The sequence below is a fragment of the Anopheles coustani genome, chromosome 2, assembly GCF_943734705.1.
Source record: "Anopheles coustani chromosome 2, idAnoCousDA_361_x.2, whole genome shotgun sequence".
Classification (NCBI taxonomy): Eukaryota; Metazoa; Arthropoda; class Insecta; order Diptera; family Culicidae; genus Anopheles; species Anopheles coustani.
Genome location: NC_071289.1, coordinates 29,569,788 through 29,641,151, shown reverse-complemented (window position 1 = coordinate 29,641,151; position 71,364 = coordinate 29,569,788). Strand labels below are relative to the sequence as shown.

Below are 71,364 nucleotides of genomic sequence, written 5' to 3'. Positions count from 1 at the left end.
AAAGCTGCATAATCCTTTTATTTCACAGATGGGCAGCACTAAATTGATTGCCCCCGATTTACATTCACGCTTTATCTATCCCTCTTCTTGGTTGGCATTTTCTCGTTGTTAATTTTACTTCTCTATCGTTTTAGCTTTTGTTGAATTTTATTGAATTATTTTACTGCACCCGGGTGGCACAGTGGGCGGACTCAAAATTAATCATCCTCGCAGCTTTGGGACACCTCTCCTGGACCGTCCTCGTGATTTATCAGACGGGAGGCATTCGATGGCGAACTTCGTGCGCCAGTAACATTATCCACCTGCCGTCCTCGTTACTCATCATCAAAGCTGCCCTAATCGTGTCCGCCATTGCGATGCGAGCTGTCGGATCATTTACTTTTTGCATGCCAAATTAGACACACGTTTGCCTAGGAGAGAGGGGATTCGAAACCACTTCCCCGTAGGGAAATGTATACTCGAAAGGGTAATCCGACGGATGGAGATCGACGCGACGGGGTGGCATTAGGACGTGTGCGCTAATACAAATGTATGACGTGTTTGCGTGTTCACCTACAGGTTGGTACGAACTTTACGCATACTTCAGCTAGAATGGTTAGTTGCAGAAAATGTTTGGCTTTTCTTATCTCCGGCTTAAACAAAATTGCTTGTGATTCATACGATGTGTATTATTTAAGAATCCAATGTTAGGATATTTAAACTGTTAACAGCATAAAACAGTAGCGTAAACCCTTCAGTAATGCCAATGCAATAAGAAAAGTAATATCAAAACGCAGATTAGAAATTAAATTTATAAAGGTAAAAAACGCTCCACTAGGATGTCAACAAAACCAAAGCCGTGTACTATATTTTGTAGCTCACTGTATGTGTCTACTAAAACATCCCTCGGGGCCATGCAAATCCCCTGGTATGCATTCTATCCCATACGGCACTATTCTCCAAAGGGAAGCCTCTAATTCTGCCCCTGTGCTAATAAAACCGGAATAGCAGCAAGAAAACGCCAGCCAACGACTGGTGAGCTGCCACTTTTTTCTATCAATTCCTCGCAAAGCGAAAACCGGTGGCCAATCGGGACCCGGACCGGGGTGGCCATCGAAGGGAGTGTGCGGATGAATTAATTCATTTGATGACAACATTCTGTCCTACCCTTTCCAAAGGGGCCCCCCTTTTGGCTCCAACCCCGGTGTCCCTCGTATCCACGCGGGGCGCTGGGGGAGGTCAGGTCATATGCTAATGTCAAACGAATGCTCCCCTGTATGTCGTTTGTTTGTTTGCGTGCGGGGAGTGGGGAGTGTTCCGGTTCGAGCTGCAAACCGTGCCCAACTACCCGTTCCCCAGTCCTTGTCCCAGAGGACTATTGTACAGCAATTACCACTCAACGAAATGAACAGTTTAAAGCTTAATGTCCATCATTTGCACTCGGCTCCCCCCACTCCTTGTTGGGGTGAAAAACAAAGGAAAAAGTGAAAAAGAAAACAGAAGTTTGCAGGCGCCTCGGGTTTGATGCGGGTTTGGGAAAGCCCGGAATGGGGTTGGGAAATTCAACAACCAACCCTCAGCATCTGTCTCTTTCTGTATCTCTCGTTTTTGGAATCCTTTGACTTCGGCATTCCCGCAATCGGAACTGTTGTCCATTTCTACCAGTGGCCAGTGAATGTTATTTAGATTTTGACACATTATTTGCAGCATCCGTCACGGGCAGGACGACACATGGTGTGCGGTTTTAGAACAGGATTACGCCACAATGCCGATTGGGTTGGGGAAAGGCGGCCTGCTATGTTTGCGCGTTATATTTTTTTTAGTTTTCAACAACCAGGAAAGGTGTGTGTCCCGGAAGAGGCTACATTTGGCGCCAGCGTTCCGTGAAATGATGCAAATGACAGATCCTGGATTCCGGCACGAATTGGGAGAATTGGCAACATTATATATTTCTGGCTCCTGGACGGGAGGAAAGCAACCGCCCGCAGAGCAGGCGGCCTATGAACCGACCACTGTCAATCGATTGTCAACCGGGAATGATGTGGTTAGCATGCTTTCAATGATTTGATTCGTTTTTTTATCGATAGGATAATCCTACAGTGTATTTTATCAAGTTTATAAAATGCCACGTCAATTACTCACATCGCTACTTTGTTTGGAACATAAATTGCTTTTATGTGTTATTGCAACGAAACGCTTGAATGTATTAAGCATTTTCCAGCTATATCAGTGTTTGTCCATTTTTATCATCTTTATTATTATGAATATTATGGATTAGATTTTTGTTGCACTATTTAAGCAGATAAATATAAATTCGTTATATCCTCTAATCCGTTCAAAACTTCTTTCCTCCGTCTAATATTCTTATTGACAAGCTCACTGTTGAAGAATAAAGACTTCCGTGGTGTTAATTAGTTTTCTGATTTTTCATTCCTCAAAAAAAAACGAAACTCATCAACAATAAAAAAGTGTGGATTTCTTCTCATACTGTACAAAAGAAAATACAAAGTCAGCGTAAAGTATATAGAGAATAAAAATTATGACCTTCTACCATCTATGTCGCTCTTCTAAGTTGGATCAATTTATCTTATCACCTCGGGTTTTGTCTGGCGGAAGTATTAATCCCTTCCATTAGGATTGTTTTTGACTTTATTGGAATATTGGGAAGGGAAACCTGCCAAATGTGTTTGATCTCCATTTTCGTTGAACGGCAATCGTGTTTGCCGGTAATCGGTACGCGAGGTTTCAGTTCAAACCCAAAACACTTGACTGAGAAAACAAACCGTATCGATGCGATAATCACAAACCTGGAACGCCTTAAAGATCCGCTGCGCAAAGGAAGGGAAAGATTTGGGCTATTTAACCGCCAAGGAAATACAACAAAACAACAACAACAACAAATGGAGGATCAACCAATCCCCAAACGAACGACGAACCACTCAAACTTTTACGCCCGCCCCAGGCAATGATGAAAAGATACGTTGACGATCGGGTGAGGGGTTTGCCTCGTTTTGCCTTTCTGTTGGTGAAAAATAACCAAAGCAACGCGGGAAAAAAACGGCGTCCATCGGCACGCTAGTGGAAGGGCAAAATAAATAAATTTTATTTAGAAACTTTCACATCACACGCAATCCGAACGCGCGACCGAAGCGAACCACAAAACCGCGCGACCGCAAAATAGAAAACTTTTTCAAACCCCTCGCTGGACCGAACTGACCAACTCTCGGGGGTGGGAAAGGTGTAGGAGAAGGTGAACGGGGTGGCCAGCGCAATCATAGTAAAAGCGCGGGAAAAAAAAGAAACGCTCCGAAACGTGCGCCAACCAAATGAGCGATGGAGGACACCGTGCAACAGCAACAAACAGAAAAAAGAAGGTGAAAATGTTATGACGAAATGGCGTAATCCTCCATTCGCGCCGTGGACGTGCGGTGTTCCCGCATGAGGACGGTTGGGGAAAAGGAAGAGTTGGCGGGACCTTACGAAACCACGAAAAAACCGTTGGAGACTTCATCGAACACGTTGCCGCTCGGGTAACCTTTTTACGATTTTTCGAGAAATATTAGAAGAAGGTAGATGAAGCCAAAGGGTGTCCAATAGGTGAGTGGACTGAAAAGATGAAGAAAAAAGCCTTCAAACCCTTTCAATACAGGCCTGTGTTAACTGGTATTTGGGTACGATTAACTGTTTGATCGATGTTTCTACACCTGTTCAAAAATCACTATGAAAATTGTTATAACTATAAAAAGCTTATTAATTCAAGCAATTGTTTATTCCGTTATGATTTTCATTTGGAAGATGGAAAATATTTTTACCCTTATATCTCAAAATATGCAGGGAAAGTCCCACTTATAGCGCCTCTATTACTAACCATCGATAAAATAACTAATGCCAGTTTATAAGCAAAATAACTGTACTTGCTTCATGTTTTTTTGTATTTACATACACATATGAATGTATATGCATTCCGTTTTATAAGGCTTGCAAGTGTTTCCTTTGGTTTTAATGTAAGAATTAAAAAAGTAAAGCAAGTAAAAATTGCCATGATTGAAAACACCGAATTTAGAATCTTTACTTAAAGCTTTTACGCAATGTACTCAAAACAAAGTTGTGATAATAAAACGTAAGTAGAGTTAATTTGTAAATGTTTTGTAAATTAAATTTTTTTTGCCTAATTAAAACTTAGTTAACACTCAATTCATTAATCTAAAATTTTATTCATAAACTATCAATCAACAAAGTAGATAAAACCTCGCGAATCGATGAAAGAAAATCCCTCACTGTGTCAGCTGTTTACTTGATAGCCAACGTTTGTTTCTCCTTTCGATCGGAACCAGTCTTGCTGTACCTCAGTACACTTCCTCACCCCCACCCCCTCTCACTCCACCTTCATTCCAGAACGGCCTGTGCCCGGTTCGCAACAAGAACGGAATCGGTTTCGTGTGTATCGCGTGGTCCCATTTTCCCGTTCCGTCGTGATTCGATTGAACCGAAATGACAGCACAAACCTAGATTTTAAAATGCAGTTGCATAAATTAGACCCACGACCAGGAAGGCGGGCCATCCGGTGAGTGGATGGAGGGGGAAGAGGGGAGGGGGGGGGGGGAATTGGCACAAACGTCATTGCTTGAAGTGGCGCTCGCTGTGGTAGGGAATTCGAATAAATAAAAAAAAAAACAAAATAAATCGAACAAGGCGACTGCCCGTTTTCAGCTGATTTGTGGTGAAACTTTTGCCCTGCCGAAGATGGTCCTGTGTGCATGTGCAAGGTGCATACCGTTTGCCGCGTACTAGCGACATACATACATTGTCGAAATATGCCAGCTCTGCTAGTATACTGGCATGGAAAATCGCTGCTGAGCCTGACCGGAGCCGGTTTTCGTGTCCGAAGCAATGCACGTTGTCGTACTTTCTACTCCGTGCACGAACCTGACGGTAAAGTTACCGATTTTCGAAGCGACTCATATTGCTTTTCTTCATTTGATGCGACGTTTTGCCCGCACACGACTGTACGGGATGATTATGGTAGCGCGGTTCTCGCGTGCGCTTCTCGTTAGGAAAATGGACACACGGACACACGCTTAGAAGCACACGCCACATCTGCACGATCAGTGACTAAAAAGTACCAGCATGGGAACTGCGTCGAGTCGGGGCATCCTGTAGGTCGAGCCGATGTAGTTGAAGAGCTTCTTGCTAACCTACTTCCCCCCGAGGCGCTGGGAAATGGAAATCTTCGATGGCCCAGCGGAAACAGGAGGGGCGACATTTTAATTTGAACTACGAAAAGTGGTCACTTGCAGGCACAATGTATGTATATGTGCCTGTCCCCCCAATTGGACGCCGTTTAATGTTTTCAAATCCATTAAAGAACACGAAACATGCATTTTGCATCCAACACGATGGCGGATTTAATAAAATGCACAGACGAACATACCAAGAGGGTAGCTATTTGTGTGTGTGTTAATTTCCACCGCATTTTGCTACGATATGGCTGCTTCGTTTAAAATAAAATAAAAATCCAAATGCAGCTTTTTTTGCAAACCACGTAATGCGGGTTCTTTATTTTTTTAAATAGCCCATGACGAATTTGCCAACCTGGCTTTTGAATACAACACCTGAGAAAACGGTACACTTCGGTAGGGCAGAAGGGCGGGACGCTGGCAGGAACATGTGTAGGCCAAACAACAGGGCCAAGTGAATCGGACGTACCAGAACAAACCGGTGTGTGTAGCTTATACGTTTTTTTATCTTTACTTTTCATTCCTCAACCTGATCCGTTGTTTGGTCTTTGGTGGGTTGCGTGTTTTTTTTTAGTTGTGTTGTAAAGCTTCATGTTTCGCTGTCTGAACAATGTTGCTTGTAGTTTGTCGCAAAAGTTACCCTTTTTTGTGTGGCAAATTGTACAATCACAGCATATTTTCATTTTGTATTTTCATAATACTTTTATGCACGGCACGCTGTTTTATTATTAGTAACGAGTAGCGCTGGTTTGTTGGGTAAGCTTGGGGAAAAAAGTGTGTTCAAATTTCCTAGCTGGAAAAAGGCAAAACTATAACCGTGCCAAACCGTGGCCGATAATGGGAAGAGGGTGTTTTGTTTTGTCTCACGGCAGACGGCGGAACTTTAAAGGGCACGGTCGGAAGTGAACCGTCGGCGGTCCGAGACATGTCTTGTCACGGTTTTGAATAGAAAATGTTGAACCAGAAGACAAAAGCCAGCGGTCATTTTGTTTGAACCGAACCCGCGCCGTGACGGAAGTGGTTATCAGCTGCGTGCAAACGTACGAACTCAACCGCAAATTCACGACGACCGTTGCGGTTTCTGGCCATGGGCCGGGCCATTTCGCTCTGACCCACATTACGCTTCCTCGGACGCGGAACGGTTTACGTCGGTTGGGCCCGGCGACTAATAATTTATCCATAGCTTGTGGCTCAATCAAACTGACCTCACCGCCAGCCCACTCACGCACGCCTACATGAAGAGGCCCTTTTTCGTAAATAAATGATTAATATCGAACGCAACGAGTAGAACGTGGGTAACGGAAAAATCTGAATGAAAGAATATTGTTAGTGTGGTGGATTTACATATTTTCAAGCTTATGATTAGTTTACCTTTTTATTAGAACATTTTGGTCTGTAAATGGGGTAGGATCCGACGCCTCCTGAAGGCTACATAGGCTCTCCAACCCAACTCCTATTCTGGTATGTCCAAGCCATACAGACCGTGTACATGTAGCCCCGCTTATCCGAGCTTGGGTAAACGGGTACAATCCCACCCCCTTGGGAGGATGGGGATGCATGGCTAAGGCAGAAGGGGGGTGAGCAGTCCGGGTTGCCGGACTGCTTGAACGCCTGGGGGGCAACCAGGCGCAACCAAAGCTGCCACTGGGTCGCAGGGCCAGTCACCCGGCCCCAGTAACAAGGACTACGGAAAGACGAATCAACAATATACGGAACGGATTCAACGGTAACGGACCTATGCAACGCCCCCGGACAACGATTAAAATGGGCTCATGGAACGTACGCACAATGTATAGAACCGGAGCCTTGAAACAATTGGACGATGAACTAGCCAAGCTAAACATGGACCTCGTCGCACTACAAGAGATACGCTGGCTAGGCAGTGGTGTGCAGAATAGGCGTGGCAGTAGCTACGACATCTACTATAGCTGCCACGACCGCCACCACATGCTCGGCACGGGCTTCGCCGTAGGTCAACGTGCGAAGTCCGCAGTCATTGATTTCAAGGCTATAAACGATAGGCTATGCTACCTGCGCATGCGAGGCAAATTTCATAATATAAGCCTCATTAACGTTCATGCCCCTACCGAAGACAAAGATGAAGAGGAGAAGGACCTGTTTTACGGCCGCCTCGCGAAACTCTATGAAAGCTGCCCCAGGTATGACGTCAAAATCATCCTGGGGGATTTCAATGCTAAAGTCGGTAGGGAGTCGATGTACCGCCAGTACATCGGAACCCACAGTCTACACGAGCACAGCAATGAAAACGGTAGTAGATTGGTCCAGTTCGCAGCAGCGAGCAATCTGGTCATCGGAAGTACCAAGTTTGCGCGACGGGACATTCACAAAACCACGTGGGTGTCCCCGGATGGAGCCACTTCCAACCAGATCGACCACGTGTTGATTAACCGCCGCCATCAATCGAGTCTGTTAAACGTCAGAACCTATAGGGGGGCCAACATCGATTCTGATCATTACCTGGTTGGCTTAATGATAAGATGCAGGATCGCCTGCCCACGAGCCAATGTGGGTAGAAGCAACACGCAGACACGATACAACACGGACTCTCTTAAGGACAGTCGAGTCCAACTCTCCTACCAGGGAGCCATAGATGAGTCTCTACTACTGCTACAAGGAGAAACAGATACGAGCGGGAGATGGGATGCTCTAAAAACAACGATCACGAACTGTGCCAAAAACGTTTTAGGAGAACGTCGTGGCAACACCAGATCTGGCTGGTACGACGAAGAGTGTAGACTTGTGAATGAACGCAAAAACTGCGCATACCGAGCAATGCAGCAGAAACAAAGAACACGGGCATGCGCAGAAGAATATCACCGGTTCAGACGAGAAGAGAAGCGAGTTTTCAAGCGAAAGAAGCAATTGTGGGAGGACGCCAAAATGCGAAAACTCGAGGAAACCAGAGTGCGTTACGGACCCACAAGACAGTTTTACCAAGCGATAGCAGGCCACCGAAGCACCTTTACTCCGAAGGTGACCTGCTGTCGCAGCAAGGATGGAGATCTGGTCAGCAACCAGCCAGAGGTCCTCTCGCGGTGGGCTCAGTACTTCGATGAATTACTAAATGATCAGTTTAACGAGCAGCTGGAGGCTCCACCAGCAGATGAAATCATGCTTCAGCCACCTAGCATTGAAGAAACACGAAAGGCTATCCGTCGCCTCAAGAACAACAAGTCGCCTGGCACGGACGGAATAACAGCCGAACTGATCAAAAACGGAGGCGCAAATCTAGAGAACGAAATTCATCGACTGATATCTGAGATATGGGATAGCGAATCGATGCCTTGTGATTGGAATCTTGGTATCATCTACCCCATATACAAAAAGGGAGATAAGTTAGACTGCAGTAACTACAGGGGTATTACGGTGTTGAATACCGCCTACAAAATATTCTCCCTCGTTCTTCAAGAACGACTTGACCCATACGCTGAAGAGATAGTAGGAAACTATCAGAGGGGATTCCGAAGAGGGAGATCAACCACTGATCAGATCTTCACCATGCGGCAAGTCTTGGAGAAGATGGCAGAGTACCAACAAAACACTTTCCATCTCTTCATTGACTTTAAAGCCGCATATGATAGCATAGCCAGGGTAAAACTGTATCAAGCCATGAGCTCATTTGGAATCCCGGCTAAATTAATCAGACTTGTAAGAATGACCATGACCAACGTCACTTGTCAGGTGAAGGTGGATGGAAAACTCTCAAGTCCCTTTGCTACCACCAAGGGACTGCGCCAAGGGGATGGGCTTGCCTGCATACTCTTCAACCTAGCGCTAGAGAGGGCCATCCGAGACTCGGAGGTGGAAACTTCGGGGACCATCTTCTATAAGTCAATCCAGATCCTGGCATACGCTGATGATATTGATATTATTGGTAGAAGGCTCTCCTATGTAGCAGAAGCATACCAAAGGATCGAGCAAGCGGCGAATAACCTCGGGCTGCAGATAAACGAGGGGAAAACCAAGATGATGGTGGCACCATCAGCGGCCCTGCCAACAATTGCCGAAAGCCTACGTGGGGGTGACGTACAAGTAGGTGAACGCACTTTCGAAGTCGTCCAAAATTTCACCTATCTTGGGTCAAAGGTCAGCACCGACAACAACATTGAAGATGAAATCCGCGCTAGGGTGCTGGCAGCCAACCGGTCATATTACAGTCTGAGAAATCTCTTCCACTCACGATACCTGTCAAGACAGTCGAAGCTGGGACTATACCGAACATTCATAGTACCAGTGCTCACATACGCCTCCGAGACATGGACTCTGTCCAAATCTGACGAAACCCTCTTAGCCGTGTTCGAGAGGAAGATGCTCAGGAGGATTTTTGGCCCCGTATGTGAGGAGGGACAATGGAGGAGCCGCTATAACGACGAGCTCTACGAGCTGTACGGTGACCTTTCTGTCGTACAGCGAATTAGACTCGCCAGGCTCCGGTGGGCTGGTCATGTCATGAGAATGGCACCGGACGACCCAGCCCGTAAAGTCCTTTTAGGCTGTCCCCAAGGACAGAGGAGGCGTGGTAGGCCTAAATTGAGATGGAAGGATGGCGTAGACGAAGCCGCCAATAAAGCCGGGATACGGAATTGGACCAGCGTGGCGAGCGACCGTGAGCGGTTTCGGATGGAGCTTCGTCAGGCCAAGACCGCTCAGCGGTTGTAGCGCCACATAAGTTATTAGAACATTTCACTCATGTTTTCACTCAAGGGATTTTATAATCTAATTAAAGATTTCCTTTTGTGATTTTAATGTAAGTAGTATTAGTATTTCAAACCAAATCCGATGACTCGTTTTCATTGCATCAAATTCTTATCTCAAATGCGATCTAATTCTCAGTCACGTAAGAAAACGATCACTTTGTTTTCTTTCTGTCGATCTGCGATGCATATCGAAATTTAAATAGAGACTGTAAGAAACGCATTCATTAACTACCACGTGGGTCCAGTTTCATTTGCTTCCAAGAATTGCACGTGACATCATTTTTGCTGTGTTGGCGTTAGATGGAAATGTACCGTGATTGTGATTCACTGACCGTGAATGAGTGCTATATCTCAACCATTATTGGAAACTCATCAGCTTCAGTACAAGAACTTGTCCTTATATAGTGATTTCAAGACTGTAAGTAGAAGACGGGAAGGTTTACTTAAGTAATGATATTTAAATTACCGACAACTCTCCGTTGTTTTTCAGACCAAACGAAAGCCAAACAATTCGCCGGAGATGAGATACAGCTTCCTGAAAAAATAAAATCCGGAATTTAAACGCTACCCGAAGCAGCATCCCCAGGATGCCTGGGGTTTCGTTTTCATTAAAACAATAAACAGTTCTCTAACAAAATTGACACAAAATTCTAGCAAATCTAACAGACAACACGTTGCAAACAGTGTAGGCGAACGGTTGCACGGTTTACTGGGTCAAAACGTTTATGAAACATGAAAACAACGGCACACAGGAAGGGCTTCAGTTTAGACTGGGAGGTTTCTTTCGGTTCCCCCACTGTACGATTGCGAGTGAATAATTTATTTTTCATTCCACTTCGGTCGGCAGTAAGTTGTTTATCTCCGTCTGAAGATTGCCTTGCCCCGTCGAAAGCCGGATAGAGCTTTACGGGGAACTGTTATGTTATGCCTTAGCTTGAATAATATCCGCATCTCTCGGTAGAATCGTTTTAGATTATTGTTGTTTCATGAATCCGTTTCAAGTTTTATGTCTAACAATTTTAACCGATGCCTATTGAAACCGAAGATAAACCTGACATCAGTAGCTGGGAAATAGCTCGTTCATTTGATGTCAGAATAGATGACAATAAACACCATCGTAATGCTACATCGCGATAGTATCGTACCCATTCCGGGGAGTTTCGATCGATTGCCTGCGCTAGTCATTTTAAATTTAAATGTCAAGCCATTACACGACATCGACGCCGTTTGCGTGAGTGTACCACTGTGGGGGCAAGGACACACATTGCGAGCTGCTTCTAATTAGTAATAATTACACGTTTGTTTGCGTTCCAATTTGCCCTCGAAGCCATCGGAGCGGCAGGGAACAGGCAGCTGGTGGCCAACGGTGGAAACTGCAACTTGTGTTGCTCTGGAAGCGTCGTTCCAGCATAACTCCCGCATAGCCGCTTGGCTGTGTGGCATGGTCGTGGCGTTAATGATGTTGCTTGTCAAACTCGACGACATTCGGCCGGGCCTGGTTTTGTGAATGGTTATGGCGCAAGCTGCATACATCCATCGTGCTGGAATGTACCGAAATCGTGAGAGTTGAATAATGCATCTGAATTACTTGTCCAGCTAAAATGCAGCAGCCAGTTGTGTCGCACCGACACGGTTGGAATAGATTTATCGTCTAGTTCCAGTGATTGTCAACCTTTATCTGTTAAATACATTTTTTGAACCCATAAAAATCGAGTGAATGTCTTTTCAGGGTTAGATATTTTCATTTCCATTTGCTATGAATAATGCCCTTTAATGAGTATAGTTGATTTTATCCTCGAGAACCCGCAAGTTGCCGACCGCTGGGGAGCGCTGACTGTTTTCTAGAGAGCAGATTGAATCTAAAATATGTCCAAAGGACAATGACCTCCTAAAATGGACGATGCTTTAAACGATAGATAAACTGTTACGAAAGACACCTACCGGTTATGTTCTGGTGGTTGTCATAATTTTCTTAGCTGAAGAATTATTTATTATTTTTATTACACTTTTGAATTCAATACTTTTCCCTGCCGCACATGATTAAAAAAATGGGAACGAAAAATCCACGAGAGAGTAATTTGAGCTATCGATCGTCCCGGTAATCCATATTCAATTTATTCTTGTGGAAAAAGGAGCTTCGAATGCGGGTTGTTGCGGTATCCTGCAGTTGATAAGCAAGGCGGGCTGCATTTGCACCTCATGGAAAGCGCGGTTGGACTCGCGTGCATCGAATACACCCGTGGGCGATGATTGTAGATGAGAATAGGATATAGGATCATTACCGGTGATACATGATGGGATGGTCGATAGCAATGTAATATTTTATGATATCATTGTACGCCTAGTAGGAAAACAGGATTGATAATATCGATAGAAATATTAAAGCAATTTTAGAAGCGGAAAATTTGAATCCAGAGGACTGCATTGATGAATCAGGTTGAGAAATAATTGCATTCTTTGAACTGCATGTCAAGATGAGTCAGAGCAAAAGTTTGCCAAACTTTTGTTAGGTTTGATCGAACGTCAGAGTTCACACACTCATACAAAGGCTCCTTCCTGGGAAAGTCCTCAGATTGCAATTATTATCCGTTTCTCTTCGCATGACTCATCCGTCAAGACGTTGGGAATGCCCTTGGCATTAAAGTGCGGCCGTGACTTAGTTGCGGCGCAATTCTGCGGCGATCATCGATGGCGTCGGTTTTTAGTTTGGGTTGCGATGCGTCACAACATGCCAAAACGAACGCGCATTCTATGCACGCCACTATCTCCATCGCTCTGCACCATCGTGACCACGTGGTCCAGGGTGCAGACCAAGTAAGACGCAATTCTTCTGTTCTTTACGAGCCTTTGTTCGCCGTGGGATTTATATCGTTCGACGATTCGAGTCAATTGCTGGGCTAGGCTATGATTGCGTATTATATTTTTCCCCCCTTGGTTGCCGGATAGTCGCCTAAAAGACTGGAGGGAAATTTGAAAGGACCGACACACGCGTCGGGTCATCCTCCCCCTGGTAGAAGGACTCGAAGAACTGCGCTCTCCCAGAGATTCCTTTGTGTTGAAGGGTGGAACAACTGCACTGTAGGAATCCCATCAATAAGGTTTTCCCCCTCGTTTGTGAGACTAGAATCGGTTGCGCGTGCTGTCGCGTAAGATTAGGGATGGCTTCTATTGGTTTCAATTGTGTGTGACCTACTGAACTATATTCCATTCCGGTCCTGGTCCTAGTTGGGGGAACATGAACGTCCTGTTAAATACATGCCGAGACAAGTGCACAGGATTGGAAATGGTGTTTTATATTAGGGACTTCCATATCTCGATTGATATTTTCTTTTGAGTGCTCATGTCCCTTGTTGATGCAAGAATTTCATTATATAATCCAACAATGAAAGAAATATTTCTGAATAAATAAAAAATATAATTTCCATGTTTTACAAACGGAAACCACTCGAAAGCTACACCTATTTATATGACTTGCAGTGTGTCTTAGTGTACGCACAAATTCTAAACCGCATGTGTCGTTCTAATTTCAGTCTGAAATGCAAGCACTCCGTTCTCGAGTCTACCCCGCAGCTAATGGAGAAAAACTCCTATGACCCCGTTTCGGTAGAATGTTCTCTGTGCATCGTACGGTGTGGAGGGTGCATTGTAATAGATTGAAAAAAACTTAATTGGACCAACCGACGTAAACGAAGGCGAGATGCAAGTGGTCCACAGGGAAGGGGGCTACCCCATTGCGATGAGTTCGAGCATTGTAAGTGAAAAGATAAATCTTCCTCACGCAAGCAGGATGTTTGCTTTGACATAATGGTCACCGAAGAACAATGTAAGAAGATGTGCTTTCGGATCGGTGTAAGCGAGTGTGCAGAACGAGCAAGGATGAACAATCAAACATGCAACGTGTTACCCCTCCTTGCTGAGGCGAGTCAATTATGTTCCGGTGAAACAAAACGTTTCATTCGGTAAGTTTTTGAGCGGAAAAACGTAGTGGAAACGGCACATGTGTACGATAAAAAATAAATTAAGCTGCGGTGTGCGCCGCTGGGGGAGTGGGGTGCTAGTTGAAGCGGCCTGGTGTTAAATCTCAATTGTCAGTGTGAATAACACATGAATGTGCCAGGTGACCTAGTTTCCCTTACAGTGCCGATGTTTTATGCTTCCACTGGGGGCTGATAGAAATCATCGCTCGGGTAGATGTGGGCTTGTGTGTGGCGCTGTGATGAATGTAGTTCATGTACAGTAGGTACCGTAAAAGTAGTGTTTATTTAGGGAACGGTAGTTGTTGTTTGTTCAACACAGTCCCTCTGTTCTTTACGGGCAAGCTTTACATCTGACGAGTTTTCAAATTTTCACCTTTTGTTGATGTCAACATTTCAATTGTGATTTTTCTTACTTCATTTATTTGTTAATTGTTCTCGTTTTTTTTCTGAGAGTTATACAACAATTTCACCAGCTTCGTTGGTTTATGAAGCAAATTCATTTTACTTGACTTTTACTTCAATTATTCAAAAGCAACCTATGATCACTTAGGGGTTTAGTTAATTGAAAAATAGTTTTGTTCTGCTTTGGTTTTTTCCTTCTAGTGTGTACTGAACTTTTGGTTCATGTGTAGGTTCTGCCAGCAATGACCTCACTTCGCATTGCACCATTGTTTGTCCCAAGTGGTTTTGCAACGAGAACGCACGGGCGCGGTGGGGCCGCAGCATAGAAATGATGCAACGGTTCGCAACGGGAGCATGGTCGTTTTAGATGAAATTGAAACTTCACCCGCTGTTGAATGTTCCCGCACCCCGTCAACACACGTTGAGTCAAAGCGTACTTCACAGCGCTTCGAGGCATTCAATTATGTTGAACAAATGCCATCCAAACGATGGCAGGTAAATATATTTGAATCAGAGCACACAGAAAAACAGCAAACGGAAAAATACTTTCGATTGGATGTCCTTGGGCCGACTTCGAATAAGAACCGAATCAACCCTGTAGACGCAAAGTTCTAGCGAACATACGCAGTGGTAAAATTCGTTTCCATGAGCCATGGATTTGCGGTGTATTTCTATCTTGTTTTTGGTTTTAAGTTTACGAGACAGGCAAATAACGCAGCTCGGTTAGGGAAAGGAAGGCATGAACGTGATGGTATTAAGGTTCACATTTTACTGGCAGTTTGTTTTCTCGCATTTTACAGACCGCTTTCTTGAAAGGAGCCCCATTGTGTGACCCTTTTTTTAAGCCTCAGTCCCGTGTAAAACGGGGCTAATAAATTTTCATTTCACTAATCGGAGGCAAATGGTGGGCCTTCGCCTGTTCAGTGCGTGGCGTTTTTGCGGCAAGGGAGCAACGCAAAATGTGAATAAATATCATACTTAACCGTAATATTTGTACGAATTATTGTTATTAAAATAGGGAGGATGTCTTATTTAGCAATACTCCAAGCATCAAAGATATTTGGTATCGAAGTGAATTCTGAACAAAACGTCGGCGCTCTAAAAAAGGAGCTAACGGAAATTCAAACAATCCCACAGGAAGAGCACGATAACATTACTTCTCCATTGCGGTAAAGTGTCAATAATGTACAGCTTGCTTGCGCAAAGGCTCCTTCGCGTAGCAACCGACCGTATTGCTGCTGTTTGCCGTCCTCATTGTCGTCGTAGTGGTGGTTGGCCCCGAAGCATTCGTGCACAGGACCCATTGGTACAGTGTGTCCTGCCTGCGTTCTCGATCGTCGCAGCTCCATCACACACAGTACAGCAGCGCACACACCCTGTACATACCGTTGTAATGCGCCGTTGCGGCAGAACCGTGTGGAAGACGGCCCCGGCAGTGGTGGTTGGGAGGCAGTAAAAATCGATAAACCCATCCAAAAATAGGCCGCCTCGGGGCCCAGTTAGTAAAGTGGAAGGTTGAAGTTGCCACGGCAACGCAGAGCCTACGCAGCACGGTTGCTGTACGTGTGCCATCCCTTCGGTGGAGCAGGCTTCGTTTTGCCTTCGGTTCGGTTTTCCTTTACCTGACAGGAGATGAGAAAATGCCACCGTCCCGCGGGGGAAAAAGTAAGAAAATAAAAGCTCGAACAACTCCTTGTGCGTATGTTAAATACCAAAGGCAAAACGTGTCTGGAAGGACCTTCTGCTTATATTATATTTTATGTTTTTACAGTCTTTGTTTAGCGTACACTCATAATTCTATTACTATCAAGTACTTTGTAACAGGAAATAGAACGGCAAGCATAAAAAAATGTCTTCACAAGTGTCGAACTACTGTTCGAAAGTAGTAGCAATCGCGAAAAGTACATAAAACAAATCTGCTAATCATTGTAAGCTCAAAACCTCCTGAACGTTACTACCTTGAGGGTCTAAATATTCAACGTTAACAAGCTCTTTTTTATATAAAACATTTCGTCATACTCTACTCAATGTTTAATATACACGTAGACATTTAGCCAGATAGTATCAACAGAAGGCACTAAACAAAACCAAACGGCCTGAACTTCAGCCTGCGCCTCTTGCTAAAAAGCAAACTTTTGGATCGATGGAAGAAGGTGCGGCTATTTTACAAAAAAACCGTGAAACCACTCCTTGCAGTTCTGCTGCGAACTCAGCGCGCACACGGTATTTTGTGATGACTTACTATTTCGCGTTGTAGAGGTACAAAGTAAAGATTGTTGATGTAAGTGTTTTAGGTTGATGGAGTCGCCCGGTTGTTCAACATGTTACAGTTGAATTCTTTCTTCGAGATCGCTATTGAACAAAATACCGATTAATTTATTCATAATACTATCTTTTTGAATACTGTAGAGCCATTTTCATAAAATACATAGGCAACATAGTTATAACTGAGTTAACGGTTGGGGTTGCTTGAAAAGGTTTAGTAAAATTTATTTGGGTTAATGTTATTCATAACATCTATTATCAACTAAAAAAACAAAACAACAACTGTTTTTGGGAATAATTTTAGAATTTTGTATTCCTAATTCATTATAAATTAATATTTAATGTTTGAATAATTTATTTTGCATTTAATAATTTCAAATAAATCGTTAATGAACTATTTCATTGGTGGTGAAATATTTCACAACAGTTTGAAATTCTTCCCTCCCTCTGACATTTGCGAATGTCAACATGAAATGTTTGTAAACAATGGCTACATGAGCGATAGGAAATACAATTTTGTAAATCTAGTTGGTACTCCGTTGTGTGCTGTAAAAGAACGCTATTTTCGTTGTGCCACAGTGTCTCGCTGTCCTCTATGTTGCTTGTGGAATATGCCCCTAGTGTATCATAAATACGAGGGGAAAAATTGTGCCCGCCAAGAAAATGGGAAGTGTTTACTTAAAATTGGGTGTATCGAGCGCATAACAAGGCCGGCTAAACCTGCTGCTTGCTTGAAAGGATATCGGACACAATCGCACGTTGAATGTTGAACGAAGCTGCTGCATTTCAAAACAAAAGTTGATGATGGTATAAGATCTTGTTATAAATACATACTTGCAAACTGTACCTAATATGCAGTCTATCGTATTTGTAGGCAAACCTTCTCGACCCAGCGCATTCCCAGCTGGTTCGATGCGACCCGCTAGTGCTCAGCAATATCCTACACTATTGCAACAGCTACCATGAATTGATTTTAAAAATCGTATCTATTCTGGATGCATTTGTTCCGAAAGAGATTGCAGGAGATGGAGGATGTCATCTGAGCGTTTCGCACGACGAAGAAAGTCGCACCATTGCCATACAGTACGGAGACATCACAGAAGAAGATCTGGAGAATGTAGAGGAGCCGTTAGATTCGGAATATGCTTCCAAAGGCGACGCGTTCGATGATGAAGAGTGCGAAGAAGTAAGTTTGGATGTTGCTGATGAGGTTATTGAGGAAATATTTGATTCCCAATTGGTTGACCTCCCCTGCGATGAGATATTTGTATCAACAGAGGAAAATGATTTGCAAAAAAACGACGAAACTTTCCTTTCGAATTACCAAGCATACATCGAAAATGACGAGGAAGTAGTTATGAACGATATACAAACAGTACCTGTAGGGCTAACGGAAGAATCAGAAATCCCGAATCCTAAATACATATGCCAATACGTGGGCTGCCCAAAGGAGTTTGTTACAGCCAAAGAATATTCCTTGCATCAAGGAAAAACACATCCATGGTTGGTGGAAACTGCGATCGCTGTACGATGTAAATATATTCAGTGTCAGGCTCTTTTTAACGACATTGAATCACTTAATTCCCATCACGTTACGCATCGGATGAAAAGGACGGCAAAGCCCGCCGAATTCGACAGTTTGCTACAAGGAAAATTCAGCCCAGCTGGGATTCGCGCACGAAAGTGTGAATTCTGTGACATTGTTATGGACTGCAAGGTGAACGTGTACAGCCGGCACTGCCTGGAAGTACACAATCGCTCTCCGTACGCCTGCCCTTTATGCAACACACCTTTTCATCTACAATCGCATATGCGAGAACACCTGAAAACGGAACACTCGCAGGAAGAAGTGGACCTTTTCATCAAACAAAACCTCTGGCGTGAGTTCGCGGTACACGATGGGGAGCAGATGGCTGAGTGCCGATTTTGCTACCTTATCATCTACTCACGTGTTGCATCACGTGCCAGTCATGCGGAACGGCACCGATTAGAAGTTCGGAGATCCTGTGCACGATGCGGGGGGAAACATTTTGAAGTTTTTTGTAGTCATCCTAAGGAGACGTTCGAGGCGAAGTATCAAAGGCGACACTGTGCCCACTGTGACCGATGGATATCGAAAAAGAATTTCAAAGAGCACCTGGTGACGCACACCAAGGAACGTAGCTTCCCATGCACGATGTGCAAGAAGGTCTTTAAGGTAAGGCGTACCGCAACGCGCCACATTCAGAGTCACGTCAACGCGAGCAACCGCAAGCGGAAGTGCTATGACTGTCCGACCGTCTTGGAGGACGAAACAGAGATTCCAGAGCACTATCGGCAGGTGCATCCGTCGCTCGAACCGTACCGATGTCCAATCTGTTCCACCGGATTCAACCAGAAAGCAAAACTGGAGGATCACTCCCACACGCACTCGGACGACGAACGGCGAACGGCGTCGATCAAGTGTCCGGTGCATTCGTATCATGTCGGTAATGCGCGCGTCTTTGAGTGTACCCTTTGCCGGCGTGTTTTCACCACGAAGCGAGCTACGGTGGCGCATTGGATCGTGCACACCGATCGGCCCTGCGTTTGCACGAGGTGCAGTTTGTCGTTCCGTGCGGAATCCTTGCTCGACACACACATGGTGGACGTTCATAAAGTTAAGAAAAATGTTGCGATTCATAGTTAAGTAGATCGCTGTTATGTTAACAGTATGGAGACATGTTATGAGAGTATTCGAGCATTCGATTCGATACTTTAGCCTGAGAGAATTAGAGTCAATGCAATCTAGTTTATTTTTTAACTGGACCAATCTTAACAATTTCCTAAAGCCTACGCGGGGGTGGTAGGCCTAAACTGAGGTGAAAGGATGGCGTAGACGAAGCGTAGATTCTTAGGCCAACAATAATCGATTTCTTTTTAAACAGTCAATTTGGATTAATAATTTATCAGTCAACGTTTTATTATTTGGATAAATTTAACATTACTATACTTTGCTTTGAAACAATACTCGAATTTATTGAAGCGCTACAACTATCCCATTTTAAACAGCTGCTGTTAAGAGCATTTCTTTATTATCTTTTGGCGACAAAACATGTTTAAAATGTTTATTACCTATAGAGTTAAATATTGTTTCTGTGAATAAAACTTGTACTACAAGTATAAAAAAATACAACTTTGTTCCTCAAATGTTTTACTCATATCACAACTTTAAGGAAAATGCTCATAATTTTAACTCCAAGTTTTCGATTGTCTTTCACATCAAAACCTTAAAAACCCAATCACGTACAGCTAAACTATCGATGCTATTGCAACAAAAAGCTAAACTGTCGATACTATTGCAAAATGCCGGTATCATGTGTTGCTTAAAAAAATAAACAAATGTAAGAGTCACGTCCGATCGAGCATACCCTCAAACGCGAGTACCTGAAGGGTGCAAGCATTGGAGGCGGGCAGGGAACAGAAAAAAAGGCAAACAATCACGAGCCGACCGCGTGCTCACGCTAAGGACTTTGTAAGGATACGGCTGCACGTTCGGCGCAAACGCACCGGATCCGCCAGCACCAATACACCGATCGGCTCTAATTTGTTCACTGGCAACGCGACCATGCAACCAACATTCTCCCGCTGAGGGTGTGTCGAAATGTCTCCCTTTCGGGGCCCATTTGGTACTAGATAGCATAGGGAGCCTCCGCTGGTGAGCAGCTGTGGTGTTAGGCAATAGGCATTTTCGAACCACTAGCGGCATCACCCACACACAGAGCGAAGGCGAAAGACCCACCAAGGGGGGGAAAACTTTTCACCGTCCGGTTAGAGCAACGGGTGACCTCGTCGTGTCCGCATTCACGTCCGAACGGTTCCGCGGGTGGTTCCAACACGGGTTTTGATTAGGCAGTGCACTTTCTTCCGAAACCGAAGTGAAGAACGAGACGTGCGTGGTTGTGGTGTTGCCCTTTTCCGGCGTAGGCTCCAGTTTTGTTCGGCAAAGGTGGGAGCCCTATCGGAGTGTCAATTTCAGCTACTTTGCGTGCGTTTTGTATTGTGAAAAATTCACTCAATTGTGACCGCTTGTTTGGTGAAAAGTGTGTTCCAGCAGGATCTCCAGCTTAGAACCGTGTTTTCTTTCTCTCTATCGTACCGGGTACAAAGTCGCATCGACAGCATCCTCGTGACCTTCAAACGCTCCGGGTGGCAGCAGTTTTCCCGCATCGGATACTTGTTCCTTTCGCACCCGTTTCCCGTCGCAGGCACCACCATCATCCGCAGCCAAAATAGCCGGAAAACTCGACGGCAGCACACCGTAAGTAGCGCTTTTCCATTTGACTTTCCCGTTGACCTTGCTACTCCGTGAAGGGAAGGTCGGGGAGTTGGCACGCCCAATATGGCCACACGGGTAGACCACTCTTACGCATCGGCAGTGGATAAACCCACTTTAGATACGCTGAACAACGTTCGCCATATAGAAACGGCTGGAGCGGGAAGGGACTCTAAAAAGGACCGGATTTGATCCCTTGCGGAAGTAATGCAGGTGCAGCTGGGAACAAACATTAGAATTTTCGGGACCTTCCAGCCGTTCAACTCCAACAGTCTATTACGCAACTGGAAAATGATGCAATTTGTAACCTTCTCGAGCGCCATTCCTGTTGTGAGCGCAAGTTTGTCTTGTCAATCAATAATGGTGTTGTTGTGTTTAGTTTATTTATTTTTGGAAGTTTCTCCTACTTTTGAAACAGTTTAGAAACATCTTGCCTAATTTCTTCACGCAGTTGATTTTTTTTTAAATTGAAATTATCGTCTGATATGGGTAACGAGAAGGTTATGGTGATGAGAATGCTACCAGAGCTGTTTTGATGCAATAAGAAGTTCATGTTTGTCGATATGGTTAAAATTAAGAAAAAAAACATATGTGATAAAAATAATCGACTAACGCCCATGACAACAACTGAAGTATGCTTTTTATTGCCATTGATTTTCCTCCCTTCTCTAACCCATGCTTTGCGGTCGTATTGCTCCATGTGTTAACCTTAACCGGTATTGATGGAACTCCCTTCTCGTTGGGCATAAGGGCATTATTTACATTTCGGTGAAGTGCAAGCCACGCTGAAGCCCCCAAAAGTGGGGAGCTTCGAGGAGGGCAGCCGTTTCTGGACCAATTGCCACCGAACCACCACCACATGCCACATTCAACACGTACACAATCGCGTACGATCACACACTTGCACTAGGCGGCGCCTGGAACGGTGCGTGGCGAATTCGCGTTGTTTCTCGAGACGTCGCCTCAGATGATAATAAAAAAACACCACGAAACGAAAAACAACAGTCACGGCAGAAGAAAACAATTCAGCTCCACGCGGCCAGCCTTTTTTTCACGCGTCGCAGTGATCGTGTGCGTCAGTCGAAGGCTAACTGTCAAAGCCAACACCGGAACTAGCGTGACCGCAGCCGCGTATCCACTTGCTGTAGACAATTGTTTTGGTAAAGCTAATGTTCGTACCATCGAACGATCGTAAACGATCGGGGAAACGTTGTAAGACGGTTTAGTTACAAAATTCGTCATCCTTTGGTGAGATTTCCGGGATTACCACGTCACGCCGCAAGTCAAGTCTTCTTCACGAGTAGTGCCGATCTTCGCGGTACCTAGAACCTCGATCGATTCCGATCGCTAGCACGATTGCACGATCACACGGGAGCAGCGACACCACAAACGGATGCACTTTTGGGTTTTGTGTGGTGAAGCCACGATTCCCGCGCTGCTGCCAAGTCAGTCTATTCTCGGATCTTGAGTGAAGTGTCGCTCCGTTCGGCAAAGTAAACGGTGTTCCGTAGTTTTGGTTTTCCGCCGCCAGACCTGAACAGCAGAGTCGCGCTCATTTGGTGTGTGTGTGTGTGTATGGATCTTTTCTCCTGGTGAATTCCCAGCCTGGGTTTTGTCCAAGCACCGTCGGTCGGTTCCCTTTGTGCTGTGGCTTTCCACAAGAGTCCGCAAATCAGATCAGTGCATTTCTGTTGGAACCCAGAACGTCTTATAGTAGTGACCTTCTCCTGCTGGAAGCTATTGTATAGTGGAGTGTGGATCCCGGGGAAAACCAGTCAGTTATCGATTCGCTCGAAGGCACAACGGTAAAGGTAAGCCTGTTCTTGTATACTTCGGGGGCTAATGATGCCATTTTTCTCTACCAAGCACCATCAACATCATCATCGGGGAACGGTTTGAGAACCGAGCTGCGTGAAGGTGAAATAGAAGTGAACTGTGGCAATATAATCCGGACGGGCAAAGTTTTTTCCACGCGGCTTCGGTTAATGTTTTTGTGGCTGAGGAGGAGGTGAATGGAAAACGGAAACGGAATGCTGTATTCATACATCTACAAACACACACTCATACTGTTTCTTTCCAATACTAGCACGTGTTTCTTTTCCCATGGCAAAGTTTTCTTTATCGGGTTTTAGTTTTGGCATTGGCTATGGAGAAAAACTTTGAGACATTGCATTTGCTCGTTGTTAGCGAAACGAATCCGCGGGAAATTGCGATTAGAAATTTTCCCCGGAATTTCTTTGCTGGATGCTTATGCTGCATTCGTTATATCGCCGTTTGCACTCATGAACTTTTGCTATTTGAAGACAATCAGTAGGATCAAAGATTTCAAAATCTCTCATAAACGCCTATAGTTTCATGTTTTAGCTCTTCGGATGCTGGTCGAAAGCGCGATCCGGGCTATTTACGGATCTCCACAACACACACAACGGTCACTCCGACGCGCCGTCTGATCACGGTCCGATCAGCTGTTTTACGGTTTTGCGGACGCCATCGCGTGCTCAACTGTGCGATGTGTGTGTGTGTGTGTGTGTGTGGGAAGGCAGCGCAGGAAAAAGGAAAAAGGCGTGCAAAACCCCAACGTGGAGCCCTTTCACCATCGCGACTTTCCGCGTGACACTACCGTTGCACCAACGAAGCATGATGCATCGCTTTTCGGTGTAGTTGTGCGAGCGCCGTCCGCCACGTCCGGGGTGTCGAGATATCGTAGGTTACGATAGCCGCGCCGGATCATGCGGTCCGGGAGTGATCAGCTCGAGGTTTTCCCCGGTCGGTTCGGGGCCGTTCGATAGAGAACGTGTTATTTGTTCCGCCCGCCCGGCAAGTCTTGGGTTACCCGGTGGTGGCCTTGCCGCAGACATCCTGTCTAGATCTGGTTCCATCGGGAACATGCTGCCCTCAGGCAATGTCGCAATGGGTAGCGGGGGTTTCAATAATATTTTTTTGAATTTATTAAGTTTTCACAAACAGTTGCTCCAACGTTTGAAACACGTTTTCATTATTTTTCAAAAGGAAATTCAGCTACTTATTATTAATTGTAAAAGACTTACAATTTTTTTTTCGAATGACGATTGGTTTATCCAAAATCTAGAAACAAATCCACAAAGCGCGTGATTGGACCTTTCTAGATCGTGATATATATATTTTTTATTTACATGTTTTTTAAGTAATAAAAAGATGAAGAGAATGATGAAAAAGCGATCAAGGGGCTACAATAAATATATACTGTCCCAATATCAATAGCAACTTTATGGTTTCTAACAAAGTGTGAACGATGTGTACCTAAGGATAAATGTGAAACAAATTGCTTCGGATGGAAATCAGCTTCTTAAAAGAATGTTGCCTTGTTCCAGAAAGTGCTGGAAAATGAATGAGAGGGTTATACCCGGAACAATTTGCCGTTATATAAGTTGAAGCCTTGGTTGCAGTCAAATGAGAATTGAACATGATTAAACCCTGTTAAATAAGGCAATTATTGATCACGATGATCACAAAAATGCTTAGAAAAGGTTAACTTGTATTCTTAACTTGCTAACTTGAGAACAATGTTTTCACATTTACACATTTTTTGTTGACACACTAAGTTCAAATACTATGAGTGCAATAGCCAGTTATCACCAGTTACAGCTACAATAAAGCACTTTGAATGAAGTTGATCATAAACCAATATTAAAGTAGCGTACTTCTGGTAAATCTCTTTATTGTCTGCTTCAACCCATTAAGACAATCGTACACACACTGCACTCACCCTTTAAGCCCTCGCCACTGCACTGTTTAATGATTTTATGACCTTCGCCAATAAAAGTGCCCCCCGGCCTCACCCTCCGCTGACGGCGATAATCTTGGCGGATTACTTACGGTACTACTCAGAAGGTCGTCAGCCATCCAAACAAACGTTATCGGAACCCCCCCATGTTGGGGACTACCTCAAGCCAACGTTGTACAAGGATGGGTGCATTGCGTCATCCGGTTCCGAAGGAGAATCCTCCCGGGAGTTCCACGGCGATGATAAGGTGCTGACGACTCCCTCGATGCTAGTGACGTAGCATGGAAGTTACCCCAAGCTATGGGTGAATGCCGGATGGCTACGTGATTTCGATCCGACCACGAGGGCTGATTAAAAGATGATGCCTGAAAGGTCAACCCGTGATACACACTATCATCCGGAAGGAGATGCCGTTACGTCAATCAATGGAAGGGTCGACGGAGGCGATGAAAAAACGTCGTTGAACGCAGTTGTTGGACGTGAGTCGCATCACGTTATTACTTTTGAAGGAACATACTTAAAAGAATCAATCGACAAAGTCGGGGAGTGGGATGCAGGGGTGGCGGGGATGTAGAGCGTTCTAAAAATAGTACAAGATTACGTTGTTTTGTCATCCACAAGCTATTACTAGCTGTTTACTTTGTCTTCTTTTAATGTTTTAAGCCATCTGTGGATGCTGTGGTACTATTTTTATTGTAGAGCCAGCTTATTGATTTATTTCAAAATAGTACCATCTAGAATAAGAATGATTCAGTACCTTCTACGAATAATTTGAAATAGTAACATCAAATTTTCGTACGACTACGACGTTGCTGTTGATCTACGAATAATGACACCATTCTTCTGCGTGATGGTTAAATTGTACATTTTCATGCATCTCCTTAAACAAATACTGCATTGATGAATCCAAAATAGCTGCTAGGAATTTATTGAAAATGTTAAAACCTACATCTAATGTGTCCGGCTAGGAATGGCCTTACCTTTTCTAGTCCAACTTGTTTCATGGTCTTTTTTGTGTGGTCTCCGCTCTATTACAGCATATGAAGCATGGTACAGTAGCAAAACAAAAATTATCAGCATGCGGTACTGAAAGCAAAAACATTCATTAATATCTCGTAAACAACCCTACGCTTCCACAACGCCGCACACGATGATGGCACGAAAAACGCTCGACATCACAATTTTATGTGAGCCCCCTTTCACGACTGTGTGAGTTGTCACCAGGGCACGATGCACGGCATGGCGACGGCCGGATCACGCATCGATCACGCGTACCGAACGCGTCACCTTCGAAACCTCAGGTCGGGGACCCAAGAGGTTTCCACCGCCGTCATCGCGTTGCATCGTGGATCGGGTACTATTTCCGGCCGATTGCATTTCTGCCGGTGCACAGGTATTACGAGCAACGAAAGGGCATGTGGTCTGTCGGTGAGGTTTACTCACTGCAATGGTCTGCGCTACGCCATGTGTTACGCGGCTTGAAGCAACCATGTGGTCCAACGGTGCAACGGACCGACAATTACTCACAGGACAGAGACACCGTTAGACGGAGAACAGACGCCTTCATGTGTCCGGCTGGAAACTGTTAGAAATGATGCAAGTAAACACATGTATTACATGTGGGAAGCCTGTGTTCTGTCTGAAGGAAAACCACATCCACCATTTTGGAAGAAGTTATTTATTAGTATAAGAGTTTTGGGAACTTAGAATGGAGGAATGAGGTACTAGGGGATTTCCTATAATCCATCGGTTGAGTTCTAGGTCGTTTGTTTTCTCGATCTTTGAAGCGGTGTACCCCGAGATGGGTCAAAACCCCTCTAGTCCTTGAGCCGTGCGACGTCGGCGGAAACATTTACCGATCAACATCTCGTTCGTTCGTAAACAACACACCACCCCTATACCTTCAGAGCACGGCCAGAGCGTAAAACTGGGATAAATCGTACATTGACCAAGTCGAAGACTTTCCGATCTTTGTTGTTGTGTGTTTTTGACTCGGAAGGCCTAATTCTTTTTGCTTCTCGGTAACCGCTTATACTTCCTCACTGGCAACTGGGACGATTAAGGCATACCATAACCTCAGCTCAAGCGAATTTCCATGCATTTATTTCCATATATCCTCACTGGACCAGCAGCTCATAGCGACAAACCGCGTTCAAGGCTATCGAGCGGTTTGAGGTCAACGGTGACGACTACGACGACGACGATGACTTTAAAATCTAGTTTTTCGTCGCATTCGATGGCAAAACAAACCCCCGCAACGAAAAAGAAACAAAGATTACCTTTTTTCCATGACAGAAAGAAGAAGCATTTTGTTGTTTGGTTTGCTGAACTGCGCCGCGTTCTTCATGTGTAAGATAAGAGTGTCACTCGGAAAGGAAAACAAACGAAGTGTAGGAAGGAGATATACTTATAATATTGACAGCTAGTAAACAGTTTGCCACTGGCTTCGAGTTGTCTAGAACGATAAAGAAACGAATTATTGCAGTTAACATTCCATTAGTCATATAGGAGGCTTTCTTCGCTTCATCATCTATTTTAGTAATATCAGAAACTAAACTATCATTGGGAGTTTCGAGTAATTGATTACCAAACTAATTTTATCCTTTAAGCGAAGGAGAACTCAAGAGGTCTGATGCAACACCTGTCATAATTCCTCTCCCTTTCGATTCTTCAGCTGGGTTCAAGTGGCCCAAGTTAACCCTAATCTAAATTAAAGCAACAACAATAAAACCTACCAATTCGTATGGTTCACGGGACCTCCGAATGGTCGCCAATCACGGAATCCAGAAGTGATCGACAGCGTGTGCCTTGATTGCAGCTCGTATGACCTGATAAGACCTCGCACTTATGCGCTGCGTGGGATCCTAATTCGGATGAGATGGTCCCATATTTCTTCATTCGTAATTGCCTGCCCCGCAAAAGGGAGCGATAAAAGTGGCCAATCTACAAAATAAGTGCAACCTCAAGTGCACGGTAAACAACGCAACGGCGTAGTTTATAGCCCCGGCAAACATCTGCCGATGGGAGATGCCATCAACATGATAAAATGGCGGTTGATAAGATGAACTTCGTCTTTGTTTGTTCGGTTACTGCACCGTTTTTAATTAACATATTATTAGGTGCACGTAGTTATTCACTTTAAGTACACTGGACATACCCTGTTTCTGGGCGCCCATATTCAAGGAATATTTTAGTGTAAACATCTATATTGGCGCTGTATGATTTAAATTTACAAGCAAGCAACAAAATCTTTCCATCTTCACGGAAATTTCCACCGACAGATGACCATTGGAATTGGAACATGGGATTCGCGACAAGCCCGTCTTGAGTCACCAAACGTGTGCGTCGACGTCCCGTCGTCTTCCTCCAAATTGAGTCTAATTGGATCGCAGCTAAGAAAAAACACCCGGCGATGGGGTTCGGCATCGTTGCAGACTGCATGGAACCTTCCACGACACATTGCTGCCACGAGACCGGGCCTAATTGGAAGCCGTAAACAAACGTGACTTTTCGCAAGATGCCGTGAGATACGCGAGATGCAATCTATTATACTTTGATTCGCTTCAAACTCGCCAACCTTGAAGATTCTAGAATCAAACATTACGCTGCTTACGTTTGAAGTGGTTTCTTTAACTGATGATCAAGCGAAGTATCTTTTATGAAATGTTGTTCTATCTAGGGTATACACTGTCGATCGTTCTGGTTCTATTATGGATAATTCTTGTCGAATTTGACGGTGTGAATGATTGATTCTTCCACTTACTGAATGTGAATAAAACTTGTGTTTACTTGTAAACATTTTCCTCAACACGGATCGAAAATTCTGCTATTGTTAAAGTTCTGTTCGCACATTCGCATTGTGGTTGTATTTCGTTATTTCCGTTCATCTCGGGAAATGTTTCATTTTTTGATTCCTTTTGCGATAAGTTTTGATATTTTCTAATCTTTACTCGTTTTGTGGTAAAAAACTAGAACTATGTGTTTTAAATCTTGTAAACGCATTGCATTATTCCTTTCCTGCAGCGGAATTAACTTCGCAAATTGGATTTTTTTTTGTTAAACCTAGAGGTAAAACGATGTATAGTTAAATCAGGAACAAATGTGGCCACACATGTTTCAGTCCCAAAGCGATGGCGCACAATCAGCTGTGCATTGAGTACAAGCGAAGAAAGTGTTGCAGCTTCCTGCGGCATACGGTGGCGATGAAGAAACGCGACCAGAAGGGTATAGCAGATGAAACGGAGAAAGAAGGTGAAAACTACCAGACAAAAACAACCACACAATACCGTTCGCCGCAAAGACTTTGACCTCCACCGTCGTCATCGTCGTCGTCGTCGACGTTGCTGTCGCGGGGGGATGATGTTCTTCCCAGCTTTAACATACAAAAACATACACACACATAGTTTCGGATGCCGGATTGTCCACCATCACCCGCCCCTTAACCGCTCCAGCGTGACGCCACCATCCCACGGAAGCGCAACGGACTCTTTCCCGCCCAAGCGTTTTCCGTCGTTCTTTTCACCTTCTCGCTTCGTGCTTCGCTGCTGGTGGTGATCACTCGGTCGCCGCATGATCAGCGGCTGATAGCGGACGATCCCGCGTGCCCGCGACGGTGTTGGAGTGTGCGTGCGCGCGTAGCAAAACAAAGAAAGCTTCTCGCGGTTTCCCATCGCGTCTCGCCTCCTCAAGAATCGTTCTGACGGCGTCGGTTTCTTGGGAGGAACAGCACCAGCGGTGCATATAGTAAAACAGGTATCTTCATAGCCTACTTTGGTGAATAAGGCTGACCCGAGTGCTATCTGGTGCTTTTGACATAAACCACCCAAAAAGGGTTTCTATGCACATCGAAGGGCACAGGCGAAAGTAAGGGAAAAAGGGGCCTATAGAGCGAGAGCAAAACATTGGTGTGGAAAAATGGCATTGCAGCACGCGTGCGCGCGCGCATACAGACACACACACACCACCATAAGGACGTGCGCTTGTTGCCGGTTCCGGGAGGGGCCCTATGTTTGTATTGGTGGACAAAACACAGGGGGGTTGTTAGCTATCGGGGGGTGCGCGCGCACCCCTCTCGCACACAGCTCCAACTGCTGCGTGGCCATGCTGCGGTTGGTGTGTGCGAGCAAAATAAAAATATCGTTATTTTATTTTATGAAAACAGCCTGTCGCCGCCGAAGGGCCGTCGTATTCATTCGCTCGACGGCAAGCAACGAGTTAAGTCGCGTCTTTCTTTGGTCGAGACCTTCGCAAAACCGGACCCTCAGCAGGACCCCCCCGTTGAACACAGGAACACAGGAAGAAGCAACAAGGGTGGTGGTCAGTGGAAGTCTTTGTTTGGCGACTTTAGTTTTCGAGTCTTTCTCTCCCGGTGCCGCACTTTCGCCACAAGTTGTGTGCTGTGTTTTCCCTAGCCCCGGGCGAAAGAAAGAAAGTGAAGTGACGTAGAGTGTAGACGGGCGGTTTTCATTCGTCTTGGAGAGGAAACAGATTCCAGCAGACTTTGTGTTTTTTATGTGTAGGAATTCGAACTGAAACAAAAGAAAGCTTATACAAACGCAAAAAGACCAAATAAATTAAAGGGAAGCAACGAAATAAAGAAACACTACAGAAAAGAAAGCGAAGTTATCCTGGAAAGCCAAGGAACAGAGGTCGAGTCATAAGATCAACAACACAAAGTGTGCAGTGAAACGCAAAAAAACGTAAACAGCACGCACACTTACGCACATTCGTACTGTGTCCTCACTTTCGTTGTGTGAGTGTTATCCCTTCCGGGGTAGGGAATTTTCTGCAAGAAACAAGGAAGACACATCAAGGACATCGAGGTAGTGACCGAAGAAAAAAACAAGAATCCTAGGAGAAATAAGATTTTTCACGTGATAAAAAGGAAAACTGTGCGTGATCAATTGTGTAAGGAATTCAAAAAACAAACAGGAACGAGTTGAACTTATGTCGAAGAGAGACAGCTTCAAATCGTGCTTGAACGAAAAGAACTCCAGTGAAAAGTTGTGATTTGCTCAGGGTCAAAACGTCAAAACAAACTACGTGCCAAGTGTAAAACACACAGTGTGTGGCAGATAAAGTTATCAAATAGTGCACAAAATGGCGGTCCAAGTGGATAATTTGTTACTCTCAGAAATTGGGTAAATATTATTTTAATTATTTTCTCATATCCTCCATGGCGAAGGGTTCGTCAAAGTCCTACCATCGAACAAACATCGAGTGACATAACGAACCGTGTCCGTGGGGTGGTTTTTGGCCATCATCTTGTACATCGACCTGATGGCAATGCAGCGTCGTTCTCTCTCCGCGTTCGTTGCGAAAAGGGCGAGTTTGTTTTTGTACTTTTCTTCTGGTTCGGTTTTTTGTCGCTGGGAAAATAACGCGTTGATGGATTTGAGGTTTGCGGGTCGTTGTGTTTTCTTTATAAAAATAAAGCCACCGGTGTTTGAGCGCACCGAGGAAGCATCGAAATGCGTGCGATTTTCACATTACGGTTCGGAAAAGCTAGATGTCTAAATACTTGAACTCACTCACGCCCGTCCGTCGCTTCTGCGGTGCTGCGAGTTTGCAGGGGCGGTGTTGTGTGTATTGGCCATTCGTCATCCGATGGCCTCATTTCACCGGTTGGTGCCGGGAAATTAAACGATCAAATTGTAGTGCGTAAAAGTAACACCAAACAACAGAACTGACCCAATTTGAGGCAGGGGTGTATCATCCTTTAAACAAAAATCCAAATGGCATTTTACATAAGAAGTATCAATTGCTTGGTTTAATCCAGTATAGCAAAGCCTGGTCCGTGTTTTCATGATGTTTTCCACAATTCATTGAACTGTCGTAAGCAATAGTTTTCAAAACTGAACTGTTCTCAACACAACTTTTTGAACTTCCTTCCTTCTACAACGAAATCTTTAGAATGGTTCGATTCTACTGGCGACCATGAACTAAACACGAACTTGCCATTGCTGGAATGGGAATGGAAAACCGGTTTTTAAAATATACACCGACCAAGGGAATAGACGGACATTAGAAGCGTTGTTGTGCTAGAAATGTTTTACTACAAAGAACATCGAACGTTTCTGGACTCAAGCTTGAGTTTGTGAGGAATGTAGAATGAGGTTTTACTGATTTGGTAAATTGCTTTTAGCCAGTTGATTGATTTTCTTTTTTTCTTTTGCTAATTAAAACCAAGTGCATTCCATTACGGTTCTATTATTATTTAGGATGATGATGTTTTTATTTCTTCATATGGAATGTATAATCGATGGATGTGGTTTTTCAATGATTTGCAAAATTGGCTTCTATAGCTTTATTCATTTTTCTGTTATAATTTTACAATTGGTTTTGTTGATGTGTGATGCAGGCAAAGATAATTCTTCAATAGCACTTTTTTCCTGTTTGGCCTTCTCTACCTCGTCAGATCGTTGTGCTAATTGCTTGACATCAAACAATTCGAATAGGATGAACACCGCAATGATATTTTTTCTCGCAAAAACAATGAACTCAAAATCAACAAAGTGAAAAAAAAACCCATAAAGAACCATTTGAACTGAATGATAAACCGGGGCGAAAGGCGTGCAAAAACGCCGGTCCGATCGATATGATCGAGTTTATCATGGCGGTGGATTTGCTGCAAAAGCCCGTCCATTTTTCCGCTGTTGTCGGGGACGCTTGTTGTTAGCTAGCTGAGGTGGTTTGGCAAAAAGCGTTGCGTTTCTTCTGGCCGGCTCCCCTTGGCGAAGGTCACGATAAACCAAACCAACCGGCAGCAGCAACTGTTGGCGTTCGTATTCGTACGCCGTGGCCGTGATGCCAGGGAGTGTATTTTTCGTTGGTGGTTGTATTTAAACGGCGCACCAAAAACGCGAAAAAACAATCCCCATTTGGTTCGCTCAACCGTCGCGAAGACGTCGCGACAAACTGGCAGGCGAAGTTGAATAATGAGGCAGGGTTTGCTCTAGCGGGGAATCGAGAAAGAATGGGTTAAGTGTTTGGATAAGCAAGTAAGCAAGTAAGTTCGAGACAAGCGAGGGCGCTGGGGAAAGAGAACATGTCGGAGAGATAAGATCAACATTAAATGAAAAATTTGGTTTTCATCTCTGTTAGTTTCATTTTACATAAGTTTTAAAAGTAATACGAACTATGGAAATAATCTGGTTTTTTGGTGATTCATTCAACATTATTTGTTTATGACAAAACATGTGGATCTAGAGCTTTGCTATTTGCATTGCTATAAAGTTGTATCTTTGCAAATTTCAGATGATTTTTCTATGAAAATTCTTTTACCATCTCAATATTTATATTCGTCATGGAAAAGTATTTGTAATTTTCTTTTCCTTAAAAGTTTGCTAACACAAAGCATGTGAGCATTTAAAATTGTTCATGGAAATAAAAAATTACCTCATGGTTCGGTGATCTATTTTTAAATCGATCAATATTATACTCCTTTCCCTCTCAATTGCGGAAGATGATACGTCCAGTCGCAACAAAGTAACCGCGGGGCCTTTGGACGTGCTGCACCGACAACGATCATCGAACCGTCGTTGCCGCTCCTGTCGCCATCAACATCGTCGTTGACCTCGTCTCGGTAGCCGATAACCGTACTCCACAGCATGCTACCAGCTTCTCGCAACACTTCCTTATCTTGGCCGCTCCCGGCGCGCACTGCTTTGTTTTGTAAATCCACGGTACGCAGCTGGCCTGATCCACGCCAGCGAGCGGTGAGGCGAAATCGCTTGAACTAGATTTCTAAAATTAACCGATTTAGCCCTCCCCGAGCCGATGACCAGCTTTCCCTTGGCTGCTGATGCCCTCCCCGAGCGGGTGGTGGGGTACCCGATTGTTTTGTTTATTGTTGCAATGTTGTGATGCACTCTGCTCGGTCTACTGCTGCACGTGACCCTTCGGAAGTGACCCCCCGCGGAAATGGGGAGGTTGAGTAAAGTGTTTCAATCGGGTGAGGACATTGTTACCATCGTTATCATGCGCGGTTCAAGTTGATTGTTGGGGAAAGGTCGCGAAACGGTGATTGATTGTTTTGCGTCATTTCTTTTCAATAAAAACATTATACAAACTTATGTTCATTTGACATTGTGAGTTAGAATTTTTCGAAATGTTTTCAAAATTTATTTTTATCGAATGATTTTCCCCAACCGATAATGGAGATTGATTTTAGATCATTTTGAAATATATTCAAGAAGCAAGCACTCCACAACTCACGTCGCCGTCGGTCATATCGATCATGATCATTAATTTCCATTTTATCGGTACTCATTAAAGGCGTCCCCTTTTTTGCATAATCCATCCCAAGCCGACCCGATGGCCGTGGCATACAGTTTCCTTAATGGCTTCCCCGCAAAACTGGAAAAGTGATTAGAAAACCGGCCAAAGGGAGCTAAGACACGTGTGGCGCCCGTTGCGAGCGGATGTCGCACCGACACTCGATGCTCTCGTTGCTTGCCGTTTTGGCGTTCGTGTCCCGAGAAGGCCACGTTTCGTTTCCACGCGCCACGAGGCGCCTCTCCAGCAACAAACACCTCTTTTATCGAACCGGCGGAGCGTGTGTTGATGGTTGTTGCATCTATTCAAGGAATTATAAATTGCACATTCTTCATCTCGATTGGTTTGCTGATGCATTTTGTTTGCAAAAGTTGCAGCGTGCAAAGTGTTTCCGCAATCGCAACATGTCACAGTTTGCTTTCCATGATGACCCTGATTAGTTGCAATGAACTGATAATTCGTTCGCCATTCGTGCTGATGATATTGAAGCGAAACTTTAGCCAATATTTATTCCTCCTCGGCTGCACGTATAGGCTCCGATTTTCTCCAGTTTGAAACATTACTGCAGAAAAGTATAGATATTTTCCCCCTTCAAGTGTATGATGCTGTCATTGCAAGTGTTTTTCTCCCCTTACCACGCTTATAATATCTTCGTTTATCGTTCGCTATTGTAACGAAGGCGAGCTCTTATCTAATCAAATAGAGCACAAATGAGCCATAGATAAAAAAAGAAGAACGAAATTGACGTTGGACCTACGAACTCTTCGGGACAACGGAAATTCGACAGGCCGGTTCGTTTTGATGCGGTCCATGGGAGGGTAATGTTTTTATTATCACTGCAACTGACATGCAGGATTTTGGAAGAGGAAAGTGGAGTTTGATGTGAGTTTCTTTGTTTCGACAAGCAGGAAAACATATGGATTGAAATGTTAACCAGCGTAGAAAATGCTTCTCTGTAAGAATGCTTACAGAATCCAGAAATTTTTAATTCGTTTACTTCTGTAAAGTGTCCACAAGAACATTGCAAATATAAATATTTACAGTCCGCGGTAGAACAGTAGCAACATTCATCAAACATAAAGAAGAAACTATAAAAACCACGTATTTTGAAGATGCGTCATGGTCAACTGGAGACGTATTAGCAAATTATATTTACAAGACCATAATACCTGAGAGAATATAGAAACAGTTCCTTTGTTAATTCTTATATTTATTTTTGAATGCAACCAATCGCATAAGACCCTCTGGAGCCGTTTACAATATTTTTAATCAAGTAAAGCTTTCAAACCCAACATTATTTTAAAACAGCATCTGACAAAAACGACTGAAATGAAATATTATTGAGTTTGAATAAAGGATGTGTCATAAATTAAGTGTTGACTAAATTGTCCATATCGGTTTCCACACTTAAATGCATCAATAAATTATTGATGATAGAATAGCTTGTTCGTCCTGGGAAAAACAGTGCCATGGAGGCGCCTGGTGATTGGTGAAACAAAATGAAGCAAAATTTTGAGGAATAACATTTTAAACAAATGCAACTAATTTTTATGCATCTTCGTAAAATCTGATCATGATCGAAGAAACTCTTTGTAATGGATATAAAGTTACCACAATGTTTGCCGACCCACCCAAACCCAGAAACGGCTGAGATCAATTCATGCTAGGAAAGAGAGATCGTTTACTGTCCATTCGCTTCTCCCAGAGTGGGACGGCAAAACCGAAACACGAACCGTTTTACATGATACGACCGTTTTACATCCTGCCAGCGCGTTGTTGTTGTTGCGGGGTGTATGTCTAATAATAAACTGACCATCGGAAAAGCAGTCGCCACGGGGGGAGGCTTCCGCTGTCACACCAACACCGAGCTGACGATTCCTAGCGTGACCATTCGGCGGGTATTTTCGGTGAAAAACAAACACTCACATCAAACTGGCGGTGTAGGGTTTTCCACCCAGCTGGATAATTCGTACCGAGTACGCGTTTTGGGGTCAACTAACCCCGTCACGGGCCTTGAGAGTGAAATATTTTGCCGGAATGATTGTGCTCGAACTTGCGATGGCGATCTAAGTAGCCTTAGCGCAGTGCATTGAGAAAAGGTGCATTGACAGCTGTCAAAGGTAGACAGATCGCGCGATTAGCTGTTTGTCATGTTCGAAATTGTGTTCGTGAGAATTCCGTCGACCGAAGCCGCCGGGTTTCTGCTTTTTCTCAGAGCCAACGTACATGTTCTCTTTCGTCATCGGTCTCGTCGGCATGTGTGAAGGTTCTTGAAGGTCAAAACACGGATCACACGGAATTACTTAATCGAAATGGGGGAAAAGAAAACAAGGCGTGCAACAATCATTCCTGCACGAGCGTTTGAGATTTAACGGATTTGCGGTATCTGGCGTTTGGTAATCGTTTGATTTTAACCTATTATTTTCTGCTTTCTCTCCTCGCCCCATGTCTACGTCTAGCCGTTCGATATCTTTGGACACCGCGACACGCCTCAGAAACGCAGCCATGAGTAAGCTCATCCGCCAGGTGTCGATCGAAACGCCGGCCCCGAAGATAAAGGACTGCGTGCTCAACCTGGTCGTACCAGTACCGGACACGCCGGCCCAAGGTGCCCGCATTCTGGTGGTGTACGCGGGCGCCTGCTACCGCAAGAACCAGTCCACATCGATCTCGTCGATCAGCAGCCAGCTATCGGACACGGGCGACATCACGACGTCGCTGTCGCTGCTCGCGAAGCAGATGCAGGCCGGCAGCTTCTCGAGCATCAGCGAGGAGGGTCCGGACAGTGTGCCTGCCCAGCACCACCAAACGTCGGTGGCGATCCAGCACAATCCGCAGGCGCACCAGGGTGTCCGGGATGGCGCCCTGTTTCCCGGGTTCGAGGTGGCTGGCGTCATCGAGTCGCTCGGCAGCGAGCTGAAACCGGACTGCGGATTTAAGGTGGGCCAGCGGGTGATCATCTACCCGTACGAGGGCCTTCCGCACGGCTACTCGGAGCTGATGGTGGTGCCGGACCTGCAGTACCTCATTCCGATCCCGGACGAGCTGTCGCTGAGTGTGGCCGCCACGCTGCCGACCGGTGCCCTGCTCGCCCAAAGTGCCATCATTGCCGCGCACAAGATCGTGGACGATCTGCTCAAGAGTCGACCGGGCGAGAAGGTGAAGATTCTGATCGTGGGCACGGGTGGGTTGGCCCTGTGGGCGGTCCGTATCGCAGCGCAACACTTCTACACACCGGCCACCAAGGACAAGATACAGATCACCGTCGCCAGCCTGCGGGACGAGGGTTTCCTGGTGGCGAAGAAGTGCGAACGGTAAGAAACGGGTGTCTTGCAAACAAAACCTCCCGCTAGCTCCGACTTACCGTCGATTTTCTCTTACCATTGCAGGGTAAACATTGTCCAGTGGAACGAGGACCTGTACGAGAAGCAACTGATCGAGCGCACACACGACGCCTGCGACGGTCTGGTGGACATCGTCATCGACTTCGGCACGACCTCGCGCAGCTTGCACCGGTCGATGCAGTGCCTGACGAAGGGTGGTCACATTTTCATCAGCGACGAGGTGGCGGAGAAGCTGCTGCCGAAGTTTAGCAAGCGCGCCGAGGAACGCGGCCAGACGATCGAGGCCTGCCCGACCGGCACGATCGAGCAGCTGCACCAGCTGGTGAAGCTAGTTTCTTCCAATGAGGTAAGAACGGAAGGTGGTTTCTATTTGAACCCTTAGAAGATTTTAATAAGCAAACTAGAATAGAACTCTCCTAACTGAATTGAGGTGTAAAGGCAGCATATTCGATTTATGTTTGTTTGAAAACAAAACTGATTAGTTTGAAACAGCTTTACAGCACACCAAAATTGTATTTTGGACAAATTACAGTTGTACGTCATGTTTATTCTTATTATAAAAGAGCTCTTGTGTTTTGTAAGGCAAATTTTGAACTAGTCCTTATTTATTATGTCCAACACTGCACTTGTGCTGTAAAACAAACATTTTTTACGACAAGGGTTTTTACGTACTTTATATGGTTGTGTTAAAGATAATATGTACAAATCTTCTATGTTATCGACAAAAATAGAGTTTAGATTGCATTAGATTGTTAAACTTTACTTCATTATGTTTTACTTGTTTAAATAATTCTGATTAGCGAAACTATTTATGACATCGAAAACTAATTCAAATATTTTTTTTTTCTTGTAGATTGAACCACCGCCACACTCAGTATTTCCCTCGGAAAAGGCCGCCGAAGTGGTGCAGAAGCTGGCCAGCTCGGAGATTCCTGGACGTGCCATCCTGAAATTCCATGATATCGAGTAAGCACCCCCAACAAAAACAACAACAACCACCACCTACCCATCTGCACACGCACCAAAACGGGATGAGAAGCAGGAAAGATGCAAGATTTATGGCCGCAGGAGAAACCAGCAGCGATTAGCGTTCCCCATTTTCCCAGGAGCTCGCATCGGAACTGTGTAGAGTTTGATTTTTTTATTGCTATGTTCAATCTTGTTTAGCTCGAGTTGCTGGAGACCACATTAAGGGACAGGACTTTTTTCAGAACCTCTGACACGAGCGTGAAATAGAAATTGCTGGCAAAAGCATGCAAGTCATTGCGGAAGAAAAGCTTTTGGAACCCCAGTTGGGAAGGATTTGGTTTTTCAAAATTGATTGTTTTTGAGCGATCTCTTTTGAGAAACAAAATAATACCCAGCCGGTTTAAATGTAAAATTAGTGGCATGTACCCTTAATACCATTTCCCAACCTGGCGCGCAAGGAAAGTACACATTTAGAGCCAATCCTTAATGGCTTTATCCATGAACAACATGCGTCTGTAGTTGGCTTACCGTTGTTCTTCCATACACCTCAATTCGCTGTCTTATCGAAGTTCTTCTGTATGTGTGTGTCCGTGTCCTTTCCAAACCATCACAAAATTGTTATATCATGAAGTATCGCCAGCCAAAAATGTTGGAAATATTTCTTGTAGTCTGTAGAAGAAGAGGATTGCGAAACACGAGAAGAACCGCGAAGTTGGTTAGAAGATGGTTAAACCAAACGGGATGAATAGCTTTTACGTTACAATCCCCTCTCTCTCTCTCTCATCGTAGTGCGTGTGTGAGGATTAAGGTTTTGTTTTTTTCTTTTCTTAATTATCTGAGGCGTTTTTGCTAATTTAAATGTGATTTATATAATACGAATTTGCTTGGGATTATCTCTCCATTGGGAGAGAAAACGAAAAACAAAAAACAAACACGAATTAAACCCTCGCCGCAAAACCCGCAAAAGGATGCAGACAGACTTATGTGTTGAAGTGAAACCCGGCAGGAGATGTGAAACAAATGTTAGCAATTATAAAAGGACCTCAAAAAACACTGCGAAATAGCAGGGGTAGAAAGTGGAGAAAACAAACGGTGAACCTATATTACGCTAACCCTTATCAATAACAGTAAAAAAAAAACAGAAACATAAACACACTACTATGAATAACACGATTGTCGATGAACGATGCGAGTCAAGTTTAGTAGCTAAAGTAAAAACTGAAAGGTGTAAAAGCAAGAAACAAGGAAAAGCATTGTGGAGACGTGGCGTGTGGTATGTGAAGCAAGTGGAAAGAGCAAACAAAATGCTCCAATGTCTCAGATAGGAGGTAAGGGAAAGGGAAGAGGAACCGTTAAACTATTATCAGTGCAGATCGGCTAAAATGTTTCATGTTATCCAGCGACACACAACCACGAAAAACAACATTTCTTTTAAAACAAAAAACTCCTCCTTCACTTTCCCGATCCTTGGTTTAGAATTTAGTTGATAACTTAATAGTTTGTAAAAGTCGCTAGTGGACGCGGTAAGCAGGAAATTAAACTGCATGCAAAGTGTATTATTGATAAAGAATTAAACGAAAACCAAGAATAAAGAACTGTATAGAAGTTACAAGACACAAATGTAAATGACATCCCGGTGAGTTTGATATTGTTGCGCCGACTCCAATGATGACGAGAAGTACAAAGATCCGATCGAAATGTAATTACCGTTTGTTCTTAGATATATTTCACAAATATTTATATATGTATATATAGAAGAAATCGACATCTAAATACGAATCCGGACAGTCGAAGCACTAGCTCTTGAAGATGTAATCTTCCGGCATTTCCACGCCAATCTGTTTCCGGATGGCGTCCTGTACGCCGGCGATGGCCAGACTGTCCTGGTGTGACACCGAGGGCGATTCGAGTTCGCCGGCAACGATGCGCCGGCGTGCCTCTTCCGCCTCGTACCGCAGTCCGATGCTGTTGAGCAGGATGCACTCAACACGGGACGCTGGCAGCGGGTAGGACCGGATGGTACCGTCGATGTCCGTCAGCTCGATCGGACACCAGAAATCGTGCAGCTAAAGGGAACGAATAAAAAGCGATTTAAATTCTGTGGGGCTCATTTTTTTTTGTGATTTTAAAGAACCTTACCGTTATCGAACCCTTCGTGCCGGTGACGATGGCCTTGTTCGGTAGCTTCTCGGTGGCACTGGTGCGAATGTTGGCCACCCCACCGTTCGGGAAGTGCAGTGTCGCGGTGATGCCAACGTCCACACCCTCATCGTTTAGCTGACCGGCCGCTTCGATGCGTGTTGGTTCCGCCTGGAAGGCCCACATCGCCACCTGGATCGTGTACACGCCCAGATCGAGTACCGTACCACCGCCGAGGCTCTTCATGCGCACACGCTCGACGTGCGTGAGCGGCAACCCGAACTGCACGTCAACCCGCTCGATCCGCCCCAGATCGCCGCGGGTGATCCGGTCGCGCAGGTGCACGTAGCTCGGGAAAAACCGGGACCAGATCGCCTCCATGCAGAACCGGCCCTGGGCGCGGGCATACTCAAGCAGCACCCGGGCCTGGCCGCGATTCACGCACAAAGGCTTCTCACAAAGGACGTGCTTGCCGGCTTCCAACATCATCCGGCTGACCTCGTAGTGCGCGTTGTTGACCGTACCGACGTAAACGGCATCTGCGGCGCGATAAAGGGAAAAGGAAAATAAAAATGGGCAGGTGGCGTTTGCAGGAGGAATAATCGGAAAATCCCAAACATCCGTTTCTCTCAGCTCTTGATGAGAAGCAAAGGGCAGATGGTTCATCATTTCACGATCGTGAGACATAGTGAGATTAGTGAGATGAGCAGGTGGTTATGAGATGAAATGACATGCGGTTGAGTTGCATTATTTATGGGATTTTCTCTCGTGGCGCGTTTGTTTGCAACCGAAATTTAAGGGGTTGTTGATTTCGTACCGTCGAAATTCGGCCCGATCTCGACGCGGATGCCGGTCAAGATCTTTTTTACGATTCTTTCATGCTTTACGAAATAATACAATGGGCACCGAAAAGGAACAAATTCAAGTTCAACCCAACTAAAACTGACACGATTCCATTAAAACGTGAACGTTGTACGTTGGACAATTTCGAAGCCAATAACGTTTTGTCCTCTTTGGCGACGAACTGCTTGGTCAAACGTTTCCCCAGGAGGCAATTCAACCATACTAACCGACTTCCGCATCCTTGGCGATAGCTTCGTAACCCTCGTAGAACCGCGGAATCCCGTGCAGTTCGGCAAACTTGCGGGCATTCTCCAGCCCGCGGGCACCGACGGCCACGACCTGGTGGTCGGTTGCCGGCAACGTCGAAACGGCGCAGACAAAGTCGTGCGATATCGTACCGGCACTAACGATCGCCCAGCGTAAAGGAGCCATTTCTCCTTTCTTTTCTGTACTTTAATTTATATAACGCCCTTCTAAACGTTCACAGAACACCCTCTGGAAGGTGCGCTTCACCGAGTTCCACACTAGCGGGTCCTTTTGCGAATTTAATTATCCTGCGGAAGGTAGGTCTACCGGTTCCGAACACTTTCACTTTCAGCCCAACACTGCCCCGAATCGCATCGAGTGTCGCGTCGCTTTCGGTGACCGCAATTCGTCGATCTCGATCTCTTCTCGCAAGAAAAACTATCGCGCAATTGTTCGACTTGATGATCCGTTCGTTTGCCCGGTTGGCATCGCGATGCACACACTGCCGGGGAGGTTATTTGTTCGGTGGCTTTTTATTCACCAGTTTCTCCCCCCCTTCGTATCCGCCGTCCAGGTCGGCGTGATTCGGCTTCTGCCCCGAAGACGACGGACGAGCACGCCAACGATGACGACTCCTTGTGTGTGACGCTAATGCAACGCAGATCCGATGGCGTCCTACTGCAAATCAAACGGAAACAATACGGTATACGGCTCTGGAAGGCCTTATCTTATCGCACCCAAAGCTTTCTCGCGGGTTGATGATGTAATTGAACATTAATAATTTAGGGAAAGGTAACAACGGATAAGATACCGACCGACCGCGATCGCCGGTTGGTCGAAGGGACGGTGTGTTCGCTCTCGGGTGATAGGCAACATTTGTGATAAATACATCTAGTACCTTCCGATAAGGAAGCACGGTGACTTGAGGCTGCGAATTTATTAGCGTCAGAAATCGAGCCACAAGACAAGTGAGTCCATTCCGGTATTTCTGCCCAACATCTAGAGAGCATCTGTTTGGCACGTGATCGATGAGATCGCACAGATCATCGAGTGATTTACTTAATTATAAAATATGTGTTACTGGCTAAAATATCATGCTTGTGTACAACTTTACCACCGTCAGTATATAGATATTTTAGAAGTCACATAAAAAGTAAAACGTGTGCTGTTTCTACCAGCAATACTTTCAACATTTACAAATTGAGTCTTGTATGTCTGAAAGATTAATTGCCTTTAAAAACAAAATGATATGCATCAGTTAAACCTACGGATTAAATAACATTACTATGGACGTTCTAGTTCGTTTCCCATACGTTTTGTAAAAGTTTTCTGATCAAATTATAATAATCTAATAAAATTGTTTTAAATAACAACACAAAAAAAGAAACCAAAATTTTACCACGATCATTTCTTTCTTTGCTATCCTTGTGGTTCGCAGGAAAGCACTGTAAAGAATTGATATTCCTTTGTCTTTTTTACATGTTTCCTTACTAATTTTTGCTTTTATTAGTTTATAATTTATGGTTCATTATACACATTCTTTTACTGCATTCACTTTGTTCCGACAGCTTTTGTGTCCCGGGGCTCTCTCAGCGATGGCCTCCAAATCTCATCGCACGCAAAACCCACACAATGGGCCACCTTCCGCAAGTGTAAGTAGGGTGGTTTCTCCGGAAGGTCGCGAGATGACCATCCGGAACCAGAAAAAAGGATTTCTCTGTGCTGTACTGTTGTGTTCGTGCGACTATCCTTACATTTAGGCATTATTTTCTTTCCTGTTACGCTTTTCATACTCGGTTTTTCCAGGCATTCTCTTGTTAAATTATTTACAATTCCCGCGAGGCGCGTATCTTCCAATTGCGGGTTAACTTTTTTCCTCTTTCTCTTTTGGATCAAAGATTTTGAGTTTGCCATCAATGGCTTATAGATACAATTTCCATTATTCAATGCCTCCGCTCTCCCGTGCACCTTCTTTCGCCTTTCAATTCTACTAACTATGACTTTACAGTAATTGTGACATATCCTCCGTTCCTTGCGTCGTACGTGTTTCTTGTTTCGCATGATTTTGTGTACTATTTTGCTAGTTTTGCCTGCAATCTTTCCATTGCTCAGTGTGGCGAAACAGTCGGTAAGGCGGAAAATGTTGATGGAAAAAATCCCTACCGGAATCTCCACGAAATGATCCCACACGGAATCGATCGTGGAGCAGCGATCTGCCAGTATTAGAAAATAAAAAACCCTTATAAAATAAGAGCTGGGTTATAGTTTCAACCGAACCGTTTAATAATAGCTTTCGGTACATTAGTGGAGGAGTGGAGGAAAAACAGGGGCTAGCAAAAGAACGACAGCAAAACATGAACATAACTAACCTAACCTCCCAACAGCCCAACGATTCGTATCCACTCCGGAAACCGGAGACATTAAATAAATGTACGATTAGCATGAAACGAAAAAAAAAAAATCATGAAAGAAATTTACCACAGTACTTGGAAAGTGTGCCGAAGACGCGGCCTAACACAAAAACTTTCAGTGCGTCACCGCCGTCTCGACGATGCTGTTTTTGATGATTTCGGACAGATTTTCACTCGGTACCGGCGATGCCGGACCGGACGATGGCGAACCGATGGTATCAGTCTTGGCCAGTTTCGATTCGAGTCCCGCCGTCGCCGCCGCCGCCGCCGCTGCCGCCACCGTCGTCGGTGCTGTTGCGATGTTACTTTTGTACGACGCACGGGCCCTCACCAGCAGCGTTTCTCGCGGTCGTTTATCCCGCTCCTCCCCCAAACGATGGACGCCACCACCGTTGATGAGCGTCGGGGTTTCCGTTCCGTTTCGGTGCGCCAGTGTTTCACCGCCGTTCACAAATGGGCCGCTTTTTTCCATCAGGACCGAGCTGTCGGAACTATTCGTTGTGGGGCGATCGACGGCAATAACGTCTGCGTCGCCGCCATCGTCACTATCGGCGCCTTTCGGGACGTCGTCTTCATCATCGGAATCGATTGAAATCATCGGAGGGAGCGGTGAGTGTCGGAAGTCACGCAGCTCATCGTCATCTTCGGCGGCGATCGTACGAGGTGCGAGGGATGCGGAACGTCGGCTGGACGCTAGCAGATCGTTAATCGCTTCCAGACGCTCGGCATTTCCGGCGACTGGTGCAGTTAGATCGATGAAGCAACTGGTCGATTCCGATTCCCCTTCACCTTCGTCATTTCCAACACCCGAAACGCGGGGAGACTGCTTTCCACCAGCATCATCCTCGTCGTCGACGACGGTGATCACAGGGGATGGGGAAGCTGCCGTCGGTTCATCTCCGTCCCCGATCTCCTCCACACTGCTATCGAGAAGGTTTCCTTCGGCTGAGCTGTCACTAATGGAAATGGTCTGTTCTGCCTCGGAAGTGAACGACCGATTCGACGAGGGAAACGGTACCTCTGCAGAGGCATATTGTGAACCATCTGGAGTATCGAGTGAACTGACCGTGGACATGGGCAAAGGAGTAGCATCTGTTGATGCAGACGCGGGAAGATCCTCTACCCCATCGCCACTATATCCCGCCAGATGTTGCCGGTCGTGACCGGTAGGAACCGTGTGTTGCTGGGCATGATAAGGTGATATACTGCCTGTCCCGGGTATTTGGTGCATCGGTGGCAGTGAGGTCGTTGCTGGCACCGGCGGATGACGATAGGTAGGGTCCAGTGTGCTGCTTCCATCGTTTGTCCCGGTGGAACTTCCACCAGCGTAATTGTAGTATATTTGACCGTGAGGCAAATGCTGCTGAGGCTGCTCTGAAGTTGTTGGCGCCGAAGAGGAACCGCCGAAGTAATCCCGGTAGCCGTAATGAACGTCCACGGGATTCGTTGTGTGAGCAGGTGAAATAAGGCCACCGATAAGGTGCTGGGGGGTTGTGTTGATCGCGGAAGTGGAAGTAGGTGCCGCTCCAAGAAGCATGGTCTGTGCGTTGCCTCCCATGTAGTCATGGTATGCCGAACTGGCCAGGTAGCTCTCATCCGGTGGTGGGCCAAAGTATTGATGTTGCGTTTGTATCGACGGTTGTTGATGGTACGACGATGGTGACATGGAATGATGATTCATCGGTACCAACCCTCCTCCCTCGGTACCTACTCCTAAGCCACTAGGACCGGGCGTCGGAACACCGAGCATTCCAGCCGCGTAAACCATCCCCGGCTGCTGTAATCGAATCGGACCGTTGGACCAATTTTTCTCACTTCCTCCAACGTAACCAGTTTCGCCCACTGACGTTCCACCGTCGACCACACTGTTGCTGACGGTTCCCGTGTTGCCACCGACGAGCGGTCGACGCATTTCGCTCGCCTTCCCTTCCAGGTTCAGCCTCATGATGGTATGTATGAAGTGTGTCCGAACGCGCCCCGGATTGAACTCCACCCGACCGGCCTTATTTCCGCAGCCTTCCTGCGTGCAGCCGCAGGGGAAGCTGGGTCGGTCCACCTGGCACTTAATGCCGGCCAAACTGCATGCACACGTTGCCGGATCGCAGAACCCGCGGCACGTGCAACCGCAGACCTCGCGCGATGTCCTGATCTCCCGACATTCATCCTTTTCGGTAGAATCGATTTTACGAACACCGGCTGCCTTCAGTAGGGCACGCCGCTGCCGGGTGGTGACCGGTTGTAGGAACCCATACGATTCGCTTTCAGCTTCCGAACCGCTCTCGCTCGGTTCCTCCTCGCTGCTCGTGTCGTCGCTCGAGGAACTGCGAGGGTTCAATTCCTGCAGCTGCTGCCGGTGGACTTTCCTCTGTTCGGACGAATGTTCTGCCAGCGTTAGACGCCTGCAAAGGGGGAAAGTAAACCATTTTAATTAGTTCACGTTACATCATATTGTACATTGTGCGTGACGATTTTTTGGAGTAAATTTAAACAACTTATTTCTCATCTTTGCGTCAAAATACTCAGATAAATTAGACAGCACTAGAAAGATTATTATGTTAGACATTAGAATCATTGAACACCGTTATTTTCGTCGGAAAGATTAGTTTACAGTTTTTCAATGCGTAGAGCAAGCTTAAAAATGATGAAAAAACCCTTAAACGTTGGAAAATAATTGTTAAATTTGATTAGCGCAACGTTAACCTTCGATGCCAAATCAATAAACTCCGATAGGGTACTTTTGAACTTCATAAGCGAAAAATAATAGACGAAACTGGTTTGTTTTTGTTTTAAAAGATACAAATTACGTATAACATAACTAAAACAAATCGGTCTTCCAGTCTTACAGTTTCTAATAAAGTTTAAAAATACTAAATTGAAATTTATCGATTCATTATCGAAGTTTATCGATGCTCTGATGGGTGTAACTGTACCGCTGGTGGGGTGTTTTCGAAGTAAAAGGGCAGCGAATTGCTTTTAAGTTTGCCTTCTTCATAAAAAAACCGTGCTTGCCCTCTCTATAAAAATTCATCATCCGTATAAATTTTAAAATTAACTGTTTTTTCGCTACGGCTACCATACGTTTAGGAATGATTACTTGTGAAAGGCAAAAAACAACGAGTATTTTTCCAAAAGCTAATTTGACTAACAACGGTGGTTTTAATGCGACAGGGCCTATTCTATGTTTAAAATTAATCTCTCTTCAAACTTACCTCGAATGCACGTGCTCAAATTCCATTCCCAGTGTGCAGCCTCCCTGAGAGGGCACACAACCGAAACCCTGGATGCGCGGAAAGTAGTACACGGTTACGCCTTCGAACGTGATGGCTTTCTTGGGCCGTTTTTCTCTGCTTACTCCGTCGTCGAGGCCCAATGATGAGGCGCTACTCTCTCCCGTCGTTCCCGGCGGTTCCGAGCGTCGCTTAAGGCTACTCTTGATCGGTTGCGGTTCGAGTGGGGTGCTGCTATTACTACTGCTGGTACTATTACTATTACTATTACTACTACTACAGCTACTACTGTTGCTGGGAGCGTTCACGCTTCGGGACGGCTCCAATCCTAGCCCGGAATCGGAACCATCGCTGGCTTCTTCCTCCTCTGCCTCAGCCCCGCTTGGCAGAGCTCCCTGTATTTGTTCCGGCAGCTTGTTACTCGCTCCATCTTTTTGGTGTTGATCTACATCCGGGCTTAAGACGACGGACACAAGAGTATCTGGGGCGCTGGTATGGCCTTTCGGTAGTGCATTATCCTTGTCACTACCATCAGCCGGTTGTTCCTTGGCCATTGTAAAGCTATCATTTTCGGTCACCGACGATGATTCCAGTGTTTCCTGAATGCCATCACTTTCCATCGCATTCCCATCGTCTTCCACCACCTCGAGCACAACGCACTCACTCGATTGATCGCTCACGAGTTGGCTTGTCTCTTCCGTCCGACCCGCTTCGTCACTGAAGGAACTGTTGTTTGTAAGCAGTTCAGCGGGCTCCTCCGTGTCGCTTGTTGTCAGGTCTTCCTTTGCTGCCTGCTCCACGGCGTCTTCATCATCATCCGTTTCTACCTCATCCGATTGGTTCATGATGTTCGACGTAAGCGTGGTCACATCGACCAGTATTATCTTGCCACTCGCCACCCCGTCAACGTCGGCTTCACTGCCAGTGCTGACGTCGTGGGGATTAATGTCCTCCACCGTGAGCCCACCACCCCCGGGACAATCGTCGTCCAGGGCGAGCGGATCGTACAGTGGATCGTCGCCATTTTCGTTCGCCAAATCTTCGTTGGCGATCATCATCGGTTCCTCTAGCCTGGGCTGCTCCGTGGGACCCATTGTCGTAGTAGATGTTGTTGGTGTTAATCTACAACAAAGATAACAAAACATTAGTGGAACAAAGTACTGCTTTAAAATCAAATCGGAGAACATACCCAAAAATATTCGAACTATTAGCATTTCTCTGCAAATAGGTGAGAAAGGTTTTGATCGGTTTCAGCATACTTTGGTGCGATGGTGGGTGCCCCAGGGCGCGGGGATGTGGTGATACGATCGAGTTGTAGGAGAATCGCCGGGAACCACCAATATTCTTCTACCATTCGAAACAAGTTGCGTGCGGATCCGGCAAAAGGACACTTCTTTAGCGAAATCTAAGCACTCGGTTGTTTTATGCTGAACAAGTTTCCTCTTTTGCACCTTCGTGCGATCACATGAACTTAAACGATTGAACGGTTTTACGACGGGTGAAATAGCAAAATAAACGGTCGAAAGTTGCTTCGAGATTAGGAGCATGATTATGCCATAGTTTTAGGAGAGGAGGGAGAACACTTGCACGACACCAACATCCACTCCTATTAGTCTTTTGTGTTTGGAGTTCACTTGATTATTTTTTACTGCAATCGTTGGAACTTTTTTCTCATCCGATCACCGAAGCCCAGCAGAGGGTTTTATAGAATCTAAAATGAGAGCAAAATATTGTTCCAATTAGTACAGGGAATAAACAATGAGGTCTACGACTGTTTTTCTTTTACTACATTCAATCATTTGTACCAGGAAAGGTAAGGTGGGTTATAATTTAGTCTGTTAATTTAGGATGCTTCTTTTACACAGTGCTGTTAAAAAAAGGTTCTTTCAAACAAAAATAGGATGTTTGCACATCAATTTCCTCAACGAATGGTAGCTCAAACAGTATAGAAAAGTTGCTAACAACTAGTGACATGCCCCATAAGTCTCCCCCCTCTTGGGCAACGATGGGAGGAAGTGATCTCGGCATTGGGGTACTCGAATTTTTGCAGCACACAAATCTATCTTTCCATCCATTTGCTCACTTTCACCGCGCAGACCCGGCGTATGGCGCAGTGTGGCTCGGTTCGGTTTTCATTCGCGGTCTTATCATCGGCTCGAATGGGTGTACGCTTCCACCTCCGTCGCTTAGGCACATCCTGTGATTCAGGTTCGATATTACTTTTAATTCGACCCGGTGCTAGTTGGCACATGATGGTAAATGAAGAAAAATTATCGATACATGGAGAAGTTTTCCTCGGCCGTCGGGAAGCAAAACAAGAAAGAAGCCCAAGCGAAGTGGTATGTCCGGAGAGAACAATATAACGATTGTTCCGATTTTGATGTTTTTCCTCGCATGGAAAGATGACTGGCAGGGTTCACCGGTCATAAAATCAATGCATCCACAGCTTCTCCGTTCTCGGCCGTGGTAATAAAATTAAACTCAAGACCTTGAGAACAAGCCTGGGTAGTTGTTTGTGTGGTCCAGATATGCAGCTTTTTTAAATCACTTTTTGAACGGGGAAAAAAAAGGAAACACCATCCTGCCTGTCCGTGGAGCTGGAAGGATAATAAAAACACGCTCGCTACACACATCCTAATCAATCTTTACCATTATCCTTCGTTTTCATCACGCGCTGCTTCGCAACACGGCAGAGCCTACTATAGATAATCCTCTACATCGCAACCGCCAAAGCCTGCCAAGTTTGATCTTGCGAGTGAATAGCGGCGTGGCACGTCCGGAATCCGGAATCAATATTCCCGCATCCGACGTGTTTCGGCCGATCGATCGTCTTCCGGTGGCCTATCTTGGGGTGGAGCTGTCGTATGTTTTTTGAGGAAAGTGGAGTGCAGCCAGCCAAGGTCACACACAAACCATCGGTAGAATCTTAGACGATCGTGTTTTTAACATAGGACCAATAGAATCGGGAAGAATCAAAGGTAGGGTTTTTCTTCCGTACGTCCGGAACACTCCGGTTGCAGGGTGGTTAGAAACTGGCGTACCGTGTGCTGTACATACGATGGATGGTTTTGATTCGCGTACCGAACGCGCGCGCTCTCGGACCACTTTGCGGGACACACTGTGCGCGCTGCGAAAACACAGTCAACACTCGTTTGCGGTACAACTACTACTGACTCCGGGGTTTGTGGTGTTACACCGTACGGCATTCGACGATTCACGTCACTTTTCGAGCTGGGTCTGGGCGGGGGCCGCCGCGAGGGATGGTGGCGGTCGTCACTACGCGATCCGCGGTGGAGCAGCGAGTTGCCAACGGAGAGCAGCACCGTCGTGGAACCACGAGAGTTCGAGGCGGCACAGCGTGGATGTGTATGTCGCGGCCTGTGGTTCACGGTGTACCATAAATCCAAGTGCAAGCTTCTCTCGCTCTCCGCCATTGACAAGCTCCCCGTTTGCTCTGCTCTGGGCATAATAATAGTAGTAAAGGCTCCCCAATTTGTTTTCCCTTTTTCATCCCATCATCTCGACACACTCACACACAGTCGAGCTAGGGCCCCCCAGTTGTAGGGTAAGCGCGCGGTGTTGAAATGCGATATTCACGGCGAGCTCTCCGGGGTTTCGTTCTCTCTCGGCATCGTTTGCTTGGTTCCCCAAATTTTGCACCTCTAGGGGGGGCTTTTTCGTATCGATTTGAATCTTTTTTCTTTCCGACTCAGCAAGGTGCGTTGGTTACTCCACCAAACCTAAGTCCACACTCCAAGGAAGAGAGCTTTCGAAGCGACCAGCAGTTCGGGAGGGGGAGCGACACATCCTTCGCTACGGGCAATATCCGACGTCGAATGGGGAGACTCGTGAGTGGCCCTGGCGATGACGATGATGGTATCCTTTTCGCCGTCCATTACGCAAGCTCACGAGCAAGAGGAGCAAGCGATGGTGGAAAGTCGGGGGATGGGGTCGTGAGCTCGTGAAACAGTGCCGTAAAGGTAAACCGCAACGGGCCAGCAGCTAACAGGCACAACCATAATAACTAGCTGCTCCGTTAGATATAGGTGGTGGTGCCTCGTTTTCGACCAACTGGCATGTTTCCATGGACAGTTTTCTATGAGGTCATGAAAGAACAGTGGAAAAAAAAGTTGGATAATGTTACATTCAATGTGAATTTTTCATAGTTTTTTGGAATTTTAATTTCTCCTCGAAGATTTTGTTGTTTTATATAATTGAAGCATATTTTCTTGCAATTTGTAAATTTGTTCATTCATGTTAACTTTTGTTATATTGTTTTAAAAATTTATACGTTTCGTGAAGTCTCCAATATTATATTTTGTTTCTAAATTATATTGATTTCTGTTGTGGTCCACGGTCTTCACCACTTTGCGAAGTAGCTCTCGGCACTGTTCCTCATCTAAATCAGTTATGCTCAGCAAAACAAAATCAACATAACATGAAAAACTGTTCAAATTTCCTCTGCAAAGGGGGAAGCCCCCCGCGATCCTCGAAGTTTCATATTGCTAAACTCTAATGACGGGGCGGTACATACGTGGAACTCACTCGCATCATCATTCTCTCCTCCTTGGGTACGCAGGGTGCTTTTACCAAAGTATCTATGAGAGCGTATGGCCGCGTTGATCTCCATCATCAAAGCTATGCTTCAACCTATACCGAAGAAGGTATATTAAAACCTGGCACCTCGTACTGCTCTTGGTTATTTAATTTTCAAAAAATCATTGTCTCAACTATATCTACGAAGGTGACCACATGCGGGGATCTAAACCGTCGTGAAGATGACGCTGTACCTAGGGCGCTACTTTCTAATTCGTTTCTACTAATTTTTATCTTTTTTATACAACAACTGTGTATCGCTTTTCGAAATAGTGGGACTTTTTGAACTGACTTCAATGCTTTTGTATAAAACGAGAGAAAGCAAGATAGTGCTTCGTTTGAGGAAACGAGCGCGATTATGCTGACATATTTCATTTACCTTTTTCTTTTACTCGTTTCCTACATCGAATTTGAAAGTGATTCAACAGGCTACTCTCTCTAGCGCTATCCGAGCGTTAGAAGAAGGATCTCCGTGTCGGGCCAGTGCTGCCAGCGCCGACCGAGAAGATCGACCCACAACCGTGTGGAACCCGAAACGGTAATTGTGAGGAAAAAGAGGAATGTGAAAGAAAGCGGAATGAGTTTCCGACGACGGGAACGGAAAACCAGAGATGAAAATTATCGGCAGCATTCTTTCGCTGGCGAGAAAAACGGGTCCGAGTGAAACGCCCGAGCTGAAGAGAGGCCATCTAAATGTGAACGTTAGAGAGTGGGAGAGAGAAAGGAAAAGGGAGTGCGAGCATGAACCACCATAAAACAATGCCACAGCATTCGTAAAAGTAGAGTGAAGAAGTTTAGTGGGCTTTAGGAAGAACAACAACGAGTAGGTGGCAAATGGAAAGGAAGGAAGAAACGGATCTACCCTCTCTGCTTTTCTTGCCTATTATTTTCACCATTTTGTCGAAAGACTTTTGAAGACGAAATATTTGAAGAGAAAACCACTGTTGAATCAACGATTGTTATTTCTTCAACCCCTTCCCTCTTCGCGACTATAACCTCTTGTGCTCTATCATTTGATGTGAGCTTTCGCTAAAGCTTTACAACCTGAAAGCCCTATCCAGTGGAAGAAAGCACGGCGTAGAAACGGCCAAATTGAAACTGTCCAAGGCCGTGGGGTCCCCGATATAATAAGGGTGTTTTCCTTCCGCCAGCGCGATGGACGCTTGTTCAACAAACTACCCAGCGGGGAAGCAGCGCGGTTCCGAAAAGAGGGACACCCCCTAAGCGGGCCAAGAGGTTGATGATAAGGGTTGTTTTACCGGTAGAATCAGCAGCAGCTTTATCGCAAAGAAACCTCTACACTGGCGACGCTGGTGTTGTACCTTCGTGGTAGGGGATTTGCCAATTGGTTGAGTATCAAATGAAAATGGCTACGAGGGTAGTAGTGGTTCAGAGTTGCATAAAGAAAAAGCTTGTGTTCAAGCTAAAATATGATAAGCCTATTGTTACGGTGGATTTTTTAAAACATGTTCACGATAGCGTTATCGAAAGATAAATTTGAAAAATGTTTTTGTTATTATAAATAGCAAGGGAAAATCGGTCATATAATATAAGACAAGAAATATTTAAATTCAATTAAATAATGCTTAAATATTTTATATAATATTCGTACGTGTATAAACAGTTTAGGTTCAACAGAACAAAACATGAAACCACCACGTAAGCGTAAGTGTGGAGGCGATTGTATTACGAAGACAACAATCAAACAAATAAACAAAAAATGCCACAAAACGCAATGTGTTAAGTTCACCATAGAGATTACACTAATCAACAAACCATAAACTACAAAAAGACGTGCAAAAAATACAAACAACGATTGTTCCCGCTTTTGTTTTTGAACAATTTATCTGGCTCCTTCTGTTCATTGCTGGGGAAACGCTTTGTTCTATTTGAAAAACGAATTTTAATTAAGCATATTTGTGTGATCAAGCGCGTGTAGTATGAAATACAATGAAAAAAATCAATTACAATCAATAAAAAAAAATTATCTAACACCTTCTGTGTGTCGGGGGGGAATTTTTGTTCTGCAACGGTGTGTCATTAAAAAACACTCATTGCAACAACTACGTCCTCTCCATTACAGCGCCATACACAGAGGCACTGTGACTGTTCGTAACAAAAATCCGCTCACTCCTTTCTTCGCACAACAACGCCCTCGCGTGTGGGGCCGTTCGACGTGGCGTTCTATTTTTGTGTCCCAATGTCCTGTCCGCTTGTGCTCTGTCTGCAGCAATTCGCATGAAAGTGAGTGCCAAAGCCGCGCCGACGATCGTCGCCTGAGCGACGACAGTGTATCGACGGAAAAATATCTTCCCGCACAACAACAACTACAACAACAACAGCACGGGAATCCAAAATCCTACGCCCCAAACGGAACCGATGGAGTCGCACGGTCAATCATGGCCGTTGCGATGGGTATCGAGAAACGCCATTGTGTGGAACGCACCCCCTGGCAGTTTGTGTCTCGTGTACCGTACTCTACTTTTACAGCGTTGCGTGTGTGTGGTGGCCACCCTCAAGGGACGGGACTGGCTGGCAGGAGAGGGTTGTCCACGGGGTCGAACGAAACCGGATGGTATAGGTTCGGCTTGGGGCTGCGGACCGCTCACTTGCACATGCATGCACGCACGCAAGCAACAGTTTCACGCGGAGCGTCGTATTGATGTGAGTGAATGGCGTGAGTCAAAACATGGTCCCGCTACGCGATGGCATACTGCACTAGCATCGTTGAGTGTGGACTTGTTTCACAATACTTTTAAAAAAATGGTACTCCATTTAATTTACCTTTAATTTAATCTTTTCATAGTTCTAATTTTAATAAACACTTAAAGAAAAATTCCTAAAATTATTGAGGGGTTTTGCCATGAAATGAATACTATTCCAAGCCAAGAGAAAATACAAACAACACACACATACACCAAACACCACACGTAGCCCACACGATCATACGAATGGGATCAGTAAAACCACCCACCATCATCATGATCTGCGCTCGGTTCACTCACGGAGGATGCGAACACCCGCCCATTCTACTCCTTCGCATTACTAAGAAAAGCGTTGTCTTAGCAGTGGGCCTCCATGATGGTACTAACCCCACAGACAGCTACATCCATGCTTACGCCTTGCTGTTATTTGCGTACCGATGGCCTCACTGCCTCCTAGAGGTAGGATGATTCCGTAGAGAAGCATCCGAACGGAGACAACACAACAAATACTGCCCGAAGATGAACGAAAACGTCCCTGTGTGGCGAATTTCATTACGCACTGTTGGTTGGGATGTTTTTATTTGTGTCTCACAATTTGGAAGAGAAACAAAATAAACATGAATCAAAATGTAGATACACAGGAACTACTACTCTACTTTAAAGAGCGAATCATTGAAATATTTTTGTTTTTGCAGCAACGATCTCAAACCCGAACGATAGGCGAAGTGAAATGCTGCTATCATGTTTCCCTAGCCTCGCACATCTCTCCGCTGCTTCCCCCGGAACTACCATGTGTCTGTCACGTCGTTCGGTTGTCTCCTCTTCAAACTTGCCTATCGACCTTCGCCGGTGGAGATTGGCTTCAGGTCGCGGGTTGGTTTTTACGATCGCACTCTGCAGGCGATGTTTCGCGATCGGTTTTTGCGGTTCGCGAAGTGATGCGCTGGTCGGTCCTCCGGCTCAGAAATGACTCACCGATGTGCAGACCAGCCAACTGCAGCGGGCGAAAAAGATCGCTTTGATCTTTTCACCCTGCAGCCTTCTGGGAAGATTTTCTTACTTCCATGGAAAGGTTAGACTTTACAATTCTACGCTTTTTAATGCGCTGCAAAATATAGCTTTCGAGAAGGAAGAAATATGCATCTTCCAACTGATTCCACCTTCTTTCAGGTGGTTGGCTTTCATTGCAGGAATGGAAGAAAACAAATTTAACGAAAGCCGGTTTAACGTCCGTCCATGCGCTGCATAAGGATTGATGATTGATTTTTTACCCTAGCAAACTAATGACTTTAATAAATTTTTAACTAATATCATTATAATTTTCCATTTAATGTCTTTACTTCGAATTGGCAATTAGTTTTGACGAAACACTTATTTGCTATGCCAACCATCGAACATGTTCACATGTTTTACACACGCCACGATTGCCATTTTATATTTTCATTTCTATTTCATTAATTGCCGCTTGAGGAATGGATAAAAATGTTGATCGTACACAGGAAATGAAAATTGAATCGCTGAGCAACAAACCTCGGGGGTAGAAGTAAAATGTTTTACGATCTTTTTGCAAATGAGATTGCCTCATTTCGGACCAGTGCAGCCCCCTGGCACACATGGTAGTAATAAAAATATAAAGATGCAAGATGCATTTGAGATGGGCACGGCGGGACACAAATACAACGATGGCGTACAACTGAAGGCAATAAGTGAAGAAATAGAAAAATGAAATGACGAAAGGCACACCACCAAACGAATTAGTTTCGGACGGGAAAGGATGTTAAATTGGAGATGGGAAAAATGTACAGTTTAGAAAGACAGCTACAGAAACCATGAACGCTTTGCCGAAGAGTACGAAACGGGTTGAAAGAAGGATGGGGAAAGAATAATGCTATCTCTCCGACAGCATTCTCACACTCATTTCACTAACCATTAGCTTATTTTTCCATCATCGACAGTGCTTTCCGTTTGGATCATCACCACCAGTTGGAGGTTAAATATTTTGTTCTGCATGTTCTTTTTGTCTGCTGTATTTTTTATTATTTTTTGTTGTGGCTGTTCACCAAGAAAATAGATGAATACTGGGCGTTTGCCAAGAAAGTTAAAACAGACACAGTTTTGCAATTAGATAGAAAACCCAATGTAACGTGGTCGCACAAAATATGGTGAAGAACAGTAAAATATAATTTTGTTCTTTTTGTTTTCAATCCAGAACATATTTAAACTACGTATGAGCAATAGCAATGCTAAAGTATTTTTGTACAAAAGGTTGGTAGCGAAAGAATACATATTTAGATGGAAAAAATGATTTATCTTTGATCAAGAACATCAAGAATGAAATTGACAATATTAGTAGATAATTCCAAAAACCCTTTATCAATCAAGTTAAGTTCAATGCCAATTATAAATGCAATATTTCATCTAACTTTTACACATTTTTATCAAATCTAATTACTTCGATGGTGGTGCCAAACCAATTTCTTTTTTTAATTAAACATGCTGGAACCCTTTTAATGAATTATTATTAATTTAATTGATAATTTCCGGGAAGTTTTCATCCCACGTATCTTCAAGATTTAAATATATTCAAAAATTAAGTTATACCAGAAAGAATGATTCTGATTAGAAGATATTTGAATTCAATGTAAAATGGAATGGCATTGAAATACAGTCATTTTATTCAACGACGAAAGAAGTTTTTTAACACTGTTTTTCATGAATATACTATAATTTGAAAAACTAATCGAGCAATATTAATGAGGAATAACCGAATATTTCCAGGATTAAGTGTCGAGGGAGGGATTCATAAAGAAAAGACATTCTCTTGTCTTGGGTATCATTAAAAATTTAATTGAAATTGTAATTCCCTGTCACGCTGTAGAAACTCGAAGGGAGCTGTAATTTAAATAAACACCCGAAAAGCTTATAGCAAAAAGGGCTTTTTTAGGGTTTGATATGGATGCTCTACATGAGAATAACATCCTTGCGTAAAGAGTCCAATTTTAACAATACTCATAGTCAATAGGGATGGGGGTCCGCGACAGCCGAGCGGTAGCGCCGGTTAGAAAATCGGCCCATGAGCGCCGGGGCTCACCACCTCGACGGCGTGGGTTCGAATCCCAACCGAGACCGGACCCTCCCCTGTACGAGAGGAGTGACTATCCACGTACAACAGGGAAACAAGTCTCGTAAGCCCTTAACGGGCAGGCATGACCAAGAGGTCGTTACGCCAAGAAGAAGATAGTCAATAGGGATACCCAACTTTTACTATCCGATAAGTAATATGAAACAGTGTTTTTCGATTGGCAGATACTGGGTACAAAGTTTAATTCAAACCACAAGGATAAAGTTTTCTGGATAAGTTTCAGACAATGTACCAAAAAAACTGCGGGGAATTATGGAAAACATTGAAATTGCTCTAGTGAAAATGTATGTTAACACGATTCGTTGAACTATGTTTTATGCCAACAAACACCATCTTTTTCCTACGCGTCCTGTCGCCACAGAGACAGTTGTTGATTACAGAAATGGCAAAGTTAGTTCTGTGAATGAGGCTGGGTTTTATTGGGTTGGTATTTGACAAATCAAACTTTGACCCAAACCAAAAACTGTTCGCAAATGCTAGACACATTACATACATAGCTTTTAAACAACGGGCGTATTCGATAAAAACAAAAAAGAATAAGATGAGCCAAGGTTTTAACATTGATGTTGGCCAATTAATGTGTGCTAAACTTTGCATGCCACCGGGTATTAAATGGATTGCAAATAATGTCATATAGTGGAGTTCGGTTTATATTTCCTAAAACGGCCCAGATGGTTAAAAGGAAACTAAAAGTGCGGTGGTAAACGGTGGGTGGTAAAGTGGTAAACGTTAAAGTATATGAAATTTTATCATTAAACTTTTTTAAACATTTTCAATCTTATTTTCGTTGAATTTTAATTTGTTTCAATATATAACAGGAACACCTTGTTCAACAATTTTAATCTTCATTTTTGGGAAGAAAACAAACCTGACATCGTGAACAAATCTGATAAAATTTGAGATGGGTGTTTTGTATGAAGCACTAAAATTTTCTGATGCCGGATAAAATCAGTTGGCGGCCCTGACTTTGCCGATCCCTGTCATAGAGCATAAAAATATTGACATGACTTCACTGTGTCGCAGTATATCCTATTTGTGTAATTACTAATTTTGAACTAAGTTCTTCTACGTCTGTGTCCGGCGTATAGGTAATATGATGTTTGGGAATAGAGGGAATGTGATGTCATGTTTGAGCATGGCCAGATGATTCATATTTGGAATCTGACAAATTATCGATGAATCACTTTGAATCAATGGAACAAAATCTCAGTCAATACATTCCGTCTTTTAAAAAAATCTCCTATATTATCATCTAAGTTATGTTCAAATATTATGGGCATGACTCGGAGCATGTCAACATACGGTGCGGAAACAACAAGAAAGTACATTTATTAATTCACGAGAATCAAAATTTACTTTACAAAACCAGAATACTGGCTTCATATTGTAAAAAGTAACATTTATAGGTGGTCTGGGATAGCCGGGGAGTTATGCCAGTTAGAAAATTGGCCCTTGAGCACGGGGTCAACCCATTGGTGCCACAACCTCGTGGTCCAAATGAGAACCAACCTTAGTTGGCACGAAAAGACTGACTATCTAATGCAGGAATCGGCACAAGTTTTCCAAAAAGGGCCAGATGATTTAAGAGAAACCTAAGGCGCGGGCCGGATATTTTAAACGATGCTTTAATGTTTTCAAACCCTATGTAATGGAGAGAGGAACTTTCTAAATAACAAAGTTACATACAAAGTGGGAAAAGATAAAGTATTTAAAATGTTATCGATAAACATATAACAGGAACACCTCGTTAAACAATTTTCATCTTCATTTTTGGGAAGAAAACAAACCTGGCAAATCCGATAAAAATTGGTATGAGTTTTTTGTATGAAGCACTAAAATATTCTTACGGGCCGGATAAAATCATTTGGCGGGCCGGATTTGGCCCGCGGGCCGCACTTTGCCGACCCCTGTTCTAATGTATAGTAATGTCGAAGTAGGGGTTAGCATAATCGAAGAAGGTTGTTTCGCAAGAAAAAGGAAATTTCCACCATAAGACTAAAATCATAGAATGTTTTATGGGCAATAATACGCCAGTCTTCACATAGAGAAGCAATTTCCAGAAGATAAACTAGGTAGAAATAGATTCTTCTGGTGGTTTCAAAATATAATATTACAAGGTATAAAACAATGCTTTTTGATATTACACGACATATGTTATACTAATTTCCAAAGCAGCTAAAGACAAAGTATTAAGAAGCTAAAGATAAAGGACTTCTCCTTTATCTTTAGCTTATATTTAGAATAAGGAATTGAAGGAATATTGGTATTCAAATTTGTGTTTTGTGATTGAAATACAATGATTTTTATGTTTTAGTCATTAAAGGCCAGCTTCTAAATCTAGTACTACTTCGCACTTTTTTTTAAATCCTCGAACAAAGTGATTCCGAGCAGTTATCATTTTGTATGAAAGTATTACTCTACGTTATTTAATAACCTTATATGACGGGAAGTAGTTTAAAATACGGCGGAATATAAAAATAATCTTCTTCTTTGGTGTAGAGCTTACTTGACTTTTCTCCCTTTGTGTATGTGGCTAGTATCCCTATAAAGGAAGGATAATGTCTCGGTTCTTTTACATATTTTAAACAAATCATGCTAGGGTTTACAAACTCGTAAAAGATACTGTGAGTTGGCTGATATGCTCTTTACGTTACTTCTTCTTGGGCTAACGACCGTGTTGGTCATGCCTGCTCACAAGGGCTTACGAGACTACAGGTCTTGGAGCCCCGGCGCTCATGGACCGATTTTCTAACCGGCGCTACCGCACGTCTGTCGTGGACCCTCTTATCTACGGTACTCTTTTCCTGTGGCATATTTGGCCCACTTCATACATTTTCGGTTCAGTAAGTTGCAGTTCGGTTCAGTTATTTTCCCAGTTGGCAACAACTGTCGGGGCGGATGATGGAAAGTTGGTTGGAAACTTACGTGGGTTGAAATCCTATTGATGCGCCTCCGACGTAGGATTCTGCAGCTGAAATTTAAAGGAAGTGGGTGAGACGATGTATTCGTTTGTAGGTTACAGTGCTCCGGTGTAACTTACCTGGTGCCCCCATGGAAAACATCTCCTTGGCATAACTACGTTCCGTGAAATTGAAGGTGCTTATTGTTCACACTCAAGAAATGGATGTTATCTTACAAGCAAATAAGTTTTTCTTCTACACTGTTTGATTATTGGGGTTGCATCTAGCAGAGCATTTTATAATGTTTCATGATCAATAATATCACTTAACTTCCTTACTGGACTACACTTGAGAATTGCTACTCCCTTTTAGAATTGAGACCTTTTCCCTTTTAGCACACTAATGTGTTCAACTGCCTCCCTCGGAGGTACTATCCTTAAGAAACACTGGGGAAGGGTAAGGAGATCCTTTGCCAGAATGCCTGTACTTAATTCACTGCGTCATCACTTTGGAGAAAATTATAGTCACTATCTCACGACGTGCTATTTTAGTAACACTTTCCACTATTTCCTATGCTGGAAAAGTGACAACCCTTCGCAAAAAGCTGCGTTGTGTATCGCATAGCATTACTCCGCTAGTTTTAGGAAGGCCAGCTTCTAGTCCGCGGGGACCGTTTCGGGATGTTTTTGTCACAATGTTGACTGTCGGATCGCTCGTGAAAGACGATGTGCGATTTAAAAGGCTCCCAAAAGGATCGGGAATGCGTTATGCGCCTTTGGTTCGTCCGCATCCACAGTAAATTTCACCGGATTTCTTTCGAGTGCGTAGGGAAACGACCACTGAAATAGTGTTGGCAGAATCGGGATTCGGATGATTCGAAGATTCGATCCCTAGACGGATTCTAAAGATTCGAATCTCATTTGACGGATTCTAAAGATTTGATTCGATAAGGATTCGAATCAGACTTGATTTGATTAGATTCTGACTTGATCCTAATCTATTTGAATCGACTCACAATGATTAGCCGAATTAGCCACATAGTGGACATAGATTGAGTTTTTTTAGATTTCCAAGTTAGGCTCTAGAAAAATTCCTGGAACCTATTTTTTACAAAGAAATACAGAAGAATGTCGATTATCCGAGTTGTTCTACCCAACCAAACCCATTTAGTCCACGGAGTGTCAATGGTTCAGACCAGGGTCGGCCCAGTTTTAGCGGATTCTGAATAAAACTATCACTCAAAATTGATAATCTTCTTAAGACAGTGTTATATACAAAAAATAACTGTGCCCGATTTTAAATGCCTGCTAAGAACAATTGGAGAATAGATTTTCATGATCAACAGAACTACTTACAGCGGCGAACCTCACATTGGAAGTGTGTGGCACGTTTTTATTTCGGAAAAGCGAGTTGTGATTTGATGGGGATTCCATCGCGGCTCATTAATGAGTTGGGATTCAGATTCGGGAAAAGATTCGAATCCATGAAGGGATTTAATTTTTCCACCACTATCTTTGACAGCTATTTCCCCAAGCAAGGGAAGCGTTTACACTGTAGAGTTAAAGGATGCATAGACAAGTGATTCCAAGCGTGATCCAGTACTTTCCCATCATATTTTATACAAATTATCTATCTTTCACTCTTTGAAACTAGTAAAAGTAGTCATTATTTAAAAAAACACTGATTTGTTGCTAAATCATCACATTTTCATGATTTTCGTGCTTGTTTTTGTTAAAAGTTCATTACACATGGAACTTAGTTCCAGTATCATGCATTGTATATGTCCACCTCTACGTTGGTCAAATAGTGACAGCATAAGGTCTACAGACAGACAGCAAACTGACAGAAATGCAGTTAGGCCAAGGTATTTGAAGTTAAATGGACTTGCAGTGCAATAAAAATGCATTTGAATCGTTAATTCGAAGCACATGTTCTAATAGGAGAAGAAAATTGAAAAAGTAAGGTGAAAATTAGAATTAAACCAATGTGGTTACTACTCATACTTTCAATTTCTTTAACAAAGAGAAAGGGTTTATGTTAAAGTTTTAACTCCATTTTATTTTTACTTTCACAAATCATTTCTATATCCTACGAAGGTACGCAGCTAAGTACACGGACAGATAGAAGAGCTGGGTTAATGCACAAAACTGATACTTGGAAAGTGAAATGACTAGAATATTTGAAAAATTGCAACCACACTACAGGATTAAAACATTGTACGTTAGTAGTTAAAAAAAAACATTCAGCATGAAAAATTCACGAGGTGACTAGATAAGATGGCACACATAGGTTTTTGCTTTTGGAGCGCCCCAAATTTAGGTATTTTGACTAGGAGCAGGTGGTGGAGGTGGCGGTGGTTGTCCGGGGGCACCTGCAGACGAAGATGTCGCACTCGGCTGGATAGACGGCTCCTGGTGGGGAGCCTGAAGGAGCTGTTGAAGCTTCAGCGCCGAAGGCATTGTGCGTAAGTCAACCGTAGGAATGCTAGCTCCAGCTGCACTTTGAATGTATGCTAGTAGTCTGAAATAAAATGTGACACAAACAGATTAAGAGATTGTTCAAAGCAGCTTATCTGGATCATACCGTCTCAATTCGTCCAAGGCATTCGCTTGCATAAGGATGTAGTTCTTCGCCAACAGCAGCGTCGCTATCTTGGACAGTTTGCGCACCGAAGGCGAATGGGCGTAGGGAATGACACTGCGCAGCTCATCGAGGGCATCGTTAAGATCGTGCATTCTGCGCCGTTCTCGGGCGTTAATGTTCAGTCGTACCGATTTTCCTTGACGATTCTTTTGCTTCCCACCCGCCCCGACCGGTACGGAAGGATGGTGGTGTGGTGGTGGACTGAAAAGAAAAAAAAGAAATAATAATAGTAAATTATCGCAACTAATGACAAGCAACATTTCCTAACTCGTACCTTTCGGAACTACCAGATGGACGATTCTCGTCCGTGTGCGTTGAAGAGGCCGCGTGAGGTTGAGCGTAGAACCCTCCGAGTCCTACCGTTCCAAGGGGTGTTCTGCGTCCAGGGACACTCTGGGGTGGGCTAGGAGTTTGTTCCGGATGATGTCCGTGCACCGAGTGCGAGGCCGGTGGACCCAGGTGGAAGTTGAAGGGATTGTGTGGTGGATCCATGGAACATCAACTAGAAACAAAAAGTACGAAAAGGTTGTTAGAAAAGTGTTCATTGAACAATTGAAAACAAAAGAAACTCTTGTTTAAATTTTGCATTCAAAAGCACATGGGAAGACTTTTAAAGGTTAAGTAGGCAAGGATGCTGCAGGTTTCTTATTGAATGCGACAGAGGGCGCTTTCAATATACCATCCTGCAACATGTCAAAGCTCTTCCATTATCCTTCTTTTGCTCTTATTGTGATTGGGAAAGGAACCATGTTACATTCATGTACACGTCTGAAACAATGGGCAGGTTATTACTTTGCCTCATCAACCATTGGTGTTTGCTTACCTTCTCTAGTTTTCCGATGAATAATTGTATCCTTGAAGTTTTCAGTAAGATTCGTTGGTACTACTACGAACTTTCGTTTGTATAATCACTTGACACCATCAGTACTTTTCTTCACTGACACCTTATATTGCACGAGAATCCTGCCAAATTCACGCAACCCAAATCGTACACTCCATCATTTACTAACTGTCTATTTAATCCTGATTGGTTTGTCGCTAAATACAGCAAGTTTTACCATGAAATCGTGCAAACCTAGAGCCTCAACGAATTCTGCCTGTGGCGGAACACAAACGCCGTGTTCGCACGAGTCCGAAAATCACACCAACAACAAACACCAATCCAACCTCCGCGAAGAATACACGCAACCGACAAAGCGACGATGTTGTTGATGATGATGATGCTGCGGTTTTGGTTTTGATGTTCGCACTAATTCCAGCTGATGGTCGTTGAGATGGCGCTGCCGTTCCCCCTGGAGGGCATTTAAACTCCGGGCGCACACGAACACACAGACACGGCACCCGGTCGTCCTTGCTGTAGACAGCATCCAGCACCAGCAGCAGTGAAGAGGATGTGCTTCACATTTCGCACACACTTACTTCAACGGGTAAAAGGACGCGAGCCGGGTGGCACCAACACCAACATCCTATAGCCAGGAAAATTGATCTCCACGACGTAGCAACCCGGTCGGTTCGAGAGCGTACGGACAGCGTGGTACGATTCGGCACTAATACGCTTGGACTCCGACTTGGTTTGGGAAGATTGAAAAGCGATCTACAAATCAATTAGATGACTGTTTGTTTGTTTGTTTGTTTGAAATTAATTAATCCTTTGCGCAAACGAGCAAAACGATAACGTTGCCTTCGTCCTGCCGCACGCGTTTCAACAAATAGAAAATGGAGCTTAGGAAAACCACCACCCGGTTCCCAACGGAAGAGAGGCGCTTCCCTTCGTGCTCGCCAAATGAAGCACGGCTTGCACGGGATCGAGTGTTTTGCTTCAAACCGAATGACCGCACGAAAGTAAAACCGGGCCACTGGAAGACTGCTGTAATATTTACCAGGACCACAGCTGCCCAGCTTGCAAAAGCAACCACAACCCTGTTGGAGAGGGTTTAGCTGCTGGAAACTCAAACTTCGTAGTTGTGGTCCCTTCAACTAATCGTACTTCGTTTCTCGCTTTCTCTCTGTCTCTCTCTCGAAGGAGACAACCTGATGCGAATGTCGTTGGTTTTGCTTTCTGTAGTTCATAATCGAAAGAGGTTTACCTTTTCCCGGTGCTGTTTGGCAAACCGGTACCGTCCTGGTCTCATGTGACCAGGACGAAAGAACAAATAATCACATAAACACACATACCAACATAAATAGTTGATTTTCTCCAGCGTGGTTGACGGATTTTAGGATGGTAGCAGAAAACTACAACAAATGTTCACAGATTTTGTGCATGTTTGGTTTCCGTTTTCCACACTTTGGGGTGGCATTTTTCCCTGCGCGTGTTTCGTATTGATGCTTTATTTCTTGACAAGCATCGAGAAGAAGGACAACACAATGAACCGGGGTACGAGTTCCATATAAAAAGGTGGTCCCTCTTCGAACTCCCTCGATTTTCGACACTAACCGTAGTATGCTTTAAATGTGTTTTTTTTTGCATGGTTCAGCACCAGTTTTCCGACAGATGGCAGGGAGTTTATCCTAGGGAAATTCGAGAGCAGTCCCACAGAATCGCTGCTGGAAGGCATCGTTTCCATTTACATTAAAATGTGCGGATAGTGCTCTACTGATAACTTGGGCTGATTAGTGATGAACGCACTCACCGCAATTAATCGAAGATGACGGGTGCTACTGAGATGATAAGTTTGTAGAATGAAATTCCTCAATGATTTGGAAAAGTGATTTCCTCATATTTAAGTGTTTTGCCATTGTAACGAACAATAATCATATATTTTTGTTCATCCCAGGGATTGCCAATCTTATGTTGGTGCCAATAGAGACTGCTTGAAAATAATATGAAAATGGAAATGCTTGGCATTACCACACACGTTTTCCGGCTAAATCGAGCTAAATGTAGAATCTTCTGAAAAACAGTGCAAGATGTTCATGAAAAATTTTAACATTAGAACATTATACTCAAGAATAAACAAATTTTCATTACATTGTATTATTACATTGTATTAATAAAAACTTGTGATGCCAACCTCTGCTCTAAGTTATGTGTAAACTTGCTCTACGTCGGCCGGTACGAGTAGATAAAGTTCAGTCGTAACTATAATTTCAGATGCTCCTGTAAGTTTGTTTTTTGGATCGAAATACTTTTTCGTTCCGTTCTATTTTCGTTGAAAGTGATTTTTAACAACTACGAAAAGTTCCTTCGTGGGAGAACGTCCAACCGGTAGGGAAACGCAACGTCATTCAACCGACGAGGAGGGAGAACCATTCGACGGCTCGCAAGGGGTTTGAAACTGCAACTTGATTTTCCCCCTTCCTAACGTATTCCATTTTCCGAGCATTCGGGATTCTGAAGGGAGATCGGTTCCGATGATGATCAGAAATCGTCAGCAAAGCGTGCGCCAGACGGCAGCATACAATTAGCATCGGCACCCCTTGTACCGATCCGTCATCCGAACCTTTGCAAAATAAATCCTCCACCCCAGGGGAGGGTGGAGCGATAGGAATGATGGAAAACCCGTCCCGCAGAGGGGGAAGAGTGGCATTAGTTTGCCACAATCACTTCCACGGGCAACGAGCGGGTCGATGAGGGACGCGCTCGAACGAACGTGCGACGAAGTGAAGTGGAAAGTTTTGCAAAACGGCAGCGTCCTGCTTATCATCCGTGTGCGCACACACAAATTGAATTTTTATTTCACTCCTCTTGGTGTTGTTCTTCCACGAACTTTTCGATTACGCCCGATGCCATCCATTGCCGTGCTGGTTGGGCAAGGATCCGAGAAGTTGGCCCTTTTTTCCCAACAGTCGTATTTTGTTGTTGTCTTGGTTGGATTTGTTAAGTTACTTCGCCAACCACATGCGACCCATGCTCGGGACGAAGGGCAACATCCTACGTCGAGAAGAAAAAGGACATGCTTCCCAATACACTCACAAAACACATCTTATCGAGTTAGGGCAGGCGACACAAACTTTACCTAATCTCTTCATCAGACGCAAGCGAGGGTCGGGATTTGGTTTAAGCGGAATTACTCGACTCTATCAAAACTACACAGCAAGCACATACAAACACACACAAACACAAACAGGAAGAAAAAGGATATCAAGACAGTGTAGTTATAACGGCTGGCAGCGCCACAAGGATAGCATCGATAAGCATTGGGATGGAACAACTCGTAGGTCCAGGCGAAGGAAAAGGTTCGTATCCCTGGGAAAAACTCGTAGCCACTGAAAAAAGGGACCGAAAGCGAACGCAAAAGAAAAAGGGCCAGAGACAACTACACTGTCACAGGGCAAAATAAAAAATCCGCCCAGTATAATAAGGCGAACAAACAAGTGCGACGGTGTCGGTCGACAAACACTGCGTTCGTTTATAGATTGTTTTAGGATCTTGAGGATCTATCGGAAAAACGGTCCTGTTTATTGGGGTGAAGTTTTCTTGCGGGAGGAGGTGGCACTATATAGTTTGTATACTTTGCTTCCGGGCGGTTGGAAAGTTGTCCCCAGGTTTCACAGCTCCGGTAAGACTGGGCGACGGGCTGAAATGTTACGGTAATAATATTTATTTCTTGTTAAACAGCTTTGCACCAGCTGCTGCAGCGTTGTCGGTTTCGGGTCGGTCGGATTTAAGGGGTAGGCCCGTTTGAGAACGAGCGAATTGTTGCTGTGTACGACATCGAGCTTTCGGAAGCTGATCCTTGGGGACGGAGGTGCCCCGGCCGAGCTGGCCAAGGACTTAATTAGCTGGCACACATTTATGATGGACAATAATCGTAAACAATCGACCCCCGGAACGGTGCCGTTTAATCTCAACGAGAACCATTAATTGGAATTGACCGGCAGTAGTCGTAGTCTAGTGGGACGATTTTGCAAAACTCGACAGGGGAGGTGAGAGTAATGCCTTGAAATGGCTTCTATTTACGGTGAGGCGCTTATTTGCTGAATTTGGATTAGAAGAAAGATTGAAAGTTATGCTTTTCAAATAAAATTTCAAATTAAATTCTATTGAAACGTTGTCATTTCGATTTCGTATATATAAGTTGTGGATGAGCTTCATCTAACGGAACACCAATTTTAATGTCAATAACGGATGCTTGCTATAGTCCGCAAGTAAATCAACATGATATTTAATAAATGGTTAAGTTAGTTTATCATTTTAAATGATGTTAGGAAGATAACTTCAATTCTAAATTAATAAAAACTATGACTTTGTTTTAAGTTCTTCAGAAGCTTTTGTAAACTTAGATCGTAACATGAAATTTTTCATTTTGGACAATAAAAATGGGTAGCTTAAAAAGGTTAAAATTTAATAATTGACATTCCTAATGTAAAATTTACATAAACTTTAAGTTTAATTGATGATTGAACAAATGAAACTTTAAAAAGATTTTGGAAATGATGGAAAAATCACAGAATAATTGCAAAACGCTTTTGAAAATAAAGAGAGCTATATTGATTTTCAATGTTGCTTCAGTCTGTAAGTCTTGGGATTTACTTAAAAAAGCGATCAGTTTAAGCTACCACATTAAGCCTCGGTTTACGTTGCTCTTAATGACCATCGAAACGCAAAAACGACAAAACATCGAAGCAAAACTGACCGAAATGAAAATCGGATCCTCATCCTATTGTTCCCACTACGATCGATAAGCATTAAAAGGTCCTGCGAATCGTTTTGAAAACTTTACTATTGGAAAGAGTAAATGGGGAGGAAGTACATAAAACATCCATCGTTTTCATCTCATCTGCCCGTATCGTGTTCATTCAATGCTTTCGTTCGACCCCAGCAAAGCCGAGCTTAAGGATCGAAGCAGGAAAAACTGCCAGCGGAGCGAGAATAAATTAAATTTATTTCAATTCATCGAAACTGCAGCGCATCAGCGGTTTTTCCACGGTCATTTCGGTCGAGCTCGCCGAAAACTCCCTTCGTCTCACCCCGTTGTGTCGCACTGTTGTTCGCCCTCGAGATATTTTCTTTCACCAACCATGACACTCTCCATCCGCTCCACCCACACACCCGACACACTCTTGCTCGACAGCACAAACTCATTTAAATTCAATCGAGAAATTTTTAATTTGCTTATTATTAGCATTTCTTACAATTTCATTTTTACCACCACCTTTCCTCGGCCTTGCTTGCTCCGATGCTCCCGTCACTTTTGTGATCCTTTCTCTCGTTGTACCACACGGATCCATTTTCTTTCCGATGTACAATTTAATTTTCCGCTCAAGGCAAGCACTTTTCCCTCGCCTATGCCGTCGGTCGGAACGGTCAGTTATTCAAGAGCGTTAAAGGGGAAGAATGGAAGACAGGTTAACAAGACGAAAATAAAAACAAGGGAAAAATAAAGAAAGGTAAAGATAGAAAATAAAAAAGTGGAAGTTATAAAGCAGCAGACGCAAAAGGGAAGAGTTGGTGAACTTACCGAGTTGGTTCAACTTCTAAGTGAAAAAGAAAGAAAACTAACTCGTCTCCGCGTTGTTAGTTGTTGGCTTTTGTTGCGCGGAATGTTCATCCTCCCTTCGGGGTTTCCCAACCCGTGTTTGGAGGCGTCGTAATTTTAGTTGAGAAAAACTTTCCCAACAAACTTTCCATCAGCTCGCACGGCATTCCTTTCCAGCTCCCGGGTGGTATTTCATTTCGCTTATGTCCGTCATCTTGCACCGTCCGCGTCCATCCAAGTTCGGCGTGCGGAAAGGAGATGCCCCTCCCTCCCGTAAGGCCGTGATGTACTTGGGGTCGTTGGAATATTTACAAGCCAACCGGCCGACCTAGCGACCGACCGGATGGAAGTGGAGACGAAGTGGGGAACCGGCGGTTGATGTCAAATGTCGCCGGAAAATGGAAGAAATTAATTTCGACAGAGTTTTGGGTGGGAAAAAGCCCCGGCGGTGTGTTTGCCTACAGTACCGAAGGCTACACTGGAACGTTACTTTGCGGTTCTAGTGTTTCCGGTTCCGGTTGTGCTCGGGGACGGGGCAGGTGTTGGGAGATAGTTAAGATTGTTTCATACTGTGTTCATGTTTATCTTGTGTGTCTTTTGCGGGATAAAGAAGATGTCCGTCTTGCTTCAACTGATGTGAAATTTCTTGAGTTTGAAACTGTTTGAGGGTATGAAATGCGTACCATTTCCGGAAAAACCTTTTGATTGTGTTTCTTCCATCTTACGCTCGACCATTGCTTGTGCGTTCTTTCCATGAACTATTTAACCTTCTAAAATGAAATTTTCTTAACGGGAAACATGCTTGAGCAGTTCCCAAACACTGAAAGCTCGCTGAAAATTTCCTCGGGGCAACCGAAACCCGTCCCCAAGCTACCACATCCGGGAAAGCTTGGTCAACAACACTCCTCGAAACAAGTTTGCTTGTTACGGTTCTACGAGGAAACCGACCTCGGACAGAAAACTGCCCGACAGCGAGCTGAAATTGGGTTGAAATTATCATTGTGCCACCGTTACGGTGATGTCGAAGAGCAGAGTAGGCTTTCCCCTTTGGACATTGGATCGGCCCACGGGGGGTCCAACTGGATGGTTATTAATGCAAAGGTATACAGCCAACAGCTTCGTTTCCATCGTCCATCGTCCCGTTCGGGCCAAACGGAGCCCAATGTGTCGAAGTTCGATTAATGCACCTCGTAGCCGAGTCGGGCACCATATGGCAGTGTTCCGATGCGCTCGGAGGAGGGATTTACCGAATCGGCCATTTGTCACTGTGGTAAATGGTATTTAAAAATATGCGCAGCGTCGCACGAAGGATAAAGGGGGCGAGCACCAAGTGAAACACTTCATTACCATTGCCATCATCATCAGCATCATCGTCATCATAGTCATGGTGATGATCAAACTCAGTGTTTGTTTCGAAACCGAATGGGGGCATTCGAGTGGCATTACCTTTATCTTTCGAATGGTCATCCAACGTATGTTCCATCTGTGCTGTTCAAATTACGCTTATCCTAGCCCATCTTGAGGACATGTGCATTTCTGTTGTTGCGTCCCCTGGGAATGTAGGAATGTACGCATTTATGATGTGCTTCCAATAGGTATTCCAAACGGCTGCGAACAAGTTGCTACATCCTTACGGACTTACATTGCGCGAAGTAAAATATAAACGGAAACGAGATATGAAGTAATTTTGTTCTATTTTCTTCTAAGTTAAGTTGTGCAAGTCTTCATGGGGTTTTAAAACTGAAAATATACCCCAATTTAAAATTTTCAACCAAACATAAGATTTGCAAATGGATGCAGGAGGAAAAAACGGTTATGATCAGTCTTGTCAACTAAAAAATATCATTTCCCATAGTTTAAAACTTT

General features: G+C 44.3%; 5 protein-coding genes across 6 annotated transcripts; 2 read left to right on the top strand and 3 right to left on the bottom strand.

Moving 5' to 3' along the window:
* Positions 1-17,141: 17,141 nt before the first annotated feature.
* Positions 17,142-19,384, top strand: LOC131263414 (zinc finger protein Xfin-like). Its single transcript, XM_058265611.1, has 2 exons — positions 17,142-17,385; positions 17,453-19,384. The coding sequence occupies exons 1-2, from the start codon at positions 17,380-17,382 to the stop codon at positions 19,244-19,246; spliced, it is 1,800 nt and encodes a 599-aa protein (XP_058121594.1). The 5' UTR covers positions 17,142-17,379; the 3' UTR covers positions 19,247-19,384.
* A 17,017-nt stretch (positions 19,385-36,401) lies between these two features.
* LOC131262969 (quinone oxidoreductase) lies at positions 36,402-39,369 on the top strand. Of its 2 annotated transcripts, XM_058265077.1 has the most exons (4): positions 36,417-36,641; positions 36,750-37,225; positions 37,301-37,601; positions 38,109-39,369. In XM_058265077.1, exons 1-4 carry the CDS (start codon positions 36,417-36,419, stop codon positions 38,223-38,225), a joined length of 1,119 nt encoding a protein of 372 aa, XP_058121060.1. In that variant the 3' UTR covers positions 38,226-39,369. The 2 variants fall into 2 exon arrangements, with proteins under 2 accessions (XP_058121059.1, XP_058121060.1); XM_058265076.1 differs by having other exon boundaries at positions 36,402-37,225.
* A 621-nt stretch (positions 39,370-39,990) lies between these two features.
* Positions 39,991-41,638, bottom strand: LOC131265635 (trans-1,2-dihydrobenzene-1,2-diol dehydrogenase-like). Its single transcript, XM_058267920.1, has 3 exons — positions 41,434-41,638; positions 40,364-40,902; positions 39,991-40,290 (listed from the first exon to the last, which is right to left on the bottom strand). The coding sequence occupies exons 1-3, from the start codon at positions 41,636-41,638 to the stop codon at positions 40,021-40,023; spliced, it is 1,014 nt and encodes a 337-aa protein (XP_058123903.1). The 3' UTR covers positions 39,991-40,020.
* Positions 41,639-43,711: 2,073 nt separating this feature from the next.
* LOC131267622 (uncharacterized) lies at positions 43,712-61,273 on the bottom strand. Its single transcript, XM_058270540.1, has 5 exons — positions 60,574-61,273; positions 60,459-60,504; positions 48,280-48,801; positions 47,073-48,212; positions 43,712-46,262 (listed from the first exon to the last, which is right to left on the bottom strand). Exons 3-5 carry the CDS (start codon positions 48,345-48,347, stop codon positions 43,979-43,981), a joined length of 3,492 nt encoding a protein of 1,163 aa, XP_058126523.1. The 5' UTR covers positions 48,348-48,801; positions 60,459-60,504; positions 60,574-61,273; the 3' UTR covers positions 43,712-43,978.
* Positions 61,274-62,481: 1,208 nt separating this feature from the next.
* On the bottom strand, positions 62,482-63,979 carry LOC131265477 (oligodendrocyte transcription factor 2). Its single transcript, XM_058267746.1, is given in 4 exon segments — positions 62,482-62,953; positions 63,017-63,244; positions 63,246-63,578; positions 63,900-63,979. Coding segments are annotated over 3 exon segments (756 nt in total). The 5' UTR covers positions 63,569-63,578; positions 63,900-63,979; the 3' UTR covers positions 62,482-62,748.
* Between the last annotated feature and the right edge of the window lie 7,385 nt (positions 63,980-71,364).

Bases quoted from the DNA above. Each gene is read 5' to 3' on its own strand.
- LOC131262969 (XM_058265076.1), top strand. From the start codon at position 36,417: ATGAGTAAGCTCATCCGCCAGGTGTCGATCGAAACGCCGGCCCCGAAG. The intron at 37,226-37,300 runs GTAAGAAACGGG...TTACCATTGCAG, and splicing joins GTGGCGAAGAAGTGCGAACG to GGTAAACATTGTCCAGTGGA. The intron at 37,602-38,108 runs GTAAGAACGGAA...TTTTTCTTGTAG, and splicing joins AGCTAGTTTCTTCCAATGAG to ATTGAACCACCGCCACACTC.
- LOC131267622 (XM_058270540.1), bottom strand. From the start codon at position 48,347: ATGCTGAAACCGATCAAAACCTTTCTCACCTATTTGCAGAGAAATGCT. The intron at 48,213-48,279 runs GTATGTTCTCCG...TCTTTGTTGTAG, and splicing joins AATAGTTCGAATATTTTTGG to ATTAACACCAACAACATCTA. The intron at 46,263-47,072 runs GTAAGTTTGAAG...CCCCCTTTGCAG, and splicing joins TTTGAGCACGTGCATTCGAG to GCGTCTAACGCTGGCAGAAC.
- LOC131265635 (XM_058267920.1), bottom strand. From the start codon at position 41,638: ATGGCTCCTTTACGCTGGGCGATCGTTAGTGCCGGTACGATATCGCAC. The intron at 40,903-41,433 runs GTTAGTATGGTT...ATCGCGCCGCAG, and splicing joins CGCCAAGGATGCGGAAGTCG to ATGCCGTTTACGTCGGTACG. The intron at 40,291-40,363 runs GTAAGGTTCTTT...CGTTCCCTTTAG, and splicing joins GCACGAAGGGTTCGATAACG to CTGCACGATTTCTGGTGTCC.